General features: G+C 37.1%; 3 protein-coding genes across 3 annotated transcripts; 1 reads left to right on the top strand and 2 right to left on the bottom strand.

Moving 5' to 3' along the window:
- Positions 1-15,340: 15,340 nt before the first annotated feature.
- On the top strand, positions 15,341-33,705 carry LOC117933846. The gene is made up of 14 exons (XM_034855405.1): positions 15,341-15,817; positions 17,454-17,587; positions 17,699-17,848; positions 17,933-18,044; positions 18,248-18,599; positions 19,449-19,662; positions 19,853-19,942; positions 30,793-31,048; positions 31,231-31,343; positions 32,554-32,652; positions 32,732-32,779; positions 32,923-33,033; positions 33,136-33,226; positions 33,327-33,705. Exons 1-14 carry the CDS (start codon positions 15,523-15,525, stop codon positions 33,416-33,418), a joined length of 2,157 nt encoding a protein of 718 aa, XP_034711296.1. The 5' UTR covers positions 15,341-15,522; the 3' UTR covers positions 33,419-33,705.
- A 14,483-nt stretch (positions 33,706-48,188) lies between these two features.
- Positions 48,189-49,508, bottom strand: LOC117933285 (putative disease resistance protein At1g50180). The gene has a single exon (XM_034854663.1). It carries the CDS (start codon positions 49,506-49,508, stop codon positions 48,189-48,191), a length of 1,320 nt encoding a protein of 439 aa, XP_034710554.1.
- A 21,215-nt stretch (positions 49,509-70,723) lies between these two features.
- Positions 70,724-71,596, bottom strand: LOC117933284. Its single transcript, XM_034854662.1, has one exon. It carries the CDS (start codon positions 71,594-71,596, stop codon positions 70,724-70,726), a length of 873 nt encoding a protein of 290 aa, XP_034710553.1.
- Positions 71,597-72,089: the final 493 nt, after the last annotated feature.

Raw genomic sequence — 72,089 nt, 5'->3', positions numbered from 1 at the left:
CTAGACAAATTGAAGGTAAAGGGAGGGGAAAACTAGAAGAGCATAATGAATAAGTGATAAGCTCAAGGTGACAACAAACTGAAAGTGAGGGATGCCCTAGACGAACTGAAGGTAAAGGGAGGGGAAAACTAGAAGAACATAATGAATAAGTAATAAGCGCATGGTGACAAGGTGAGGAAAAACCAAGGACGAACACAAAACCATGGAGGTAAAATGTGCAATGCCGGTGAACATGAATGTGGACTCTGAATGACAAGGCTGAGGAGAAATGACTCCAAACGTCAAAACACGAAAAGGTGATGACTCAAGGTGCCTGAAGGGATATGTACAATGGCTCTGGACGCCAAACTAAAGAAAGATGGTGGCATCGAATGCCTGAATGAGTATGAAAAATGGCTCTGAACGCCAAAACTAAGAGAGAAAGTGACTCTAAAACGCATGAATGGGCACGAAGAATGGCTTTGAACGCCAAATTAAGAAAGATAGTGAATCAAAATGCATGAATGGGTACGGAGAATGGCTCTGAACGCCAAAAACTAAAGATAGTGGATCAAAATGCATGAATGGGTACGAAAAGTGGCTCTAAATGCCAAAACTAAAGAAAAAAAAATGGTGATGACTGTGGATGTGGATGTGGATATGAGAGTACGACTCCGAGCATCAAACCGAGAATGACTAACGGCTCCAAACGCCTAAATGCAAATGTGGCTCTGAATGCCAAACTGGAAAGAGGTGGTGGCTCTGAACAACGAAATTGAAAATAGAGATGGCTCTGAACGTCGAAACGGAGGAGTGATGATGGCTCTAAACGTCGAAACAGAGGAGTGATGATGGCTCCGAATGCCAAGACTGGAAATGTCGATGGCTCTGAATGCCGAAACTAAGAAGCAATGATGGCTCCGAACGCCGAAACTGAGAATGATGATGGATTTGACTGTCAAAACTGGAAATGGTGATGGCTCTAAACGTCGAAACGGATGAGTAATGATGGCTCCGAACGCTAAGATTGGAAATGTCGATGGCTCTAAACGCTGACTGAGAAGTGATGACGGCTCTGAACGCCAAAACTGAAAAGCGATGATGGCTCTGAACGCCAAACTGAAAATAGTGATGGCTATGAATGCCAAAACTGAGAAGTGATGATGGCTCTGAACGCCAGAACTGAGAACGATGAAGGCTCTGAACGCCAAACTGAAAATAGTGATGGCTCTAAACGTCAAAACTGAGAAGCGATGATGGCTCTGAACGCCAAACTGAGAAGCGATGATGGCTTTGAAAGCCAAAACTGAAAAGCCATGATGGCTCTGAACGCTAAAACCGAAAAGCGATGATGGCTCTGAACGCTAGAACTGAGAACGATGATGGCTCTGAACACCAGAATTGAAAACGATAATGATGGCTCTAAATGCCAAACTGAAAATAGTGATGGCTCTGAACGCCAAAACTGAGAAGCGATGATGGCTCTGAACGCCAGAACTAAGAACGATGATGGCTCTGAATGCCGAAACTGAAAATAGTGATGGCTCGGAACGCCAAAACTGAAAAGCGATGATGATGGCTCTGAATGCCAAACTGAAAATAGTGATGGCTCTGAACGCCAAAACCGAGGAGCGATGATGGCTCTAAACACCAGAACTGAGAACAATGATGGCTCTGAACCCCGAAACTGAAAATAGCGATGGCTCTGAACGCCAAAACTGAGAAGCGATGATGACGGCTCTGAACGCCAAACTGAAAATAGTGATGGCTCTGAACGCCAAAATTGAGAATGAGGAAGGCTCTGAACGCCAAAACTGAGAAAATAATAGCTCTGGAAGCCAAACCAAAAAGCTAACCCTAAACGCTAAACTAGGAGAATAATGGCTCTGGAAGCCAAACCAAAAAGTTAAACCTAAACACTAAACTAAAGGGCCCATAGGTGAAGACCTACGGTGGTGATACAATAAAAATGCCCATAGACGTCTGATCTATGGTGGTGAAATAACTGAAATGCCCATAGATGTCCGATCTATGGTGGTGAATCTGAAAGCCCAAGGATGAAAATCCATGGTGGTGAAATAACTGAAATGCCCATAGATGAAAATCTATGGTGGTGAATCTGAAAGCCCAAGGATGAAAAACCATGGTGGTGAAATAACTGAAATGCCCATAGATGAAAATCTATGGTGGTGAAACTGAAAGCCCAAGGATGAAAATCCATGGTGGTGAAATAACTGAAATGCCCATAGATGAAAATCTATGGTGGTGAATCTGAAATAAATGCTCATAGATGAAAATCTATGATGGTGAATCTGAAAGCCCAATGATGAAAATCCATGGTGGTGAAATAACTGAAATGCCCATAGATGAAAATCTATGGTGGTGAATCTGAAATAAATGCTCATAGATGAAAATCTATGATGGTGAAAAACTGATCAAAGCCCATAGATGTCTGATCTATGGTGGTGATAAATCTGAAACAAAGGGGGATGCCCTAAACAAACTGAAAATAGGGGGATGCCCTAAACAATGACAGTAGGGGGATGCCCTAAACGAAAAGACAGTAGGGGGATGCCCTAAACAAGATGACAATAGGGGGATGCCCTAAACAAGCGGAAAATAGGGGGATGCCCTAAACGAAATGAAAATAGGGGGATGCCCTAAACAAGATGACAATAGGGGGATGTCCTAAACGAAAAGACAGTAGGGGGATGCCCTAAACAGGATGATAATAGGGGGATGCCCTAAACAAGCGGAAAATAGGGGGATGCCCTAAACGAAATGAAAATAGGGGGATGCCCTAAGTGATAGCTCGTAAAGATCGACAAATGGGTCTGACAACCATGAAATCAAAACGAGACACGGTAAACCCAAAGAGAGGGGGTATGCCCCAGTATGACGACTCACAAAGATCCAGAAGTGGATCAAGTGATGAGAAAAATCTCAAAAGATCTGGTGGACTCAAGGGTGGGGGCATGCCCCAGTATGACAACTCACAAAGGTCAAGAAGTAGAATGAGTAGTGAGAAAATATGCAAAATATCTAATGAACTGAAGGATGGGGTTATGCCCTAGTGTGGCATCAAATGTGTGATAGGTCAGAAGAACCAGACGAGCTCAGATCACCCGTCATCGAATGCGCGATCCAAATCATCCACGTGTACAATTGAATCAGACCCATAGATCAAAATGGGCGTTTCCCGGAAGGAAAGCATGATGACATTGAGGCGTCGCGAAGTGCAGGCCTAACTGGGTAACTCCCGAGAGGCTCCACGAAGGAAACATCGTGTCCATGTGTATCTCGTAAGTGGAGATGAGCATGCAACTCCATGAAGGTCCGTAAATCTCATCCAGAACGGTAATATGCCCCAGTATGGCGTCGAATGTATGATAAGTCGAAGATCGGGCGGCATGAAATCATCTATCATCGAACACACGACATCTGTGAAGAATCATAAATCTCATCTGAAATGAAAAATATGCCCCAGTATGGCATCAGGTGCACGACAGGTCTAAAGAACAAACGACATGAAATCATCTATCGTCGCACATGTGACCTCCATGAAAATTAGTAAATCTCATCCGAAATGGAAAATATGCCCTAGTATGGGCATCAGATACACGATAGGTCAGAAATCGGGCGACATGAATCATCAACCGTCAAACATGTAGCACTAGTCATCCGAATCCATAACTAAATCATGCCCATAGATCCAAGATGTACCTCCCGAATGGGGAAGCATGATGGCATCCAAGCGTCGAGAAGTGCGGACCTAGCTGGATGGATCTCAGGAGGCTCCGTAAGGTAACGGTCATGTCTACGTCTCGGTGAGCATCCAATAAGTGATGAGGATCGTGCAAGTCCGTGAGGATCTATAAACCTCCAAATGAAATGGGATATGCCCCGATGTGGCACCAAAGATACGATAGGTCAAAAATCAGGTGACAACAAATCAATCATCGTCAAACTCACGATCCCAGTAATCCGAACACAATCGAATCAGACCTACACACCAAAGAGGCGTATCCCGGGAAGAAGCATGATGACATATAAGTGCCGAAAGGTGCAGACCTAACTGGATAGCTCCAGAGAGACTCTATTGGAGGGTCATCGTCTCAATGTGTATCTCGTAAGTGGGAATGAGCATGCAACTCCATGAAAATCTGTAAATCTCAATCGGAACGGAAATGTACCCCAGTATGGCATTAGATGTATGGTAAGTCAAAAATCGAGTGACATGAAACCATCAACCGTCAAACGTGCGATCTCCGTAATCCAAATCAAACCCAAACATCAAGGAAATGTCTCCCGGAATAAAGAGCATGATGACATACAAATGTCAAAAAATACGAGACTGACTGGACGGCTCAAGGGAGGCTCCATCGAGGGACCATGGTAAAATAACGAACACGTTCTCGTCTCGGTGTGCATCCCGTAAGTGGGAGTGATCATGTGGCTCCATGAAGATCTATAAATCTCAATCAAAATGAAAATATGCCAGTATGGAATCAAATGTGGAATAAGCTGAAAATCGGACAACATCAAATAATCTGTCATCAAATGTGTGACCCCAATCATCCAAATCCATAGCTGAATCCGACCCACATATCAAAAGGCGTCTCTCAAAAGAAGAAGCATGAGGATATCTAAATGTCAAAAGTGTGCGCCTGACTGAATCACTCAAGAGAGGCTCTCCTAGGAGATCATGATAAGATAACGAACATGTCCTCGTCTCGGTGTGCATCCCGCAAGTGGGAGTGATCATATAACTCTGTGAAGATCTATAAGTCTCGTCCAGGGCGAAAATATGTCCCAGTATGACATTGAATGTATGGTAGGTCAGAAACCAGGTGACATGGAATCATCTATCATCGAACATACGACCTCCGCAATCCAAATCAAGTCCAAACAACTAGGGAACGTCTCCCAGGATAAGAAACATGACGGCAACCAAATGCCGAGAAATGTGGGCCTGACTGAATGGCTCCATAGAGGCTCCACTGAGGGATCATCATAAAATAGCGAACCAATCAATCATCCAAACGTACATCTCGCAAGTGGAGACAAGCATGCAACTCCCTGAAGATCTGTAGACCTCGCCTGAAACAGAATATGCCCCAGTATGACATCGAATATGTGATAAATCAGAAAAATCAGGTGACTTCAAATCATCCATTGTCAAGTGCATGATCTCGGTAATCCAAACACAACTGAATCAGATCTAAACATCAAAGAGACGACTCCCAGAAGAAGAAGCATGACGATATCTAAATATCAACCAGATCTCAAACACCTGTCCAAGTAGAGGCTGTCGAAGACGACATCTGATCGCATGGCCTGAGGGTGGTCTTAAGACACGGGACGTAACGTAGGCCAAGGTGATAGGGTGATAGAAATGAAGGAAAACTAGGCTCAAATACCCAATGATCAAAACTCATGCCCTCATATATGAAATGCAACATGTATAGTGAACCCCATGAGCCATGGACCTGAGGATGTCTAACGTGAATATGATGTCGATAAGGAGACAAATGAAGCAAAATGAACTGATAGTGATATGTGTAATGATGATGCGAAGTGAGTATCGAACCCGAGATGGGTCGCTCTAAGGAGAGAATAAGATGTGAAGGGAATGAGATGAATCACAAGCAACGATAAAAACGACAGCGAAACAATGAATATGTGAAGAAATGTGGTGATCGACTCAGATCAAACATGAAGTGAAGTCACATCAATAATGAATGTAATGATGGAAATGACAATGACTCGGAGTCCTTAGGAGAAGGTCACTCGTCTCTCTCACAAATAGATATGACAAAGCAATACAAATAACATGGGATCTCAGAGAGCTCACATACGAACTCCCAATAACGAACATACTCGATAAAAATGACCCCCAAACATCAATATACATACTCAATGATCGAGAACACTATGCACATACACACATGCGCTTATTATTTTTCTTTTCTTTTCTTTCTCTTTTTTTTTATCTATATTATTATTATTATTATTTTTATTTTTTTATTTTTTTTATTTTACATATATACAAATACACATACCCTGAACATGAACAAATGAACCCCAAGGGTGATGTCGATAACGGGTGGACACCAACCAAAGTGCTAAGGCAACCCAAAACTCTCTATAACGAGATGACCTTCTCAAACTAAGGATCTCTAAACCAATGTCCGTAAGATAGATGGTGGAAATGATGTGACTATCCTCCATGTGATGAACTGAGGAGGCTCACCACTCAAGGTGGAGAGAATATGAAACAAACCAGTAGTAGATAGGATAAGGAAGAAGAGATGAGGAACATAACCAACGAGATGAGATGAAAATGCAGAGGTGCAGTGATAAGAAAAGATAATGAGAAAAACGTGCCCCTAGGTCCAAGGCTCATGAAACTCTCAAACAATGCATCCATACATTAAAGGGCCCCTATCCCGGTGTGAAAATGTGAGCAAGGCGATAAGAAAGAAAGGCTATAATGCGCATGTGAGGCTCAATGGGCTAGCAACGGACTATGTATCACAAATGAATAACAAGGTAATGGCTAACCAAAATGATGGTCACCCATCCTGCAACCATGGTCTCAAACATAGTACCTCTTTAGCTGATCCACATTGGTCGGCTCTGAGAATCTGTTTCCATCTAAATCCATCAACCATGCAGCGCCCTGTAGGGTCAACTCCCTGTTGAGATAAGGTCCGCTCCAGTTGGGTCTGAACTTCCCTCTAGGATCTCTAATCAATCCTCTGATGAACCTCAAGACTAAGTCACCTCTCTATAATGGTCAATCAATAATCTCTGCTATCTTCCCCTACCAGCGGGAGATGAAGGAAGAAATGGACTCATCTGATCTCTATCTGAAACCCTCAAGCTCTCTCCTCGACACATCTACAACAGTACTAAATGAAAACTGTCACAAAAACTCCTAAGCTAGGTCATCCCATGTCCTGCGTCGCGAGGATTCCAAAGATGCGAACTAATGCTAGGATGCGCCACTTAGAGATAAAAGAAACATGGTGATCATCTGCGACTCGTCTAACCCATGGACCCTCATCACAGTACTGTAGAGTCAAAGATGAATACATGGACAACCAACGCCCGTGTACCTCTCAATGTCAGGCATCCTGAACTTGGCTGGTAGACTGGCTACTAGTATACTATCAAGATCATCCCAAGCCGATGAACTATCAGATACTCTCAACTGCCAGATACGTTACTCAATACGATCCATACATGAATGAGTATCCTCAAGGACTATCTACTCTGCTGACTGTCTATCTCCTGCCTGAGACTAGCCAAGGCCTCCTAAATAGAAGCCATGGCGGCCGTGAACTGATCAACTGTGACAACCTGCTGATCCATGTCTGATCTCTCGGAAAAGCGAACTAATATCCCCTCTACTCTGACCTAAGATGACAAATCCACACTGAGAATGAAAAACCAATCCTGAAGAGCATGAAGCACAAGATACCCGAATAGAACCATGGCGTTTGTGAACTAGCCAACTGCGACAACCCGCTGATCCATGTCTGATCTCTCGGAAAAGTGAACTAATATCCCCTCTACTTTGACCCAAGATGGTAAATCCACACTGAGAATGAAGAACCAATCCTGAAGAGCATGAAACACGAGATATGGTAGGCACAGGGAAAACACGGAAGAAATGCTAGTCTGAATTGGAATAAGCAGGGCATAAAAAACAAAGACGGACTGTCTGACCGTACCCAAACTCGTACTGATCTTAGTGCACTCTCACTAGAGACTAAAAGAGGGAATGTCGAATCTGAACTATGACCACAGAGGCTTTGAAAGCCCTCAGATGCACCCACGTGTAGGGAAGGGAGTCCTAATAGAAGGATCTACGACTCAATCTACGAGGTCAAGGTGGCTCTAAATGGATATAGGTGGACTTTAAAAGATCCATAGCAGAAGCGATCGTACCCTCCGGTGGTACGCAACCCTCTGCACGCCTCAGAAGAGACGGGGCGCTTCCATGCAAGGTGGACATCACCTCCACACATGCACTACCTCGACATCCCAGGGGAGGGGGGGTGAAACTTCTCAAAACTCGCAACGCTCAATGGCCAACTAGAGTGCGCGGTGAATGGTATGGGTGCATCTGAAAACCCTAATGAAACTAAAAGAGAAGAGGAAACACACTGGTCGCACAACCATCCATGAAACCTAGCTCGGGGCTATACAGGTCTTCAATGATCGGACTCCAATCAGCATCGATATGTTGGTCTCCTCCAGAACGCTCCCAGACATCGGTATAGCCCATCGCTATACCCTACTCCTAATATCTGGCTCGGTCAGAGAACAAACACACAAAAGGCCTCACACTTGCAAAAGTGAGAACCGAAATGAAGGAAATGACCGAGACCAAGAGATTTGGAGGTAAAGGGATAGAAGTGCGGCCCACATGGACAAGCGACATGCAATCAAGCAGAAGAAGGGCAATCATGCGACATGCAGTCAGGCAGAGTGCAGGATACATCACTCATGCACACATACAAGCTATGACGATCGGATGAAAAAGTGATACAAACATCATGCTCAAAGACGACCAAGAGAATATACAAGCAAGTGAATCAACATGTCAAATCAATCGATATATAACAATGAATCTATACGTTCAAGGCGATCAAAACAATCATGGCAAATATCGGAATCACTATGCTAAGCGAAACAAGATAGGCAATCAACATGCCAACATCTCCAACGAATATGGCAATGAATCACAGAGAAAATAGCTATCTCGGGATCCTCAATCAAGAAGAATCAATCACCATAATCAGAATGTCAAACATCTCAAACAAATATATCAATGAAGCATGAAGAAACCGGCTATATCATAATCCCCAATCAAGATAATTGACCTATATGATCAATCATGTCAATGCCCCAAGTGAAAACTCGGGAACTCTCAAAGTGCAATTAAGAGAAGAGTACCCACTGATCGACTCACCAAACGCCACATTTGCTTCACTTTAAGTTCAAGTTTGACCCTCTAAAAGATTCCCCAGTGGAGTCGCCATTTTGTGGACCCCACATTTCGGCTCATGCACTTCCACTCGATGGCGAGCTCGATTTTAATTTCGAAAAATGATCTTTATTGATTAAGAAAAATTGACTTGGAGTCGCCACTTATTTTTGTTTTATTTTTAAAAGGGTAAACAAAATAAGAAAGAAAAACCCTAAGTGTGACTCCTTATTTTGGAAAAGGCGGTCTGCGAAAAATCGGATCGGGTGCAGGGGTCAGGTTACTTATCGGGAAGGTACAGTACAGACCGTAGCACCCCTTTAAGTCCTTAAAGTCGGGTCTCTACTAATAAAATGAAGCTGACGTGGCAATCAATGGGAAAATCAATGGATAGTCAAATTGACCATGCACACGTGGGAATCAAAATATGCATAGAGAATGATCGAAATGGGAAGGGATGCGTACCTGGGCCACGAACGAGCAATGCACTATCACAAAAATGGAGTCAGTGTATAATAAAGAGCACAAAACATATCACATGCGTCACCAAATAGGAATTGAAAACAGTTTGAGGGAAAACTGGATTTTTGAAATTTATTTGAAAATTGGAGTCTTAGAGATTATTTGAAAATTGGAATTTCAAGAATTAAATACAAGAAAGAGAGTTTTAGAAATTAAATTTGAAAGGAATTGAAATTTTGGAAAACTAAATCTGGGAATCGGGATTTTGAAGAATTATTTAAAGACAGAATTTTAATAAACGAATGAGTGAATAAATAAATGAATGAAATAATAATAATGATGAAATTAATCATTAAACAACTGAATGTGAATAGTGGAATTTCTGATATTGAAAATTAAATTTGGAAACGGAATTTTGAAAATTTGAACTTTAATTATTGGAATTTGTAAAATAAATGAATGGAATAATAATAATAATAATAATAATAATGAGAATAATATTTAAATGAATGAACGTGAATAGTGGAATCTTTGAGATTGAAAGTTTGAAGAGTTATTTGGAAATGAGATTTTAAATAAAAGAATAAGTGAATAGATAAACGAATGGAATAATAGTAATAATGATTAGGTAAATAATTGTGAAAATTGGGAGGTGAACTTGGGAATTGGAAAATTGAAGAATTATTTAGAGATGGAATGTCGGAAAATTAAATTTCAAAAACTGGAAACCCGAAAAATTATTTTAAGGACGGAACGTCGGAAAATTAAATTTCGAAAATTGGAAACCCGAAAAATTATTAAGGATGGAATGTCGGAAAATTAAATTTCGAAAATTAGAAACCCGAAAAATTATTAAGGATGGAATTTTAAAAATAAATAAATAAAATAATTTAAGTTTGGGAGGTCAAAGTTGTGAAAACTATATGTATATATATATATATATATATATATATATATATATTAATAGGAGTTTTTTTTTTAATAATTAAATTAAAAATAAAATTTTGAAAATGAATCTTTGGCATCAAAAGTTGGAAAAACTAAGAAAATGATAAAAATAGGAATGGCCTTAGCATGGCAAACAGGCGTGCACTTAAGAAAAGCAAACAAATAAATAATAATAATAATAATAATAATAAAAAAGCCACAAACCCATAGAAACCCATTTTCCCATCAACCCAATCCACGTGGGGCCTTAAATGCAAGTGAATGAACTCGTGTGACTCACTAAATCTATTTGCAACAGCTTTTGCCAATCTTCTGCCACCCACAATGGTCAACAGCAACGCAAATAATTGGATTATAAAGGATTCAAGGCTTTTTTTTCTTCTGCACCATCAAAGTCATATCTTCCCTCATGAGGATCATCCTGATAGCGGTTCATACACTCTTAAAGATGATACAAATGTCTGCCACAAAGGTCCTTATTCTCCATAATAGCTCTCTAGATATTTCATGACACCTCAATGTATTTTCACTGTTATTGTCTCGGGTTCATGAAGAGGTTATAATGGATCGGTAAGATTCAGGGCGACTAAGAGGGATGAAAATACAAGATGTTCAGTCGGTGTGTAGGTGCTGCTATTCATGCCAATGGGAAAATCAGTGCTTTGTGATGATGCCGTTTAGTGAGGAAACCCATTGAACGTTTCTTCAAACCATGATCTATTCTCACCATATTGGCTGCCAAAAAAAAAGAATAACGCTGACAAAGCCGGAGTGTTGAATCATCTGAAGTCTTTTCTATTCAGTTCTATTCTTCCATGTCATCTAAACCTTGTGAACATATACCCTTGCAAAAGTTCGCAGTCAAACCCAGATTTCCTCTCTCACAGTTCATGCACTGAACATGGTCCAAGAACAAGGAATAGCCACAACAAAGAAGAAATCATGGAAACAGAGCATGAAAAATAAGAGATGAAAATATCCTCAAATGAGACTTCATTTGTGGGTCATCCGTGAGCCTTCTGACTAGGTGAGAAGAACAATATCAAATGCAAATATTGACATGATTTTTGGGGCATTTCGCAACAGAGATAAGACATGCTCAGATTAACAATGCCAAACATGAATGCACGGTTATATCTCAATAAGCAACAAGTGGCCTTCATTATCCACTCCAAACAAAACAACAAATATCCAAAATATCAATAAGAAAATGCAGAGGGATAGCAAGAATCCGAAACAAACCATAGCCTGTTGCATTCATACCTGAGGAAGTCTTTTCCAGCAAGACCAGTGGGACTCCAAGCTTTTCCCCAGAAAATCCGTCTGCTACCCTGCTTTTTCTCCCAAGCTTCCTCTTTTTCCGCAATCCCCTCCTCTCTGGATCCCCCGCTCCACACCAAAATGACAAACTGGGAAGCTCTCCTCAAGCCAAGAGTTGCTCCTCCCCCCTCATCTTCATTTTTTTCTTTCTTTTTTTCTTTTTTTTTTAGCTTCTTCTCCAAGCTATGTTCGTATCCCGTCCCATCTGCCGCCCAAAAGCTCCCCCATCAGTCCCCTTTTTACTGCCCCAAAAACAGCTCCCCCCATCGTGTTGAGTGGCTCGGGAAAAAATGTAGGAAAAATAAATAAATAAAAGGAAGACTCCCTGCCTCTGGGGGGGTCTACAGATCCCCATTAGGTACCATCACCAACCAATTATTATTCACTAAAAACAATTAATATCAACATAACACAAGATAATATCAATCTTTTATTCCTCCTTTATCATCTTTTAAAGTCATTGAGCTAAACTTCACTAAAGTTTTTTGTTTGCTCAACCAAGCAACACTTTTCAAACCTTGAATCTTAGCCATAGCACAGTCTATAGATAAGGTCAATGCCCATAAGTCATGAACCTCATAATCTAAAGACACACCCCTAGCTATATAGCCCACCTCAAAGAAGAAAAAAGAAAAAAAAAACGCTGATAATGTTGTTGTTTTATTGGAAGAACAATGATAAAACAATCATAAGTTAGTGGGCTCTGGGTAATTTTTGTAGCAGTAAAAGCTCTATTCTTCTTGGTTCTCACTCAACTTTGAAGCCCAAACCCTGATGTGATATTAGAGTCCTAGGAAGTAGAAAACTAAACTAGAAATCAACCTAGGGATTAAAAGAAATATGCATGAACTTAATGGAGAAAAAACTGGTAGGTTTTTTTTTTGTGAAAGACCCACTACAGATTTGCCCACCGTTCAATGATTCATTGTTGTGTGGTTCCCGACAATTGTGACCGGCTCCTTAGACTCTCCAATGAGGTCCCTATTTCCCTCTTAATATAATGAATGGTAGTGAATCATCCGTAATATGTCCAAAATGTTGTAGCTTTGGCTAGTTCAGAGTTTCCCATGTTTCATTATCCTATTTGGATGGATTTCGGGCATCTAGGATTCATTAGGTTTCAAGGGCAATTGAAACAACAATAAAAACCATGTAATACATTTTAAAATCAATCCTTAAAGATTAATGAGGAAACTAAATTCCAAAAATTACAAACACATGAATCCAGAATAAAATTTTTTTTTAAAAAAAAACCCAAACACAATCAAAACCAAAATCAAAATCAATACATTTCAGAAACAACAAACCAAAAGAGTAAAGCATAAAAAGGAGGAAAAACACATACGAAACAATCTTCATACCAGCCCTAACCTTATGTAAACCTTAAAAAAAAAAGAAAAAAAAATGAAAGGAGATAGTTACCATTGTGCTTCTCTGTATCAAGCTTAGAAAAGGTTTGATGTCATTGCTAAAGAGTTGGTTGGTGGTGGATTTGAAGCTTCTCTATTTTGGGGTTGGAAACTCTCAATGGTTATGGTAAGAATAGACAAAGAAGAGACTTAGGGTTTGGGTATATGAGGTCATCGGTGATAGTGAGGACAAAGTTGCTCAGGGTAACCAAATATGGTTGAGAGTAAAGGTTGGGGTGATCAAGATGGCTAATAGCTTTTCAGGTTCTAAGTGTCCATCGATCTGAGATAGATGAGGGCGTGCGTATTTGTAGATGAGGATGTGAACATTTGTAGATCTTTGGGTGGTATGACGGGTGTGAGAATTTGTGTTTGGCACAAATTTCTTAAAATTCTATACAATTTTTCAGAACATGACACTTTTAAAAAGCGATAAGGAAGGAATTATTTAATGATGCTTAAATAAAGCGCCATGATATCTAAGAATTCTCTAATAAATGATGCTCATAAAAAACGTTGTTGAATAGAAGCGTTGTTCCTCCCCCACAAAAGCACCATTACTAATTGAGCCTTCAAAAGGCACCAAGATGTGTTACCACTTATGCCCCTTTCTCTTTTCCTTTTCGTTCCATACAATTTTTTTTTTCTTGGTCATTTTTTGTACAACTATAAATGCAACTGGAATCATCAAGGTAAATATATTGCTGAATATTATTCTCAAATGTTAAACATATATTTTTTTAAATAATATGAAAAATCTAAATCGACACAAATTTAATCAACAAAAAAAATATTAATACCAACATTATTATCATCAATAACTAACCAAATTTTCATATAATCATAAAAGAAATAAGGTATAAAATATATATTCATGAAATCACATGAAAATTCCGTAAATCCTTCTTTATTTTATTTGGCGCTTCCACACCAACTCCCACTCATCTTTTATTTTAATTTTTTCCCATATTCTTTTGTTTTTTTCTATTTATTTTTTCTTTGGAGACTTCTTCCTCCTTTTTTTTTTTCCATGTTTCTTCCTCTCTTATGGCCGCCGTAGACTTTGTTTTTTTTTGGGGCTGCCATAGCCTTTCACAGCAACTCCCAGTTATGTGATTTTATTTTATACTATACCCTTTTCCCTTTTTGTCTTTGGTTTTTTCTTCTTTTTTTCTTTGAAGTCTTCCAAATCTCTACCTCTTATCCCAGGTAATTTACCATGTTTTTTTTTTTTTTTTTTTTTTTTTTTTTTTTTTTTATCGAAACTAATTTGTTTTCAAGGTTATTTGTTTTTCTATTTTTTTTCATAGCTTATTATAAAATTTTTACAAAATAGAAAAAGTTAAAATATTTTATTTTTTCTAAATGAAAAAAGTAACATGTTTTTTTTTTTTTTTTTTTTTTACTTTTTAATGTTTAATAGGAATAAAATATTATAAAAATAAATAATCTAATACTTAATACTATTAAACATTATTTAATTTTAATTTCTATTTAAAAATAAGTAAAAAAAAACCAAGACCATCCCACTCTTTATGCCTTTTATCATGTAACTTATAATTAAATCTTAGTAATTTATAATCATATTAATTTAATCCATTTTTTTTGTCGATTATAACCCAATTAAACCCTTCGAAATTTAAATCCACCAATTAACAATTTAAATTCTCATCTTTAATCAATTTATGCTTTACATAAATTTTCATATTCATATATAACACAATTTTATTCCAATTTTAATTCCCTTTCATCATTTTTAACTCTATAAGGTTTCATTTTTAATTATAAAAAAATAAATCTAATTCTTTATAATTTTTAATTATGAAAATCTAATTCCGTTTCATCTAATTTAATTGGAAAGAAAGGAGGACAGGTTGTAGTATTGCCTTGTCGTATTCTCATCCTCTTGTATGTATTAAATTTAAAAACAGTTTGATTAATTAATTAATTATTTTTATTTTCTTGAAACATAAATTTAAAAATATGATTTTTTTTTTAAATAAGCTTTAAAAATTTGTAACATTTATTTATAAAATATATTTATATGAATAAAAAATCTAAAAACTTAGAAGAATAAAATGGGTAGGAGGTGGATATGAGTATATGACGAATTGTCTTCACCCGCCTGCTCCGTCCATAATTTTTATGGGACAGAACCGGTTTGTACTTTATACATACCGGGTGGGCCGAATGGTGCGAACCGTCGGTTGCCATCCTTACTGGGTCTATGGCCCGCGACAAAACTTCACCATCGGAATTTCCGGTACGCACAGTGCGCAAGATAGCACTGCCCTTCTGCTGGAAAGCCAGTCTCAACCAGTGAAGCACAACCACAATCGTGGGTCATTCTTCTCCTCTCCACACAATGTGAAACCCTAAGCACTCGATTTGAGGCCTTAGATATCGATGCTTGAATGGACATCACGATCCATTCAAACCCTAGCTTTCATGTCGCTTCTAACTTTCCCTCGCTTTCTCTCCTTTTCCTTCTCTCCAAACACCCTCTCTTTTGGCAGACCTCGGTCACGGTTTCCATTGGCAGCAAGCAAGGGAGCGGAATCGAGTGCGGTAGACGACAGCGTAGCTGTTCTGTGGTTCAAGCACGACCTCCGTATCGATGATCATCCCGGACTCGTGGCGGCGGCGTCTCGGCACCGGACGGTCATTCCTCTCTACGTCTTCGATCGGCGGATTCTTTCTCGTGAGTTGTCTTTGCTTTTCAATCTGTTTGGTTGCTGAGAAAAAATGACAGGCTAGGAACGTAAACATACCTACTGTGGACTGTTATTAATTTCTTAGACAATGCTTCAAACTAGAGTAGTCAATCACAATTTGAGTGGCATTTTTAATCAACCAGCATGATTATCACCTTCATTACAAGATTTTAGATTATGGGAGAAACGATGAAACTATTCACGATTGTCCTCTCTATAAGGATTGTTTCACTGAATGATTCGTTGATAGTCTCAGCCTTTTCTGTTTAGCTATCATTTTAGAGTAGCTTGTGATTGGGATTGGAATAAAAGAATGAACATGATTTTTCTATGAAGGTTTTTGTTTTCAAAAATGAAAACAGCGAACATGAAACTAAGTATTTTAGAATTTCCTAAGACGACCTGATTTCAGGAACATGTTTCAGCCACCTGTTTCTGGGAACACGTATCAGACATGTTTTTAGTGTTGCTTTAGTTTCTCTGTTTTCAAAAGCAGAAAATGGTACCCATTTCCATAATTTTATCAGTTAAGTCCATACCCCAAAGTTTCATATATTTAAGTCCTTATTTTTGGTTGGTAGAAAGAAATGTGGTAAGACATGAATCAGCAGCTTCCAGCTTACAATTTTGTTAAACAAATCTCTTGCTTTTATGCCTTCACCTCCTATTAGAGGAGTATGTGCCTTGCTGCTAGAGCTAGGACATGCTTCCCAGCTCCCAAACTCAGGGTGGAGATGAGATGGATTTTTAACATTGAGATAGCTTTATTTTCTATTGAATATGTTTTGAATTCCAAAGTTTCACATTTTAAAGAATTTTGTAAAGGATTATTTATTTATTTATTTGTCTGCAAGAAAGCAGTAGATATGTATTAAAGGATGCCAAAAAGATGAAATTAATGCTAGTGTGTACAATCTACATCCAACAGGAAAAAAGGGAACAGAAAATAAAAACAAGGCAAATAAAACTGTAAAAAAATGACGAGAAAAAAGCACCCAAAAGGCACCTTAGCGACCAGGATACCACAAGCTGATCACTTATGCCAGTACTATGAATGCAGTTGCTGCTGGTATCTGCTATAATAGCTTTCATAATATGGCAACTTAAATACAGTTTGGTAAGTTCTGATCAAGGTCTTAATTCAAGCATGAATGCAAAGATTAAATACCTTGTTCTCAACCCAATAGGAAAAAATGGAAGGGTTTTGGTAATCTCGTTGATCTTTAGGATCTTAGAATATGGCTTTTTTTCCCCTGCAGAAACTGTTAAATTCACTCAAATGCTTCTCTTTTCTTAATTGCAGAATTATGATGTTTTGGCTGAAAATTCAGGAAATTTGGATAAATGAATCATAAGTCATATAGAAGTATATTGTTAACAAAGTTTACCTATAAAAAAAACACCTTGGAGGCACACATTTGTTACCAGATTAGGCAGGCTAGTGTTGCCTAATTCGAATAATCCTGAAACAAAATGTGATGTAATTGAAATGGCTGGAAAATTGCTAATAGATTGGAGTAAAGGCACTGACATTTTTGTTATCATGTGCGTGTAGGATGTATAACTTAATACCATGCAAGTATGTGAATTCAAGCATGCTGATTCTTCTAATAATTTCTGCAGGTTTTTCTGATGAAATGCTGGAACTGGTTCTTGTTGCCATGGAAGACTTGAGAGAGTCACTGAAGGATCAGGGGTCTAATTTGATGATCAGGTTCGGGAGTGCAGAAAAAACCATACGAGAAATTGCAAAAGAGGTTGTCACGCATTAGGTTTGCTTACTATGATATTTAATGGTCCAGACATGAGGAGAACTTCAAGCACTCATCAGTTCATTTTGTTGAATTCATCACCGAGGATTGCAACAGGTGAAGGCTACCACCATATTTGCTGAAGAGGAGGTAGAGCACGAGCTGAGAAAGATGATAGATACTGTGCAAGAGACTTTAGCAACAGCCCCACTTCTAGAGAGGAGCCCAGAGGTTGTCATGTGGCACACTCCATTTTATGATATTAAGGTAATCAGTTTTATCCATGTAACTGAATTCATGTAATCAAATTGCTTGGATATTTAGCTGATTCATGTTTATTTGTGTCATTAGGACTTGAAGTACCTGCCTCCATTATACCATGACTTCAAGAAGCTTCAACTGCCTATAACCTCACCTCTTGGGCCCCCAAGATTACCTTCTGTAGAAATTGGATTGGACTGGGGTAAGTTCACTTGGTCTTTAAAACATTCCTTGTGTTCCCCCCTAGATATAAGTCTTAGATTCTCAAAAGTAATTACAGTTTTGTTATACAGTTTAGATTCTCAAAAGTTTCTGTTATACAGTTTTGTTATTATCTCTAGCGAAAGTAATTATTGCACTTTTGTTATTATCTCTAGTGAAGGTAATTAGTGCACCATGTATCAGGTCCTCTACCCTCGCTTGCTGATTTAAAACAATTTGTGAATGGAAATCCAAGCAAATCAAAAGAGGATTGGACTTCAATTAAGGAGACCATAGCTGAAAAAATGTTGCTGAATGATCAGATAGATCAGGTTGAGCCCCCAAATACTCTGATTGGAGGAATGGAATCATTGAAGTCAAGAGGAAGCAACCAGATCAATTTAAATCATGAACAAACCCAGAGAAAGAGATTGCAAAAATCTGTTTTTGTCACAAGCAAAGGGAATTTAGTGGGAGGTGGGACAAATGCTGTATTGAATGCATTAGCTGCATATTTGAGATATTTGGAGGGAACTGGCCGAGATGACTGGCAGGAGTATGTGGTGATTTGTAAATCTGTCTAGATTTCTTTTAAAGATGTTTGGAGTTTGAATTTGATTGTTTTTGCCTTTTCTTTTCTTGACATTCTTATCTTTAACTTGAAGTTATGCCATGACCATTCATGGCCAACTCTTGTTTACTTTTGCTCCAAGAGCTGATTCCTCTTGAATGAAATCAAGACTACTGTTTCAATTATGGAAAAATCTTTAAATCAGCTTTCTTACTGATGAATTAGATGATCCATAGCATAAAGATGCGTTGAAAAGTGGGTTTGCATCTTGGTTATGGCAAATTTATGCCTTTTCTGTTTTGGAAATGGACTCATTTATCTAGTTCTTTTTTCATGTTTAAATTTTGGACTTCAGAATTTAACCCTGTTTGCTTTCACACACGTGAAGGTGCCTACCAACAATAAATAAATAAATAAATAAAGTTCTTATTCACACAAAGCTGTTTTCTTTCTTTTTTTTTTTTTTGTTGTTGTTGTTGTTGTTGTTGTTGTTATTGTTGTTTATTGTATCTTTTCCAAAGAGTAAAAGAATTGTTTCCTACAAATTGCGCGTTCTGAGTTCTGTCCTTCTGATAAAAATTTGTTATTTGAAAGGCATGCATTTAATCTAGGTTTGGAAAAGTTCATGGATCATCACAATGGTAGCTGCACAGCTCCATATTTTTAGGTCTGAGCTAGAACTGGTAAACTATGGTCTTTCAAGGGATATACACATTTGATTTGTATCTTCCATGCTATGTTTGCTGAAAAAATTGTATTTCAAAATCAAATGATACCACTTAGAGATTATTGTATGGCACATGCATTAATCCTGTTTAACTTGATCTGTTGCAGGGTACATGAAAAGTTACGCAATGCTGAAAGTCGGGATGGAGCTTCATTTGGCATTCTCTTTGGCTCTGCCCTTTTTCTTGGCATCATATCAAGAAGGAGAGTTTACCATGAAGCTATCAAATATGAGAAAGAAAGAAATGCTGGATTTCTATCTCCTTTCGGATATTCAGCGGCCACTATTGCGGCAGCAGCTGATGCTGTATGCACAATGGAGGTATAATTGATTTTTACAATTGACAGCCTTATGCCATCAGAGCATAAATGTGATTTTGATTGATTGGGTGTGATTCTTTGAGTGACCTACTGCAAAAGGTCTCTCTATTTTTCCCCCTTTTCAAAAAATATGATTCTTACAACGTTTTCATGGTATCATTCTGCTAACAATTCAATTGGTTATTTTGCAGTGGTACTGGCTTATGGCTCTTAAAAGTCAAATCAGTGATGAAGGACCATTTTCTATTCGAATATGGAGATGGAATGGCTATCTAATTCAGGTGTGTAGCTGAAAACTGACTCACAAATTTGATAACTCATTTCTTCCTGGATTCTTGGTATCCCAGCATGAATAGTGTTGCCACCTTCAAACTAACATTAAATTTGTAATGCCTATCCTTTGGAAAGAGCATTACAAAAATGTGGTTTGAGGCACATGATAGTTACTTATTCTCCAAAGTTATTGTGGAAGAATGGAATTAGGGAAGTTGTGTTTTTGTAGAGAGAATTAGGCAATCCTGTGATCAAAGGGATTTGTTGTAATTGAGTTAGGAAAGTTCCTAATTTAGGTGCTAGGATTTTTTGTGTACATATATGCGAGTCTTTGTACAGACAAAAGATTAAGGAAAAGAATTTTTTACCTTGTATTCCTTCCATCTCTCTTCTACATGGTATTAGAGCAATAGGGTACGAATAATGGATTAGTCATTGGACCAAAGACTGGAGGAGGGTCAATGAGAAAGGGATCAATGAGATAGGAATCTTGATCCTTGTCTTCCTTGATGGAGTTTTCCCCCTCAAGATAAGGAGTGGGAAAATAGGACCCACTCTCGTTGAAAGTAACATCTGCTACAACAATAAATCTACAATCAGTATTGCACATAATCCAGTGCAACACGATCGAACGAAACATATAGAAATTGATAGACATTTTATCAAGGAGAAACTAGATAATGGGTTGATTTGTACTCCTTATTTATCGACTGACTTGTCACGACCAAAATTCAGGGCGACCTAGAATTTGACCCATAACCACAAGTCAACGGTATTATTTCAACCTTAGCTCTGATACCACGCTGTCACGACCCAGATTTAGGGTGACCCAAAATTTGGCCCATGACCCTAGGTCAAAGGTTTGACCCTAAGGGTTCCTCCTAATTCACGATGACAGTCAATCAAAATGCTCTGAATATATATATATATATAAAACACACCAAGCAAAGTGAAAACCAAAAGACCATAGTCTCAAAGCTCTGTTTGCAGCGATGAGGAGATTTGCTCAGATTATAGATGATTTAGGTCTTGTTGATCTTCCATTGCAAGAGGGATTGTATACTTAGAGTGGGGGGCCTAATAATCAGTCCTGGGCTAGGCTGGACAAATTTTTTGTTATTCTTAGTTGGCTAGATCAATTCAGTAGTGTTCTTCAAAATAGGCTGCCTAGGCCTGTTTCTGATCACTTTCTTGTGATGCTAGAGGGTGGTGTTATAAGAAGAGGTCCCTCTCCCTTCAGATTATAAAATATGTGGCTTAAAGTTGAGGGGTTTAAAGATCTCATTCATAGCTGGTGACAAAGAATAGAGGTCAGAGGCACTGCTAGTTATAGATTGGCTACAAAATTGAAAGAGATTAAACAAAAGCTTAAAGTGTGGAATAGGGAAGTGTTTGGGAGATTAGAATACAATAAAGCTGTTGCTCTCCAACTAGTGGATCATTGGGACCTGGTGGAAAGTGAGAGAAGATTATCAGAGGAGGGAACAACTTCAAAAAAGGAAGCTAAGGAGAGTTATGCTAAGTGGGCTTCTTTGGAAGAAACACATTGGAGGCAGCATTCAAGGGAGTTATGGTTAAGGGAAGGGGACAGAAACACGGGCTATTTTCATCGAATGACGACTGCTCATCGTAGAAATAATCATATGGACAGAATTAAGATAAACGGGGTGTGGCTGTCCGAGGAGAAGGAAGTGAGAGAAGGGTTAGCTAATGCTTACCAACATTTACTCATAGAAAATTCAAATTGGAAGGCGGATATAGAAAGGGTGCAGTTAGAGCAAATTAGTCAGCAAGAAGCGGAGTATTTGGAGCAGCCTTTCTCTGAGGATGAAATTCACAGTGCCTTGATGGAGATGAATGGGGACAAAGCCCTAGGACCGAACGGATTTACTGTGGCATTTTGGCAAAGCTGCTGGGTTTTTGTAAAAGAGGAGGTCTTGGAGCTGTTTAAGGAGTTCCATGAGCAAAGTGCCTTCATTAAGAGTCTTAACAATACGTTTTTGGTATTGTTACCTAAGAAAGGGGGGGCTGAGGATCTTGGGGATTTTAGACCAATCAGTCTTCTGGGGAGGGCCTGTACAAACTATTGGCTAAGGTGTTGGCCAATGGACTCAAGAAAGTGGTAGGGAAAGTGGTCTCTTCAGATCAGAATGCCTTTGTGATGGGTAGGCAGATCCTTGATGCCTCTTTAATTGCAAATGAGGTGATTGATTCTTGGCAGAAAAGGGAAGAGAAAGGCCTCATCTGTAAATTGGATATTGAGAAAGATTACGACAGTATAAATTGGCAGTTTTTGTTGAAGGTCATGAAAAAAATGGGGTTCGGTTCAAAGTGGTTGGGTTGGATGTGGAGTTGCATTTCCACAGCCAAGTTTTCGGTTTTGGTGAATGGAGTGCTGGCTGGTTTCTTCCCAAGTTCTAAGGGGTTGCGGCAAGGAGATCCTCTTTCTCCTTACCTCTTTGTTATGGGAATGGAAGTTTTGAGTGCTCTCATTAGGAGGGCTGTAGAAGGGGGATTTCTATCAGGGTGTAGGATCCGAGGAGGTAGAAGACAACCGGTGCATATATCCCATCTGTTATTTGCTGATGATACAATTGTCTTCTGTGAGGCTAGGAAAGAGCATTTAACTCATTTGAGTTGGATTTTGTTTTGGTTTGAAGCTGCGTCAGGGTTAAGGATCAATTTGGATAAAAGTGAAATAATCCCAGTTGGTGAGGTGGAGGAGATGGCAGCAGAGCTGGGCTGCAGGGTGGGTTCTATGCTTTTTGTGTATTTGGGGCTGCCCTTGGGGGCTCCTAATAAGGCTACTTCCGTGTGGGATGGGGTGGAAGAGAGGGTGAGGAGAAGACTTGCGCTTTGGAAACGCCAATATATTTCCAAAGGCGGGAGACTCATTCTCATAAAGAGCACGATGGCTGGTATGCCTTTGTATCAAATGTCCCTTTTCTGTATGCCCAAGTTAGTTGAGCGGAGGTTAGAAAAATTGCAAAGAGATTTCCTTTGGGGAGGAGGAAATTTGGAGAGAAAAGTGCACTTAGTTAATTGGGGGGTTGTTTGTACGGAGAAGGAAAAGGGGGGGCTTGGCTTAAGGAAGTTAGTCCCGTTGAACAAAACTTTGTTGGGTAAATGGATATGGAAATTTGCTTGTGAAAAGGAAAATCTGTGGAAGCAAGTGCTTTTGGCGAAATATGGGCAAGAGGGTTTTGGTTGGAGGACCAAAAAGGTTAATGGGACGTTTGGAAGGAGATTTTGAAGGAAAAAGACTGGTGCTGGGAAAATATGGCGTTTACCGTTGGAAATGGCACCAAAATCAGATTTTGTACTGATCTTTGGTGCGATTGTACAGTGTTGTCCCAAAGGTTCCCTCTCCTATATGGCATGGCTGCTCATAGAAACGTCACGGTAGAAGAAATGTGGGATCAGAATGTCGGTCAAGGAGGTTGGAATTTAAGGTTTATGAGGGATTTCAATAATTGAGAATTGGATATGGTAGGTAACTTGCTTAATGTCTTGAGGGGCTATAAACCTACTTTAGAGGAAGATTCAGTCTATTGGAAAGGAGGAAGAAATGGACAGTTTAAAGTCAAGGAAGCATATAATTTGGTGGTTAATACCGTTGTCAACAGCTTTCCGAAAAGTAACATTTGGGTGGATAAAGTTCCAACTAAAATATTGTTTTTTGCTTGGGAGGCCACTTGGGGGAAGGTGCTTATGTTAGATAGGCTCCAGAAAAGAGGGTGACAACTCCCGAATTGTTGTTTCTTGTGTGGCTGTGAAGAGGAATCTGTAAATCACATTCTCATACACTGTATAGTGGCAAAAGTCCTGTAGGATATGGTATTTGCTTTGTTTAGTGTTAAGTGGGTCTTTCCAGAAACTGTAAAGGAGGTCTTATTGAGTTGGAGGGGCCTTTTTGTAGGGAAAAAAAAGGAAAAAGATATGGAAATCTATCCCGTTGTACATTTTTTGGACGCTGTGGAAGGAAAGAAATAGACTAGCATTTAGGGGGGGAGTGATAGCAATTCAGAAATTAAAAAATTCTTTTGTTCGTAATTTATGGTGTTGGGCTAGATTGTATAGTGGAGAGAATTCGTGGTTAGCCTCCAGCTAAGGGTTGGTGGGGTATTTTGCTTTATTTTTGGTTGTGAGGCTTAGCTGGTTTGTATACTCCCTATATACTTTGCGGCTTTTTGGCCTCTTTTTAATATATTCAGTGCTTATCTATCAAATATATATATATATATATATATTTTTTTTTTTTTTTCCTGAACATAAATCACACTAGAGCTCCCTCCAACTTACATTCCAATTTAAAAAGTTACAACAACCACTTCAGAACAGCTAGCAATTTAATGTCAATAAGACTTCTAACAAAAGTCTAAAAAGAGTGTCTATAATAGAGCAAGTTTAATTCCAAGTATAGTCGATAAACGATTACATAATTTAAAAGTCTATTACAACATCTCCCAATAACCCAACACAACCAAAGATAATAAAATCCTCTAAGTTGCTCCAAAATCTCCTGGGGCATCCTCATGCTCTCCTTGTCCCATTTGTTGATTATCAGGAGCTACATTTGCATCTAAAAAGATTTGAAAAGGAAGAGGTGAGCATTCCACATTGCTCAATAGGGTGCCTTACACCCAAGGGGTTAATTGGGATTATTAAGGTTCAAGTGCACACAAAATAAACATTCCACCATAATTGATCAACCTAAATATTTTAATTTCTATAATTATACAATTCGACAATTTTCCACAATTAAATAAAATGAATGTGAATATGTGGTACACAGTCATACAATGCACTATCGTTCTAGGGTTTTCACCGAAGGATACGCGTCCGTATCCAAATACACTTCCCATTCGGGGTCTTCCTGAGGTAGATTTTTGGGTTTTTCACCCTAAGGATCTCACTACCTTCTTAATTCGCCTCACACGGGCCTTTACTTTTCGTTACTATTTTATTTTTCTTTCTTTTTGCATTTCATGCACTTTTCACATTTTTCATTTTCCTTCACACAACCATGATGCAAATGAAATGCAATGAGCTTAATTATCCTCATTCACAAATATCATAAATATCAAATAAGATTCCCACTATTCCAAATATCATTAAAATTACAATTCATACCAAAATTCCATAATTTTTCAACAATCCCAATAATCCAATAATCAAATATAATTATTTTCTCCACAATAAAATTACCAAAAACAACCAAATAAATTTTCAATAATTCAAATATCAATTAAACATAATTAATAACCAAAATTCCATAATTTTCCACAACCCTAATAATTCTAATAATGAAATATAATTATTCCTCCACAATTAAATTACCAAAAACAATCAAATAAATTCTTAATAACTCAAATGTCAATTAAACATAATTTCCACCAACATTCCATTATTTCTCAACAATTCCAATAATTCCAACAATCAAACACAATTAATTTCCACAATTAAACACTTCCATTATCACACAAAAATCCCAAGGAAAATTCCTAAATCACCCAATAAACTTTCTCACATCATAAATATTACCTATTTACCTTCCAACAATGAAATTTATAAATTTTTTTAAAGGAAAAAGCATCAAATAACAATTTTAGGGTTAAGTCTCCCTACCCTATTTCTAACAATGCAACTATTGAAAATGAAATCCGCCCTTGTAGGATTGTTCCTCAAGTCGAGTAGAGCTTTCCCTCAAAATTTTACGCGAAAAGGAGCTCGTTTGGCCATTGAATCGGCCAGCCAAAGGTGGACGACACTTTCTCCTCTCTCATAGTCACCGACACTCCCACTCTTTTGTAACTTTTCTCCTTCTTTTTTTATTTCTTTTATTCCTTTAAAAGGCCAGCACAGTGCACTCACTTATACCCATATATACATATATATTATTATATGTATTTAGTTTTTCTTTTCTCAATTCATTTCATTTTCTTTTCTTAATTGAGTTTTTCATTCCATTTCATTTTTTTAAACAACACACAAAATAAATTATTAAACGCCATCCCAAAAATTTTAATTTTCTCAAATTTATTATTAAGTAATTTAATTTAAGAAAATTATAATTTTTGGGATGGTATTTGATAATTTATTTTGTGTTTTAAAAAAAAATGAAATGGAATGAAAAAATAAATTAAGAAAAGAAAATGAAATGTTGAGAAAAGAAAAACTATATATATATATATATATATATAGGTACAAGTGAGTGCATTGTGTGGTGGCCTTTTAAAGGAATAAAAGAAATAAAAAGTGAAGAAGGAGAAAAGTTACAGAAGGGTGGGAGTGTCAGCGACTGTGAGAGAGGAGAAAGCGTCGTTCAACTTTAGCCGGCCGGTTCAATGGCCAAACGAGTTCCTTTTCACGTGAAATTTTGAGGGAAAGCTCTACTCAACGTAAATGAGGGTTTTTTGTTAGCCTGCAAGGCAAGGGGTAGAGGTGGTGAGGGGATTCAGGTGTCTCACTTACTATTTGCTGATGATACTTTAGTTTTTTGTCGAACTTCTAAGGATCGAATGATGTTTTTAAGTTGGGTTCTAATGTGGTTTGAGGCCATTTCGGGGTTGAGAATTAATTTGGACAAAAGTGAGCTAATCTTGGTGGGTGGTGTGGAAAATGCGGAGGCTTTAGCTGTAGAACTTGGGTGTAAAGTTGGAAGTCTTCCATCTACTTACTTGGCATACCATTAGGTGCGCCTCATAGATCTGTGACTGTTTGGGATGGAGTGGAGGAAAGATTGTGGAAGAAATTGGCTAGGTGGAAGAGCCAATACATCTCGAAAGGAGGGAGGATCACCTTGATTTGGAGCACTTTGGCGAGTATGCCCATTTATTTTATGTCTGTGTTTTCTTTGCCCAGAAAGGTCAAATTGAGGATAGAGCAGATTTAGAGGGATTTTTTATGGGGAGGCGGGGCCCTTGAGCAGAAACCTTATCTTGTTTGGTGGGGCTTGGTTTGCTTAGATAAAAGCAAAGGGGGGTTGGGGGTAAAGTGCCTTTCTACCCTCAAGAAGGCGCTTTTGTGTAAATGGAGTTGGAGATTTGTTAATGAGAGAAGGGCTTTTTGAAATCAAGTTGGGGTTGTGGAAAGCAATTAGGAGAGAGTGGATTGTTGTAAGCAGTAGACTCTCTTTTGTGGTGGGGAATGGACAAAGGGTGAAATTCTAGAAAGATAGATGGTGTGGGGATTCACCTCTTTGTGTTTCTTTTCCCACTTTATTTGCTTTAGCTGTCTTCTAGGATGCTTCAGTCAAAGATGTGTAGTGTTCCATCGAGGGAGGGGGGAAGTTGGAGTCCGCACTTCTCTAGACCGTTTAATGATTGCGAGTTAGATGAGGTGCACAAGTTTTTTTTGGGCCTTAATGGGAAGAGAGTTCAGCAGGAAGTGGAAGATAGGGTGCCTTGGAGAGAGACTAAATGTAGGAAGTTTTTTGTTAAGTCTCTCTACAAAGCATTAATTTCAAGCCCTCCAGTCTCTTTCCCTTTGACGGTCATTTGGAAAGTTTGCATGCAGCCTAGAGTGGGTTTTTTTTTTTGGGTGGGAAGCATCGTGGGGAAAAGCTCTTACTTTGGACCAACTTCATAAGAGAGGATGGCCTCTAACGAAAAGATGCTACCTTTGCCAAAGGCACGAAGAATCAATAGATCACATTCTTCTTCATTGTGCCAAGGCAAGGACTCTTTGGGCATTGCTTTTCTCTCTTTTTGAGCTTTAGTGGGTGCTGCCAGCCACAATTAAGGCAACACTTTTGGGTTGGGAGGGGTCTTTTGTGGGAAAAAAGAGAAAGGAAGTTTGGAAGACAAGGAACAAAATTTCCTTTAAGGAAGAAGTGTTGTCAATCCAAAGACTTAAAAGAGTTTGTTTGTATATTTCCTTTGGTCGAAGACAAAATTGTTCATAAAAGATGGTCCTTCGACTTTAGTAGATTTTATTGATTGGGTGGGAACTCGTTGAAAGTGGGGTTCGGGTTGCACCTCCGTTCTTGGCAACCAGCTTGGGCGCAAGGGGCGTTTCTTCTTTGTAATCTTTAAGCCGTTATTTTGGCGGCTTTTTCAATATAATTTTTCTCCTTTACTTGAAAAAAAAAAAAAAAAAAAAAACCTTAAAAAACTCAAATAGTGATCCCATTAATGCTAGAAATTTATGAACAAAAATTGGTTTAGAGTGACTCAATTATTTGTTTTCTATATAGAACCATATTTTTCTAATTTTTTTTTCACTTGACAAATAAACTCCAAATCAAGTAAGACTTAATGCATTGGATTCAATGAGTTTAATAATTTTAAAAATAATTTGAAACTCAAATGGTAACCTAATTAATATTAATATTTGAAATTTATGGATGAAATTGGCCTATAATGACTATTATTCTTTTTTGCACATAATTATATTTTTATTAATTTTCTCATTAGAGAAATGAACTTCGAATCATGTGACACTTTGTATTATTTATTAATGAGTTTAATAATTTTTAAAAATAATTTTGAAGTCAAAAAATTAATCCAATTAATTGTGGATTAAATCAAGCATATCAAAATATTAAAAAAATTAAAACTTTATTTGTTTTTATATTCATTTTAAGCAAAAATATTGTGAACAATTATTATTATTCATTCTTAATAAAAGAATCAATTATGCTTTTATGAAGATGTTAATATCCATATTTTTATAACATATGCTAAAATAGTATATTTTTTTATAAAAAATTATAATTTATGGTTTTATTATAATATTACTATTCATATTTTACTAAAAACTGCTTTTTTTTTTTTAATTACAAAATTATTTTTATTTTTAATAAAGCTTGAATTAAATTTTATAATATTATATAAATTGAATTTACAAGGTTTTTATAAAATCAAAATAAAAAATTTATTTTTAAAAACAACTTATTTAAACAAGTTTTTTGTTTTTAATTTTATTTTTTGAAAAATGTATTTAACAACTATGTACCAAACACCTTTATTTTTATAAAATATTGAAAAGCTTTTGTTTATTTTTTATTTTTTTTTAAACTTAAAAACAAGCATAAAAAAATATGGCTGAACGGGCCCTTTCATTTTATTTTTTAATCTTTTGGCATTTGTTTGCTCAATATGGAGATTATCAACATTTGCATGGTTTGTTTTCAATTTACTACATTTTTTGTTATTAAGCAAAATTTCTAAGATTTTTTGTCCCCTTTTTTTGTCCATTTCTGAGACTTTTTGTCCTTTTTTCTAGATTATTATTGATGAAGATTCAATAACAATTATGTTATTCATATATGAATTTGTACATAATTCATTACCAATTGTCAATAGTGCATATTTATTTTTGATCGAAAAATGGAGGAAATATATTAAAAGCCTACTTTCAAAATAGTGCATAATGAGTAATAAACCTACGTAAATCCAAAATTATGTGTTTGTAAAAACTGGCATACCATCAATATCCCTATTTGCTAGCTTAAAATTGAAATTCATGATCATATCAGCTGGGAGAATTATGTGTTGTAGGTAATACATATTTCTATGCACCTAATTTCATGTTAAAAAGGGACATTTTGGCTTTCAAATGCATTGACTAATAATTCATTTTGGAAATTGTTCCAAAATATGAAATATTTACCAACAAATGATTGTACAATCTAACATGGTTATCTGTATGTATTGTCTTTAATTAATGTGTGCCTGTGCAACTTAAAAAGAGAAAAAACAAGGATATACAAGGATATTAAGTATGGCATAGAGGTTCTGTGCTCTGTGCTAATACAATTTCCTTGGTCCTAATCATAGTTGTCAGGATATGTATGGTATGAAGGTTCTCCTATTCTCTGTTCTAATACCATATACATGTTTCTAAACCAAACATGTTTTAGTCAACTCCAATATAAAACTATGGATAGAGGACATTTTTATTCTTCCTTTTTCTTTTGGCATAAATTTTTGCATTTGTTGGATGCCAAATATCAATAAATTATGCTACTGTCTTGGTGGGAAATCTGGCCTGCCAATAATAAGCATGAACTATTATTCTTTGTAGCATTCTTGGGTAGGACTATGGTGGAAAGCCAGCTGGCCCAGACTAAGCGCAAGCTTGGATGGCTTAGGCTTGGGCCAGCCCACTTCCCACAAAACAGGGGCCCAGGCCCTGCCCTAGCAAGGTGTGGGCCATCTATGGGCTGATTTTTGGGATGGGCCCATGTAGTGTTTTGGATCTTCAGATCAGATCCTTTTTCACCTCTAATTAGGATTATAGAGCATGGCAGTTCAGCAATCTTCATTAAATGCTTTTTCATTTTTTTTTTGGTAATTTCAGAAATCGTTGCTTAAATTGCCAAAAACTGAAACCTACTTGGAGTTATTTTGCTGTACTGGCTGGCTGTTTCCTAAGTGTATACTTCACCATATGGATTTCTAAAACAGCTGAATAACAACTAATGCTTTTTTTCCTTTGCATTTTGAGCAATCTGGTTGCTTTGACTGAAAAATATTTATACATTCAGAAGATTTTCCGTCAATAGTAACAAAAACTTTTCTACTAAACAAATAAAATGAACAGAGAAATATTATCTTTATAAAATGAATATTAAAGAAGCTCTTGAGGCTCTTTTTGAAATAGTTTTGAGTAACAGAACCTGCATATCCTTCATTCAGTGTGGGGCAACTTCCTGGAAGATGAAAATTTTGTAGGGATGCTTGCATATTTATATTCACTTGGTTGAAAATTATACCTGTTGTAATGCATTATGATATATCTTGTTGTTCAAGGAGACCCGATGTTTTTTAATCATGGAGGCATACTTTATCAAGCTTAAGTTGTGTGTATTTCTGTAGTCTTACCTTCCATTAATAAACTATTCATTTTTCAGTATACAGTTGTTGGTCATGAAGGTCCTGCTGTTCTTCTTGTGCATGGTTTTGGTGCTTTCTTTGAGCACTACCGAGACAATATACATCCTGTAGCTGACAGCGGAAAGCGAGTTTGGGCCATTACTCTTTTAGGGTTTGGCAAATCAGAAAAGCCAAATGTTTTTTACTCTGAACTCATGTGGGCTGAACTGCTGAGAGATTTCATCATTCAGGTTGTGGGTGAACCAGTACATCTTGTTGGGAACTCGATTGGTGGTATGTAATATAACCAACTTACAATTGTTTACTATTAATTACCTATCAAAAAAAAAAAGAAAAAAACTTGCAATTGTTTACAATTATAACCTCTCAAATTGAGTGGTCATGACTAATTATTTTATCTGCTTAAGTTATTAGTCTCCGTTAGTTACCTAACTGGTTTTATTCCTTCTCCCCAGGCTACTTTATTTCTATTGTTGCGGGTCTTTGGCCTGCTTTGGCCAAGTCTGTCATCCTTATCAACAGTGCTGGCAATATTATTCCTGGATATTCTTCTGTGCCATCTTCTAAAGTAAGACAATTTATTTTGTGAAGTGCTACATATTGGCACAAACTAACACAACCATGCACATTCCATGTTGTTTTGTCTCTATAAACTGCAAATATGGTTCATCCTGCTCTTGTGAGTAAACCATGCACTTCTCAGTTCCTTAACAGGCTTAGTATTCACATTTCCTTTTTCTTTTACTTTTACTTTTTTCTTTCTGCTGATGCATTTGTAGTTTCTTATTTTTCCCATCTAAACATAAGAATATCATCCAAAAGTTGTTCATATTGTATATTCTTAAAACACAATATTAGATATGAGAGACAATATGTTCTGAAGTAATTAAAACCAAAAGTTACATCTTCCACTTTTCAAGCTGATCACTTGCCTTTTGTCTTCCATGGCATTTCTGACAATCTGAAAGGTTGTAAATTGTAATGAGCTTAACATTAAGTCTAATGATAAGGTAAATGACTATAAAGTGAAATACCTTCCTTCTCATGTTTATATTTCACAATTAAAAGGCCTTGTCCCCTGTGGGTGGTGGCCAGGTGAAAGGACCAACCTGAAAATATTTCAGTCTGTTTTATGTTATGGAAAACAAAATAAGGACAAAGGGAGTTTAAGTGATGCTGGTTGAAGTGTATATTAACGTGAGATGGTTTTTGTTCTTATCGAATGCACAGTATGAGATGATGGGATGTGCATAAAAACAAAGATTCTATTACCTGATACTGACATTCTTCTACTCTAGACACAAGGGTAGTGAGTTCTCTGAACCACTTAAAATCCTACTCACTCAAGAAGTGCTTAGCTGCCTGTCTTAAGTTTAATATTCAGATGAAATGTTAAAGAGCTCAAAACTTCTTTTCTTAACTCACTTTGGTTGGAGACTAAACTGTTTATAAAAGATGGTCCATCGACCTTTTTGGAATTTTTAGATTGGGTGGGTTCCCATTAAGGGAGGGGTTGTTTTTTGTACATCTTTGTGGACAGTTTTTTATTTCTCTTGGGTGTGTATTTACTTCTCTTTACTGTACATTTTAAGTCGCTATTTTAGCGCATCCCCATAATACAATACTTCTCTTACTTATCAAAAAAAAAAAATATTGAAATGTTAAAGAGCACATTGGGGCCAGAAATTTCATTCATTGAAAGTCCTCTTTAGCCTCTGTTGAATTTTCTTGCACTTTTTGCATCAATCTAGAAGCTAGTAACTGAAAACACATTTCAGGAAAGGAGAACTTCAGGAGCTGCATGGTTGGGTGCAAGACTCCTTTTGCCCTTCTTGAGATCAAGACTCCCAAGCATAGTAAAAAACTGCTACCCTGCTGTAAGCATGCTTCCTATCTGCCATGTTCCTTGCTTCTTGACATTGTGTAATACTGATCTCATTAGAGTTTGCTTTGCAGAAAATGGCAAGAGCTGATGATTGGCTTCTTAATGAAATGCTACGATCAGTATCCTTGTCATTATGCAAATATATATATATATATATATATTTATCTGTTTTGCTATGCCTATTGATCAATATCAACTCTCTTTCAATCTCCTGGAAAACATTTGTAGTTTAATAAATTCATCACCTTAACAAACATTGAAGTCATATGACCCTGGTGTGCTTGTGGTTCTGGAAAGTATTTTCAGTTTCAATCTCTCAATTCCTCTTAATTATCTCTTAAAAGGATTCAATGAAAAGGTTCTATTCATACAGGTAAAGCCCATCATGCAAAAATCAAGTTCCTTGCTCTCCATAATTATTGCTTTTGCTTTTAGTCAATAACGCTATATTGGTATTGATCTTATTTACATTCAGGGAGTGAAAGATCCTATATCCGACTCAGAGTCAAAATTGGCTATGCTTAGAGAGCATTTTGCTGGAATCGTGATCAAGGAATTGAGTGCAGGTTACTATAATGCTTTATCCTCAGAAACTGTCCCTTTGGTTGGTGTTTCATGCAAATTAATATGCAAGTTTAATTTATTTTTCTGTTCTTGATATTGCAGGACACTGCCCCCATGATGAGCTGCCAGAAGAAGTAAATTACATTATCTGTGACTGGATAGCTACTATTGAAAGTAAGCTTCTTCTAGTTTAGAACTTTTTGTAGTTGGTTATTTTGGTGCACATTGCCTGCGGCTGAAGATCTGTTATTACATTGGTTTGTCATTGATTTTTGCTACCTGCAAATATTTTAAATCCAAATACCAGGGCTAAATGTGAAAGGTTAAGGCCTGAGCAACTTAGGTTGTCTCGAGTCATGTAAAGACAGGAAATTTTTTTAATATCTTTCTGGGATGACCCAGTGTGTAAACATAATCATAAAGTTTATGATACATATTCATACTTGGTTAGAAATATGATATTGGAATTCATAGAGGTTAATACATTTTGAAGATAGTAAATTCGATTAATCAATTAGGCTTTGTATGTAAAATTATAAACATTGGGAAAGAGGAAAATGTTTGTTCTATAACAGAGCAGTAGAGTGGGAATAAAAGTTGAAGCTTGATCGGATCAATCACACCAAAGCATTTCTTGGAATGCTGCGGTGAAGCCTATGGAAAATAAGAGGCTTCGTTGGGCTATATCACCATCGCTTCAAGACCTAGGGAGCTTTAGTTATGGTACACTCCTGGTTCTCTTCTTGTTTTTCATGGGGCTCTATTACTTTTTCCCCTTTTACAAGCAAAGAAAAATATATTAGTAGTGCCAACCAGGGTTCAACATGGCAGCTTCCGGAGAGCCTAGCCTATCCAAATCCAATATGGTGTTTGAATGAATTTGGATAAGGATTTTTTTTTTTTTTTTTTTTTTTTTTTTACACTTTATTTGGATTTAAGATTTGGACAATGTGAACCCAATTTAATATTCAAACCTAATTGGAACTAGAAAAAATGAGTTAGGGTTTCGGTTAAGCAATTTGAGCTAGTGGTTGGATTGGATCTAGGAAAAATAAGTTAGGGTTTAGGTTAAGCAATTTGAGCCAGTGGTTGGATTGGATTCAGGTTGGGATTGGGTGTTATACTAATTTAGGATGGTATCAGGGTGGTGACAAACCCAATCTAACTCATTTGAGTTGTATTCTTAATAAAATTAGTGTTGTATGGGGAGATAATTGTATGGATAATGCTGCAAGATTACTTTGAGTAATACTATGTTTGGTTTGGGAAAGTATTAATAATAGAAAAAATATGTTAATTTTCTCGTATTTGGTTTATCAAGAAAAAAAAACTAAATATAATTAGAATTACTTATTTTTTGTTTTTAAAAATATAAAATACTTGTAACAAGTATATGAAATATAAAAAAACTCTTAAAAGGCTTATATTAAAAGGATAGTGATTTTCAAAATCAATTAGTCAATCATAAATTTAGCGTTTGTGGATGCGATCCCGATAAGGGTTAGAATGACAATTTCCACTCCTAAATTATTACTTTTAAAATTTGAGGTTATAAAATGATAAAATTTTAAAATTTGTGAAGATAACTTTTAAGAAGATAAGTATGAAAGTTTCTACATTTTGTATAAAAGTTATTATACTGTTTGTTTTTTAAAATAGAAAATTTATCTAAACTCAACATACACTTAGACATTTATGTATTTTAAAATGATTTTATCCTTATATATAAGAGAAAAAAGAAAATGAAATGAGTTTAAAAAGTATATCAAAATAAATTTTCACAATATATATTTTTTTTTTTGCATCTCTATTTTTTTTTCTGTTATTTTTCTTTTCTCAAACAACCAAAGAAAGGGTTAACCTATTAAGTTTGAGTTTTTTTATTTTGATGTATTAAATAATATATATATATATATCTTATTTTTCCCTATACAGCCTAATAATATTTCATTAGTTGCATATTTTTGGATATAATCTGTAATTGCAACTTAATTCCAACTTCTTAACTGCCACACTTTGCTACTAATTATCCTAGTCCCAAAGTCGTTTCCAGCACCGCTTCCAACGCTCACATTGCTTGAGTGCTAATTTGCATCTAGCGCTCCTGACATCTATTTAAAGCCTTTCAATATGCTACTTTATTCACTTTTTCATTTTGAGTCAGCTTGAGAGCTTTGGGTCGTTTTCGCTCTTTCGTTTGAGATCGGTTTGCCTTTTTTTTTTTTTTTTTGCATAGTATTGTCTTGGACTTTGTTTAGAGAGTTTCCAGTGGTTTACTTTTTCTGTTGCATTTTCCTTCATTTTTTCGTGCTTTCTATTACATTATGTCGAGTCATTATCATGCTAGGGAGGTGTCCCAATCAGGGCATTCCATTCCATGGTCCTTTCGACCTAGATGATCTTTATGTGGAGTGTTTTCACACTGAGGAGTCTCACTCCCGCTACTATGCTTCTTTTCGAGAACAACGTGTTGAGGTCGAGTGTCATGTTGACCTTCATGCCTTCCAAGACACTCCTCTCCTCACTATCATTCGTGAGAGAATGTGGGAGTCTTTGTTTTCTCTTCGAGGGGTAGCTTACCCTCATTATGTTCAGATATTCTATTTGAACATCCATTCAACTGTTGTTGGTCTTACCTTTAGGGTGACCATGTACAGTCAATCCTTTTGGTTTTTACCCAATCCATTTGGCGTGTCTTAGGCATGTTGTGACTTACCGATCGCCTTCCCTTTTCTCTCGAGGTTCAAGCTCTTACCCGAGGTGAGCATGATGCCATTTCGATCTCATTGTTCAGTGTTGCTCATCCTATTTAGTCATACATCTCCATCACTAACTTCACCAAGTCAGCATGGGTCGTCGCTACTTTCTTCACTTATTTTGTCTATCTTTCATCCCATTGAACCCAAATTCACCAATCTACAGCTCATTTTATTCATGTTATCCCCATTGGGTAGCAATTTGATATCACCTAGGTCATTCTTGATTCTATGACCCCATATCGTGATTCTTCCTTACATTTTAGAGCTCTTCTATTCACCCTTTTGACCACTCGTCTCTTGGAGGATGTCGGTTTTGAGTTTGATCCTTTCCTTGCAGCTTGGATATCTCGTGTTCTTATTGATGCAAGCTCCTAGGTTGACCGAAATTCCCTATTGTACCAAAATACTTAACCTTTTTACGTAGTAACTTTAGTAAGGAAAAACTAGAGAAAGAGTCACTACAACTTTTGTAGTATTCCGGGTATCGTCTTCAAAGACTGACTTATGAAAATTGTCAATACTAGAATAAATGAATTGTTTTTGTTTAAATCCTAAAGTGAAAAACAATATGTGAATAATGTGAAACTAAGTAAAAGAAATTAAATTAATAAAAAAAATGAACATTGATTTTAAATTCAATTGATTCAAGTTTGGGGTTTTCCACAATCCAACCTAGGGTACAGAAATTAGAGAAAACAAAGGTCTTTTAAGTAATATGATCTTAGGGTTTTGGGATCCTTGGCCGCTCGTGATCAAGTTGAGTTCTATAACTCAAAATTGCATCTGAAACCTAATTTTTCTTTTTTAAAACAGATTCCTAAAACCATCAAATGAATGAGATCGATTACCAATTTAATATTTGGCTTTTTAACCCTTCATACTCCTTATAGCTTTGTTTAGGGGCAAATAATGGTAGAGAAGACGAGGATAACTAATGATCAAGAATTACCAAGAATCACTAGTATTAGGTAATAATCTACCGTATCATTCCCTAAACGAACTCACAATGATAGGATAAAAAAATGATAAATTGTCACCTAACCAATAATTAATCTCATTGTTATAATAATTTACCCATTGTCCCTATAGGTTTCCTAGTCCTTAGGTTTTCATGCTTCAAGCCCCAAGTTGGCTCTTAGCCTCTCATGAGGGTGATGTCACATTCACAATCCATAATAGGGTAAAAATCCATAATTTGAATAAAAAGAAACTAAAAACAATATATTTAATAAAGAAGAAAAAGAAAACAAACCAAAGTTCTCGTCTTTTTCCACCTTCAATGTCAAAAGCTCCGGAAAAAGATCCAAGATCCCTAAAACCTAGAATTGAGAGAGTTTATATAATACCATCAATTACCTAACATTTGACACACTCTCATTAGCCACTTATTACAAAATAATTTCCTAAAAATGATTAAAAAATAATAAAATGGTGATTTCTAGTTGTGTGGGGTCCACTTAGGGCGGATGAAGTGCCCTAGATGCAATTCTCGAGGTAGAGGAGACAAAACATCAAAGTGGCAGTGGGTGAATTCAAAATTGGTGTCATTTCAAAGTGGATTTCGAATTCATAAGTTGAATAGATGCAATTCCCGAGGTAGAGGAGGCGGAACATCAAAGTGGCAGTGGGTGAATTTGAAATTGGTGTCATTTCGAAGTGGATTTTGAATTCATAAGTTGAATTTCGAAATCATAAGTTGAATTTCGAAATCATTTCGAAATGGCCCTCCAACTTGGTGCAGTTGTCTTCAAATGGCCATAACTTCTTCATTTCAGCTTCGATTTGCACATCGTTTGAAGCATTGGACTCCTGACTTCCTGAGCTTCGAAGCGATATATGGTATGTATATAATGGACTCCATAAAGTGCTCTAAATTTGTCCTCAAAGTCAGAGTATATAATGCCATCAGATTTTTGAGTTCTAAATTTCTATGTAACTGAATCTTGCTTCATGCCTCATTTCCCATGCTTTCTTGCCTTCTTTCTTACTCCATAATGGTCATTTCTCATCTTCTAAACTCATGATATCCTCGTCTTGCCTTTTTTTTTACGTTCAATGAGTCTTGACTCACTTATTTCTTCATTTAGTCATTTTTTGATCTTTCAAAATCTAAGGTCATTCAATTTGCACAATTTTCTTCCCTTGAACCTGAGATAAGTCTCCAAAGTATAAATTAAACTCATGGCTAGGGCCTTAGCATTGATTTAGGTCAAGTTGGGTGATTTGAATGTCTTTTGGTGCACAAATCATATCGAATATGTGCCATTAGAGCACATATTTTGGCTTTAATAATAAGCTAAGCACTATAGTCACATGTATGGTTTGATGGTCCCTCCAACTTAGGAGGCCCTCGTAGAGGAGGATGAGGTCAGGGCCATGGAGCAGGATGCACTTGTTCCAAAGTCTTGACTTTCTTGAGCTTGCACACACATACTACACAACTTTTTCATATTGAATTGAATTTGGGAACATCTAGATCACATGTATGAATCATTCTCTAGATCTAAAGTTTTGATTGTCATTACTTCTATTGTGTTTGGATCTATAGATCCATAAGATAGATTTGCATACACCCTAATAGTTTGGGAATAGGAATGGAGATATCCAAGTATTCCTTGCAGGTTCTTGGTGCCAACCTTTTTCTAGTGTCTCTTGAGAATGTTTTGAAGTGTTGTCTTCGTGGGTCTCCATTTGAGTCTTTTCTAGCACCATTTTTTTTAAAAAAAAATTTTTTAAGTCTTTCTCACTCTGATGGTCACATCTTCATGGCTAGTCAATTCTCTTTTCTCCATCTCAATCATTGTTCTTCAACACTTAGAATTTAAGGTTTAAGAATATCCAAACTTAAAGGTTAGTACTTTAACCTTAAATATCAATTTTTTGAAAAATTGGTATTACTTCCATTGCTTAGATCTAAGATGCCAACACTTAGGATTGCCAAGTTTGAAGTTAGTCAAGTCCATTAATAGGAGAATGAAATTTTACCAATCAAAAACCAAGTTATCGAAGGTTGCCTCCTAAATCGATGTGCCTTGGACATATACAGAGTTTTAAGACTTTCATTTATCACACCCAAATAAAAGAAGGTGCAACCATGGTTTTTTAACATAGATGAGGGCATACGATTAATCAAGTAACAGGTTGTAAGAACAGCATCCCCCCAAAAACCAAAAAGAACATGAATATGGAGAAGAATGGTATGAGCTATCTCAACAAGATGTCAATTTTTACGTTCAACAACCCCATTTTGTTGAGGAGTATGAGCACAAGATGACTGATGGAGGATCCCATGTTGGGACATAAAAGAAGTAAAGGGTGTAGAAAAATATTCCTGAGCATTGTCATTGCGTAACACTCGAATAGAAACATTGAATTGTGTTTGGATTTCAGCATCAAATTTATGGAAAATAGAGAATAACTCAGCTTGATTTTTCATTAAAAATAACCAAGTACATCTTGAATAGTCATCAATGAAAGTGACAAAATACTGAAATCCTAAAGTAGATGCGGTCCGACATGGACCCCAAACATCAGTGTGGACAAGTTCAAAATGAGACTTTGTCTGATTATTCAAACGCTTTGGGAACGAGACATGAGTATGTTTCCCAAGTTGACACAACTCACACGCAAGCGACGACAAAGTGGAAAAATGAGGGACCATCTTCTGGAACTTGGAGAGACTAGGATGACCCAGACGACTGTGAATGAGAAGAGGAGCATCGGTGGAAATACAAGCTACATGAGATGAAGGTGATGTGAGATGATAGAGGCCTTGAAACTCACGCCCTATGCCAATCATCTTCCTCGTACTCCGGTCCTGCAAGATCACAGACTTATCATAAAAAGTGATAGAACAGTTAAGAGTGCGAGTTATTTTGCTGATGGAAATAAGATTAAAAAGACACTCAGGGGCAAAAATGACAGAATGGAGAGGTAGGGAATGGAGAGGATGAGCCAAACCAATACCTTTAGCCATAGTTTGGGAACTATTAGCTAAAGTAACAGTAGGTAAGATAGAGGTAGTAGTAATAGAGGAGAAAAGGTGTTTATTACCAGAGATTGATCAGATGCTCCAGAATCTAGAATCCATGGGCCAAGAGAAGGAGATTTAGTAAAGCAGACATAGACATTATCAGTCTGGGCAATAGAAGCAATAGAAGCTGATGTGGCTGCTTGATATCGGAGATAGATATCATAATCACTACCAGTAAGGGTGATACTTTGAGATGTGGAGCTCGCAGTGAGTCAAGTTGAGATAACAAAGGATCAGATGACTGAGCAATGTGGGCAGTGCAAGGAGGCCATCCATGTAACTGATAGCAACGATCTCGAGTGTGACCAAGCTTATTACAATAAGTGCATTGAGGACGTTGTCCTCGACCCCGATTGCCACTACATCTTCCTCGAGAGTTAGTCTGAGAGGCTAACATAGATGAATCTGAAAGACCATCAGTCGACAAGGTCTGAATAGAAGAGAGGCGTAAGAGACAAGCGAACACATCATCCAATGATGGTACTGATGGACTAGTAAGAATCTGATCTCGGACAGACTCAAGATCTGGACGGAGGCCAATAAGGGTTAACACCATAAAGAACTTGTCAATTTGTATTTGTTGAGCTTTGGCACCATTAGTGAAGGGCATCAAAGTTAAGAACTCCTCATTAAGATATGCAATCCTGCCAATATAAGTAAACAGATCCATGTCCTGTTGTCTCACATGAACAATATCAGAAACCACCTTATAAAATCATTGAATTTCATTCGTGTATAATCCTTTAGCCTGAGTCCAAAATTTAAAGCAGGTTTTGTAAGCACGAAGATGATGTAAAATTTTGGGATCAACAGATTGCCATAATACGCTGCATAATTGTGCATCGATTTTCTTCCATTGCACTTTGTCAACATCAGGTATAACATCCTCACGTGTAACAAGATGATCCTCATAACCTTGTCCCATAAACCAGAGTTCCACGGATGCTGACCAGGAGAGATAATTCTCACTACCAATCAATTTTTCCGATGTGATAGTAGGAGATCTAGAGATGACGGATGTAAAAATAGGATTTTTAGTCGCCATATCCACTTCACTTGAGATTGAATCACGTTTGGATCGAAGAGAGCCCTAAAGGGAGGTCGGATCACAGTTGTGGAAGAAGAACCTGGTATGACGGGACCCAAACAAAGGAGAAAGTGACTGGATATGAAGAAAAGGCCTTCCCAAGGCACACACAAGTCTCGGCCAAGGAAGGGAGCTGTCGTCGAAGGCCGGAGGAGGTTGAAAGAAAACCCGCAGAGGCTGAAATGCAAAAAAAATGGATAAGTAAGGTCCAGAGAGGACTGACGGAGGCTTAGAAGTGCAAGACGACGCCGGACGAGCCTGCTGGTAGAACTCAGCACCAGAAAGTGGGCCACGCACCCTCAGCGCTGGTGCGTGGGATTCATGCCGTCGGAGAAAAACGATGCATGGGAGGCGCGTGGATCAGTTTTTGGCTCCAGTGCTTTGAGAAAAGTTGCAGATCTCCTCTTTGCGCTCCTGATGATGTGGTCGATATCGAAAAATATCATCGAAAAAAAAAAAAGTCGTCAGAAAAATCTCCAAAAAATACTGCCAGAAAAATGTTGACGGTGATAAGAGCTTTTTGACCACGATATGGCTGACCGAAAAGCTTTGGGAAATAGAAAAGGTGATCGGAATGAAACACGATAACTGGACAGATTCTCGGAATTAATTATACGAATAAACTAGAAAGAATAAAGTTTTCTCCCTTGGCACTGATACCATGTTGAAAGAGAGAGAGAGAAAAAAAAAACCCCTTAATTCTCATTCATATGATTAACTTCTTACAATAGAGAAATATATATACAAGGTTAGGTTGAACTAACTACCATATATGTGAACTATATTAAGAAAAGAAAGAAAGATTGTACACTATAAATACATTATATTCAACATTATGTTTTAAACTATTCTTCTACTGCTGGTTGTTTGTGAGCAAGTATCAATTATAAAAAATAGAATAAAAATAATTGAAGAAAATAAGAGAAAATGGTCATCATTAAAAAAAAAAAATTATTTTAAGAATATTTTGAGCTCCTTAAAAAGTACTAAAAAAAATGATTATTTTTTTTTATATTTGGTTTCACATTAAAAAATAAAGAAAAAAAATGTAATATAACTAATATTAGTTAAAAATTTATATATTTTAAAATTATTTAATTTTTACATAGAAAAAGAAAAAGTAAATGAAATCAATTTGAAATACTATATAAAAGTAATTTATTGACATGAAATTAATCTATTTTTTTTTCTTTAATTTTTTCCTTTTATTTTCATTTTCTCTTTTTGTTTTCTTCAAAAATTTTGGGAATCAAAGATAACTATAAAGAAAGTGGTAAGATAATTTTTTTTTTTTTAAAAAAAAAAGAAAAGAAAAAACCTCACAATTTTTTAAGATACACAATCAACTCATAATGATTTTACAATAGCAGAGGATTTTCAGAAGAGAAAACACACCTACCTGCACAAAGTTGATCTTTCTTATAGCAATTAAAACCAAGCTTACTTTTCAATGTAGGTAATCCGCCTGAGTTTATCCCTATCTTCTCCCTCATTCTCAAACACCTCTTTGATTAATTAAGGGCTTACACGCTTCAACTTTAGTTCCTGAAGTTTTTCCAATTGCAATATCCTTGAGGAACCTTTTTCATTTTTCGACCTCTAATTTGCAAAGTCCTTAACTTAGGCAATGCACCTTCCTCCATTTTCAATTCCTCCAGTTTCTTCAACCAATGCAACCCTAAGACTTCGAGTTGAAGGAACCCTCCAAAAGAGCAGACCATTTTGCTTCCACAGGAATTACCCATTAGCTTAAGAATTCTCAAGTTTGGCAGCTTCTTTAGTGTTAGCATTGGGTCCTCCTCTAGATCACAATTCTGCAAGGTTAGTTTCATGAGGTTTTCAGGATATAATTCACTAGAATTCTTGAAGCGTCTATCACTTATTCTTAGTTTCTTAAGCTGGGGTAGCTTTCCCAAACCATTCTCCAACCAAGGACCCGGAGCCAACTTCAATGTTTGAAGGTTGGTAAGCAATTCACTCAAATCACCATTAAATGTGAGACATCTACTCATCATTGGCCGGCTTAAAACGGTACTATAATGACCATATAAATGTCTCAATTGGTGTAGTCTCCAAGCGCTCCAGGGAATCTTACCGAATCGACAATCCAATGTCTATAGATTAACAAGTCTACCTATGGACTCTGGAAGCCTTAATCCACGACCACCCCATAAACACATGTACTTCAAACGGATAAGTTCACCAAATTCCTTTGGGAATGTGATCTTTAGTTTCGTACACAACTCTACGTCTAACACTGAGCAATTTGGGTGCCAGACAAGATGTTAAACTATCTTCACCAACGAAACCAATCAAAGATTGAAGGCAGGAACTATTAATATGGTGCACAATTTCTTTCTTGTGAGGAATTGTAAGTCGACGAACACTGATGGGGGATGTATAATCGATGTTTTTGTATACGTGAAAATTTTTTGAATCTTTGGCTTTAGAAATGGTAAGATCTCGAAGAAGACCATGAATGTGACAAGACTTTATTCATCCATTTGACTTCCGTTTCACTATCAACATGTAACAAAGATCTGTTATCCGATCTTTATTCAAATTCAAATATTTCTTTGTATATAGCAGAGTAGTTGAGTCTTCCTTAAGACTAGGACTTCCTCTTGTATCTAGGAGTGATCTTGTTATTCCTCTGTGTATATGTACTCTATTTCGGTTAATGAAAATTAGTGGAAAAATCATAATTGATTCTCATCTCGACTTGGTATCAGAGCCCATATCGATTCCTCCCCATTAATTTTTTTTTTTTCTTTTCTTCTTTTCTTTCCTCTATTGTTTCCCTCTTACTCTCTTGTTATCAAACACCACAATGACAACACCACACTCCACCAACATTACCTCTGCCGCTAGTCCTCCAAACACTGAAATTCCTCTTATCACCATCAAGATATCGGCTTAAGCACCACTCAAACTCACCTCATTGGCTCTCTTTCCCCTACTATCATTCCCTTCATTGCCCAAGCCAAGACTACCAAAGAAGCATGGACCATCCTTGCCAATACCTATGTCAAACCCTCACGTGGTCGCATCAAACAAGTCAAAACCAAACTTAAGAATCCAATAAAAGGCAACCAGAATGTAACCGAGTATCTTCATTTTGTCAAAGCTTGTGCTGATGAACTAGTCATCATAGGTGCACCATTGGATCCTGAAGACCTCATCGACAAGATCCTCAATGGCCTAGGCGACAACTACAAGGAACTGGTCCGTGCGATACAAGCTCGTGACACTTCCATCACATTTGATGAGCTCCACAAGAAGCTACTCTCCTTTGAAGCCTCTGCACCTGCAATCACAAATTCAAAAACTTCACTTCCAATTACTGCCAATCCAACAAACAAAACAAACCACCAATGGCGCCCAAACAAACCAAATAATTGGCGTACCCCCTCTCCCTCATATGCACCTGCTGGCAACCAGATTTGGCATCCACCAACACCCAATAATGGTCGTCCACCAATGAACTCAGATCAACGTTTCCAAAATCGCAACAACCGTCCTCCATCTAGACCTTATCAAGGCTTTTTTCAAATCTATGGCATCCAAGGACATACAACCAAGAGATGTCCCTCATTTCAAGTGCTTCTCATTCAATCCTCTACCTCTGCACCCTCATCCTCCAACAACTCAACTACTCCTTGGCAGTCATGAGTTAACTTTGCTACCAACAACACATCACCAAACCCGACCTGGTTACTCGACAGTGGTGCCTCTCATCATGTCACAGCTGATCTAAACAATCTGTCCCTTCACTCACCTTACAACAGAATAGATGATGTTATGATCGGGGATGGTACAGGTCTCTCCATCACACACACGGGCTCCACTACTCTCTCCTCCCACAATCAACTTTCACTTTATCTGATGTTCTTTGTGTCCCAACCATGAAAAAAAAACTTAATTTCCATTTCTCAGTTTTGCATCACTAACAATGCATCAGTTTAATTCTTACCTTCTTCTTTTTTTGTGAAGGATCTTCGCTCGGGAGCAATTCTATTCCAGGACAGTACTAAGGATGGAGTGTATGAATGGACGGCTCCCAAAAACCTGATTCTAGCATTCTTTACAGCCAAAACAACATCTATCAACTGACATCGTCGTTTAGGACATCCAGCTCTTCCAATCCTACAACATATTATATCTAATTCTTGTTTAGAATCATCTTCCTCTATGCCAAAAGATTTCTCATGTACTACATGTCTCTGCAATAAAAGTCACAAATTACCTTTTTCTACTTCATCACTTGTGTCTACACAGCCTCTTCAAATTATCTTTTCTGATGTTTGGACCTCCATTATGTCTTCCACTGGTTTTAAATATTATGTCATATTTGTCGATCACTTTACAAAATATATCTGGTTTTATCCCCTCAAACGAAAATCAGATATTAATGAAGTGTTTTAAGCGCTATAAAACCATTGTTGAAAATTACTTCAATCACAAAATCGTCACTTTATATTCTGACAATGGGGGAGAATATTTGGGCCTCAAAGATTACCTTTCTACCACTGGTATATCTCATCTGACTAGTCCACCTCATACACCCGAACACAATGGCTACTCTGAAAGAAGACACCGTCACATTGTCGAAACTGGTCTCACCTTACTCTCCCATGCCTCCTTACTTCTCACCTTTTGGCCTCATGCATTCAGTACTGTTGTATACTTAATTAATAGAATGCCCACCCTTACTCTCAACCTCTCCACTCCCTTTGAATTAATTTTCAAAACAAAACCAAACTATGCTAAACTCAAAATCTTCGGATGCTTATGTTATCCATGGCTTCATCCTTATTCATCCCACAAACTAGCCCCCAAGTCAACACCTTGTGTCTTTCTTGGTTACTTTTTGTCCCAAAGTGCCTATCTTTGTTTTGAACCAACCACCTCTAAAACATATGTCTCTCGTCATGTCCAATTTGTTGAATCCATATTTCCTTACACCACACTCAACATTCAACAACCACGTCTTACCACCACTACAGTTTCTGATTGGATTCCACCAGTTATCACAATTCTCATTCCTTCTCCAGCACAACCGCCTTCTTACACTCTAGAAATACAAGCTCCGGACTTGGCCCCTGCTACAGATTACATCTCAAACACGTTTCCACCACCCCATCAACTAGGACCTACACTGCAACCAGAACCTACCTCACAACAAGTCTCTACACCAGCTCCTCGCCATTCCATGACTACCCGCGCCAAAAACCATATCACCAAACCTATCCAAAAACTCAATCTCCACACACACCTAGCCTCTTCCCCCAGTTCTGAACCCACATCTATTGCTCAGGCCCTCAAAGACTCAAATTGGTGCAAAGCTATGTCCGAAGAGTATGATGCCCTTGTTCGCAATGGGACTTGGGAACTTGTTTCTCCAACCGGCATCACCAACCTTATAGGTTGTAAGTGGGTGTTTCGCATTAAAAGAAACTCCGACGATTCTATTGACAGGTTTAAAACTCGCCTTGTAGCCAAAGGCTTTCATCAAAGACCAGGTGTGGACTATCTTGAAACATTCAGTCCAGTAATCAAGCCAACTATTGTGAGACTTGTGCTCAGTATTGCCGTAAGCAATGGTTGGTCCCTTCGCCAATTAGATGTAAACAATGCCTTCCTCCAAGGTACTATATCAGAAACAGTATATATGGCACAACCTCCTGGCTTCATTGACGTTGATAAACCCACCCATGTATGCAAGCTTCACAAAGCCATTTATGGTCTCAAACAGGCTCCTCGGGCCTGGTATCATGAATTGTGCCAATTTCTTGTAGATTTTGGGTTCAAGAACTGTCACTTTGACACTTCTCTGTTTATTCTACATGCTGGAACCAACCTCCTCTATCTGCTGGTATACGTTGATGACATTATAATAACTGGGAATAGTGACGATCTTGTATCCGAAGTTGTTGAGTGTCTAGTTCAGCGTTTTTCTCTCAAAAATCTGGGCCCTCTATCATATTTTCTTGGTGTAGAAGTTGTTCATCATCGTCATGGCCTCCTACTCTCACAAAGGAGATATATAAAGGATTTGCTCACTAGAACTAATATGCAAGCTGTCAAACCAGTTCATACACCTTTACCAACCAGCTCGTCCTCCATCAAGTTATTATCTGGATCACCTCTCTCTGACCCCACGGAATACAGAACTGTAGTGGGCAGCCTTCAATTCGTGTCTCTCACTCGTTCGGACATTTCATTTGCTGTTAACAAAATGTCTTAGTTTATGCATCAACCAACAAATGAACATTGGACTCTGGTTAAACGAATTTTGTGTTACCTCAGTGGCACCGTAAATGATGGCCTTCTTCTTCATCGCACCTTACAGCTATCCCTTCATGCTTTCTCCGACTCGATTCATGCCTTCTCCGATGCTGACTGGGTAGGTAACAAGGATGACTACTCTTCAACTGGTGCTTACCTTGTTTACCTAGGCAACAATCTCATTTCCTAGAGCTCTAAAAAGTAGAAAACTGTGGCTCGTTCTTCTACTGAGGCAGAATATCGCTCAATTGTTGCTATTGTTGCTGAACTCTGCTGGGTTTGCTCTTTGCTCTCTGAACTTTGCATCAATCTGGTCAGCCCCCCAGTTGTCTACTACGACAATGTCGGTGCAACACAGTTAAGTTCAAATCCGGTCTTCCATTCTCGAATGAAGCATGTGGCAGTTGATTATCACTTCCTCCGTGATCAAGTTCAAACTAGTGCTCTTCGCGTGGCTCATGTTTCATCTGCAGACCAACTTGTTGATCTTCTAACCAAACCTCTGCCTCATTCTCAATTCCAGAAATTACGAGTCAAGATTGGCCTCTTTCCATGTGGCCTATCTTGAGGGGGCATATCAGCATGTAACAAAGATCTGTTATCCAATCTTTATTCAAATTCAAATATTTCTTTGTATATAGCAGAGTAGTTGAGTCTTCCTTAAGACTAGGACTTCCTCTTGTATTTAATATTTCTTTGTATATAGCAGAGTAGTTGAGTCTTCCTTAAGACTAGGACTTCCTCTTGTATCTAGGAGTGATCTTGTTATTCCTCTGTGTATATGTACTTTATTTCAGTTAATGAAAATCAGTGGAAAAATCATAATTGATTCTCATCTCGACATTCACCACTCGAATCATGCTTCTGTTGATCAGTTCTTCCAAGTAATCTTCAGCAACCTTTTCTACCTTGTCTTCACCCCATCTTTGCACAAAGCCCTCTGTAATCCACGTTTGGAACAATTTATTGACCTTGATCTCTGAATCTTCGAGAAAAAGACCACAATACAGAAAACAAGACTTCAAGTAATAAGGCAAGTCATTGTAACTTAAAGCAAGAATTCTGAAACATGACTCCAAGCCTTGATTTAGATGCCACTCCAAGCTTTCAAGTACTTTCCTCCATGATGAAGTTGTCTGGTCTTTTCTTGATAGAAGGCTTCCCAACGCCACAATGGCAAGAGGCAGCCCATGACATTTTTCTGTCATCTTCTTTCCCAAATCTTCCAATTCTGCAGTGAGTACAACCTCAATGTGAGGTGTTTTTTTGAGGAAAAGCTCCCAACTTTCTGTTTTATTTAGTAGACGAAGTTTGTAGAGCTGTGAATTGGCATGTGAAGTGATCTCCTGATTGCGAGTAGTGATAAGCACTTTGCCATTACTTGATTCTGGAAAACATGAGATCAACTCATCCCAAACTTTGATGCTCCATATATCGTCCAGTACTACCAGGTACTTCTTTTCCTTGAGAAATTTATTAATATCTTCTCTCGACGCTTTCTTTGATATTTTTCTTTGTTCATCACGATCAGGCATGAAATCATTGGCGATCCCGACCAAAAGCTCTTTGATTCTGCAATCTTGAGACACATAAACCCATGTAACACAATCAAAGTGGTTCTTAACATCACTGTGATTATAAACTCTTTGAGCAAGAGTTGTTTTTCCAAGACCGCCCATCCCCACAATGGACACAACTCTTCTTCTTGTTGTTGTTGTTCCCGATGACTCTTCCTCAACGAGCATTTGCTTCACCTTTTCCACGCCATCTTCCATTCCCACTGAGTTGATTTCTTCAACAATTGGGAGCCTCTCCTTCTCTTCCTGCAGCACGACTTCATTGGAAGATTTCCAAGCTTCAAAAGTAGTACTGCTTGAATTTTTTATACCGCATCTCGATTTATTAGCCAAGGTCTTCTCAATTTTGACATTGATCTCTTTGATACGGCCATGGAGCTCGTGAACCAATGTTAACTTGTCAGCAAAGCTAACGCTTATGGGTAAACACCTGAGGAACTTGAGATGATTGAGTCTGTGCTGGCGCTGGTGTTCCAGCTTGAGCATGAAGTCGTCGATTATGTCTTCTGCATCATAGGCTGCGTCTCTAATCTGATTCATCCAAAGCTTGAGTCTTTTGTTGTAAGTGCGTTTGCCACCTACTTCTTCAAGGAAGAGACGAATTCATTCAAGCTCGTTACTCAACACGCTTATCTGCTCTTCAACTTCTCTAAAAAGTTTAGCTTCTTGCGTTACCAATTTGCCCAACTTCATTAGGAAAAACACAATACTGCTTTCTGCCATTTTTTTTTTCTCTTGGTTACCACTCTGATCAGTGTTTTCTTAGAACGATGGAGGAGACTAATGTGATAATCTTTTGAACTCCACTGGCAAGTTTTGGTGGACTGGCAGTTGAGAATAATAGTTTTGTAGACTCTTTCATGCAATTAATCGACTTTGGAAGAATCTGGATCTTGCATTATCCTCCAGCTCCATTTTTTGGGGTGATGAGAAAATGTGGGTAAAAAAATAGCTATAAATTTTTAAAATTTTGAAAATTCTCACCGTTCCTAGGTAAAGAACTTGAAAAAAAAAATTAGTATTTACACTTAATTATAATTTGAATAACATAAGAATTTCCTTTCCTAGGTGGAATTATTTTATCCTTTTATTTTGAATGTTTCAAAAAAGAAGACTGGTGGGTGTTCTCTGATCTGTTATTGCTTGGAGATCAAATGAATCTTTTGTGTTTTTTTGTTTACCCTTAATTTCTTTAATTATTAACGGATAAGAGGATGCATGTACAAACATCTTAAATCTAAACATCTAAATCTTCTAATTGATTTGGTTTACTCTAGAAAATGGCACGTATTAAAAAAATATTTGTAAATGGAGATTTTAATATCATTAATATTGCTTCTAAGTTCTTAGATTATTGCTAAATAGTAGGAGAATTAATGTTTTATTATTGATTTGGTATAATACCGATGTTATTATTTGGATCGTTCAAAGTGTATAAATTAGGGTGATTTGGATGCATGACCCAAAATAACTATCAAATTATAAAGATAACTATGAACCCCGTATTTCAGCTCATGCACTTCCACTCGATGGCAAACTCGCTTTCTATTTTGAAAAATGATTTTATTTTTGAGAAAATGACTCAGAATTACCACTTATTTTTGTTTTATTTTTAAAATGGTAAACAAAATAAGAAAAAAAATACTAAATGTGACTCCTTATTCTGGAAAATGTGGTTTGTGAAAAACCGGATCGAGTTCAAGAATCAGGTTAATTATCGGAAAGGTACGGTAAAGATCGTAATACCCCTCTAAGTCCCTAAAGATGAGTCTCTACTAATAAAATAAAGTAAATATGACGATTGATAAATAAATCAATATACTGAATGAAAATCAAAACAAAACACCCGAATGAATATGAGAGGCAAAGAACGTACCTGAGTAATGAACTGATTTATTTCATGGGAAGCACCGATTAGTGAACAAACATAGGATGATTGTGTGCATATCATGGAACAGAGTAAATCAATCATGTATAACAATCAAATCAATCAATTAATCAATTATAAAATCACATATGTCGAGCCCCTACCAAAACCTATTTATTTTAGCATATATTAATTCCATAAATTTCATTATTTGAAATTATAGAATTATTCAGACTTATTAAAAATGTGAAAATAAAAAAATTATTAAAAATCAAGGAGAATTTATGAAGGATGTTTGCCGGAAAGAAATGTGGCAGCCTAATTTATTAAGGAGTGGAAAATATTTTAAATCAATGAAAGAAAATAAAACTAAAAATAAATAAATAAATAAAATTAAAATAAGATAAAAACTAAAAATAAAATAAAACTGGAAAAATAATAAAAGATAAAATAAATGAAAATAATAATAATAATAATAATAATAATAACAATAATAGTAAATAAATAAATAAACAAGATGAAAGAGACATGCCTAGCAGAAAATGGCAAGAGTTGATTTGTTAAAATTGGATTTATTTAAGATCAAGAAAGGACGAGAAATGAAGAATTAAAATCATGTAAAAACGAGATTTTTTTGGAAATCCATTTTTGAAAGTTTGCATGAGAATAGAGGAGTGGGACATGTGGGTTTCAAGAGTGGCCCACCAAAGGTGGCCATGTATTTCATGAAAGAAAGAGGGTAGGTCTTATGGTTAGATTTTGCCTTCCTCACCTTTTTAACACATGCATGTAGCCGACTGCGCTGGATAGCCCAAGAACAGTAAATGCAGAATTTGTGGCATTCCCTAAGTTCCAATAGTAGCCTCTTTGCTTCCAACCTTCGCATATGCAACAACCAAAGGTCCAAGAAATCACATCTCTATTCAGCATTGCATCAAATACTTGATGTCTGCAACTCAAACACTCGCATAAGAATATCCTTAGAAGTTAATATTCCCTGAAACTTGCTTCCAGTCATGATGATAACTGAATTAACCCAACATTCTGGTATCTTTGTAGGGGTAATAGAGATAGGATATGGGGGTGATGTTATTGCCACCACTAACTTTTCTTCAGGAAAATCCTCCATGAAAACAGGGTCTTTCTCCAGGACCTTAACAATCTCATCTGTAGTTCCCATCATCATCAATTTTTGACCTTCTTTTACTCCTAAACTTGGCCAATCTGCATCATCCTTAAATAGACCACCTTTTGACCATAATCTTATACCTTTCTAGTAGTACTCTTGTTAGATCAAACAACTGGCATTTAAAAAAACATATAAGGGTTGGGTAGAGTCAATTTCCACAGTTGGGAAAACTCTTTTTGTCGCTTTACACTCACTGTAAGCATGGTTGAAAAGCTCGTGGATAGAAAGGATCCACAAGGAGATAGAAAGATTCAAGCACTACCGTTTTAGCTTGCAGAGATGGCCAAGTCGAAGATGATTCTGTGTCTTCGAGGCATTTGCTCATTAAATTCGATACCCTCATGCTATTAAACAAATGGCTTTGGACCCCTTTGCGATAGCTTTGACCAACATGGTCTTTCGGATGTCTAAAAGAAAAAAAACATATATTAATTCTTAGTCAAAGATTCTTGCTAAACGACTGATTGGTTTCTTTTCACAGCTATCCTTCAACACAGGCACCTCACAAAAGCATTCATTTCTTTTCATGTTGCAACATGCAGTCCTGTATCGCCACCCAAAGAAGTCGAAACCTCACATTTTGTACTAGAGTGGGAGGTTGATGTCGCCGCAATGTTATCATCTATCTCATCACATATGTACTCACCATAGCGACCACTTATAACACATTTAGGTTACTCTCTCACTTCTTGCTAGGTCAACAAGCCACAACTTGCTTCTTATGCATTCTCCTTTCAACATATTCTCTCTATTCATCATCGCACAGCGTATGCAATGGGATTGACTGTTGTGCCCATTAGCGTTATTTGACGTGTGGTATAGTGGCATGAGGATGTGGGCGTGGTGATAAAGTGGATGGAGAACATGAGTGATGAGGTGGTGAGGTGGAAAATGGGTATGATGGATGTGCATGAGGGGTGTAGGATGTCGTTAGTGGAATAGATAATGAAGGGTGGTGAGAGAAATGTTTAATGGGTATGAGAAGGTTTAGAGAGAGAAATGGGTTTAATGGGATGGTTTTAGGGAATAGCGAGCATGAGTGGTAATGGACATGGTAAACATGGGGGTATGAAATGGGAGGAGTGGATTAGGTGGTGGGAAGAAAATGGGAGATATGAGCATAGAGATGGATGTAATGGATGATGGTGACATTAAAGGTATTGGTCCCGTTCATGGGTATGTAGGAGTGATATGACAAAATGACAAACTCTAATGATGCTTCCACATGCCCGTCCCATGGAAGATTTCAAAAAGCATAAGTTTGATTAAGACAAACCCCCTTCAGCCAATACTAACAACCCCGAGGATTGATTCTTAGTAAGGAATTCCAACATGAATTGGAGAAAGAATGCATGGATGCTGTTAAAAGCTCCTGTAGAGAAGGGAAATGACTGAGATACAAAAATCCCTGAGGAATGGGTGCTTGAATCTTTGATCTTCTTATGCAAATCAACTTTTTGCAGAGCAGTGAGGATGTTTATCATGTAAGGCATCAACATGGAGGGGGCATTATTGGAGCTTTCTTTGAATGGGCTTTTTAGGCTTCCACTTGTCCATCAAATCTAAATGAACCATTGACATGCAAGCTTGACAATGAGTGCTTCAATAAACCAGTCACAATAATACCTCCGCCTGTAGCCATACTCAATAGACCGATCCCATTCATTCTGAATCACTATCCCCCTTGCATCCTCAGCATGCTACTGCTACTCATTGACATCTCAACCATCTTTCCCTAATCCGTATTCTCAGTCCTCAGAAATGAAACTTGGATTTCTGAATCTCCGCATACATGACTTTGATTCGCATACACCAGCCAAGTGAAAACCAAGTGCCCTCAGGTGGAAATACATAAACTCACATGCACCACATATGGATACCAAAAGCAGGGAAGTATAAAACAAAGATCATTGACAAAAGAAAAAAACCAGAGTAAGGGAACCCAAAAGGGCGTTAAACGAAGCCTCGTTTCATGAGTCATCCACAGGCTTGTAAGTGGGTTGAGAGACCATAGTTTCATACAAAAACAAGGATGTGAATTTTGAGATATTTCACAGTGAAACTAAAAACAGAGTCAACTTACTCTTCAGCAAAACCAAGAAGGAGATAAAATAATGATCACAAATCCATGGTTACTCTAAAGATCAATGAGAGCTAAAAATATGGCTTGGAAAGCGATACCCAAAACAAACAATGATATCCAGAAACAAAATAGAGAAGGTAACAAACAAAGGCAATGATGAATACAAGGTCCATACCTGAGCTCCTCAAGCAAAGATGGTTCAGTTTCTTCTCCTCTTGTGATATTCTCTTTCTTTGGTTCGCTCTCTCAAACTCTCCTCTCCTACTCCCCTTCAGAGAAAAGCCTAGAAATACTTACACCCTGCTCTTTCTCTTTGCAACTAAAACTAGAATACCCCTCGCCTCCAACTTGCTCCACAAGCTAAAGAATTTCCCCTAAAATATCTCTTAAAAACCAGCAACCAAATCCCCTTCGCCCCCCTGCCAGAATACGCTCCCTTCTAACAGAAAAACACTCATCCAGAATATTCTCTCCATAGGTGTCACCTTTTGATAGCTCTCACCCAAAGCACTAGCATGATTCCCTAGCGGCCAATCAAGAGGCAGCACATGGCTCTTTGAGAGCCCTCCACCTGGCAAAACGAGCTGCGGAAAAGTCTCCCCAAAATGGGGGTCTACAAATATGCTCCTCTTCGGTAGAGCTCACGAGTGTAAGGGAATGTGAACACTAAAGTGAAAAGAAAGTGTGAATAGTAAGTGGAATGAAGTGAACTCTACCGAAGAACAAAGGAGACCCCCAAAGGGACACTAGTAAAACATGAATTCACTTAGGCCAATAGATGAACAAAAAGGCTTTAATCCAAAAAGAAAAGTATATCTCTAAGCGCCTCTAAAGTTGCACCTAGGACTCAAGCTCCCTCTAAGACGTCTCCAAAAGTGACTTGTAGATCAATGTCAAATATGAGTAATAGTCAAACCACCTTAGAGTACAGGAAAGAATGCGCCCGAAGAGAACGACTATACGTGTACTGCATGAGAATGCTAGGCATAGGGTGCCCAACAACATGACCAAAATACGTGTCGTGAACTCAAAAGACTGTGTCATGTGTAGTGAAAGGGGAAGTCTAGAAAAGCATGATGGACAAGCAATAAGCACCAGGTAACCAAGTGAGGAGAATGACTCTGAACGCACAAAATGAAGGAACAATGGTGACCGAAAATGCCTAGATGACTATGCACAACGACCCTAAATGCCAAAACTAAACTGATAGGAAGATGGTCGATCAATATAGGTGCGACCTTGACTCAAACTGAACTAACAAGATGAATGACCAATCAATATAGGTGAGGTCCCAAAAAAACTCAAACTCAACTCAAATTGACAAGACGAATGAATGACCGATCGATTTAGGTGAGGTCCCGGAAACTCAAACTAAACTAAACTAAACTGATGGGAAAATGGTTGATTGATATGGGTGCGACCCTAACTCAAACTAAAAATGAACCGATAGGAATATGGTCAATCGATATGGGTGTGGTCCTGACTCAAACTGAACTGACACGATTGTGACCGATTGATACAGGTGCGGTCCCAACTCAAACTTAACACAAACTGATAGGAAGATGGTCGATCGATATAGGTATGACCCTAACTCAAACTGAACCGACAAGATGAATGAATGACCGATCAATATAGGTTTGGTCCAAAAAACTCAAGCTGAACTCAAACTGACATGAAGAATGAACGATCGATATAGGTGTGGCCCTGACTCAAACTCAAAACTCCAACTGACAAGATGAATTACCGATCGATATAAGTGCGGTCCCGAAAACTCAAACTGACATGGAAGATGACCGATCGATATAGGTGCGGTCCTGACTCAAATTGAACACAAACTGACAGGATGAATGACCGATCGATATAGGTGTGGTCCCAACTCAAACTCAAAACTCAAACTAACAAGATGAATGACTGATCGATATAGGTGCAGTCTCGAAAACTCAAACTCAAAACTCAAACTGACACGAAAGATGATCGATCGATATAGGTGCGGTCCTGACTCAAACTGAACACAAATTGATAGGAATATAGCCAATCGATATGGGTGCAACCCCTAAAAACTCAAACTCAAAACTCAAACTGACACGAAAGATGACCGATCGATATAGGTGTGGTCCCGAAAACTCAAACTCAAAACTCAAACTAACATGGAAATGATAGGAAGATGGTCGATTGATATAGGTGCGACCCTAAACTCCAACTGAAATTGACAAGACGATGAATGACCGATCGATATAGGTGTAGTCCCAACTTAAATTAAACACAAACTGATTAGGAACATGGTCGATCAATATAGGTGCGACCCCGACTCAAACTAACATGGAAATGATAGGAAGATGACTGATCGATATAGGTGTGGCCCCAAACTCTAACTGAAACTGACAAGACGATGAATGATCGATCGATATAGGTGCGGTCCCGATTCAAACTCAAACAGACAAGATGATGACCGTTCGATATAGGTGCAACCCCCAAAACTCAAACTCAAGACAAGATGAATGAAAATGATTGATCGATATAGGTGCAGTTCCAACTCAAACTGACATGGAAATGATAGGAAAATGGTTGATCGATATAGGTGCGGCCCCAAACTCTAACTGAAATTGACAAGACGATGAATGACCAATCGATATAGGTGTGGCCCCCAAAACTCAAACTCAAACAGACAAGATGAATGAAAATGACAGATCGATATAGGTGCGGTCCCGACTCAAACTAAACTAACATGACAATGATCTGATCAAGTGGCCTAAAGTCAGAGGATAACTAAGATAACAATACAAGCAAACTAGGTCTAAAGGGATATGCCCCAGTATGACAACTCAGAAGGATCGATAACTAGGTCAAAAGATAAAGAAGCTTGTGAAAGGTCCGACGATCACAAGGAAGGAGGGTATGCCCCAGTATGCAACTCACGGGGGTCAACAACTAGATCAAAAGGTGAATGAAGCTTGTGGAAGGCCCGATGCTCTCGGAGAAAGGGGTATGCCCCAGTATGTGACGGAAAACAAACGGAGATGTGCCTCAAAACTACTGTACTTTGAAATATGCTCATCCATCATGTAATGAAAATGTCCAAACTCAAATAGGTAATGCCAAACATGACCATGTATCGTGATACCATGCTGACAAAACAAAACTAACTGATGAATTACAACAATAATGATCAATGCTCAAAATGCAAAGTGCAAACAAATCAACACTCAACATGCCAACTGTCAAAGTGAAAACATCGTCACTAATAAGTCAACAATCTGTCAGGCCCTGCCATCATGGAAGATGTTGAACCTAAAGTCCAAAATATTAATGAAAACACAACCAAGGTGATCGAGGACTGATCTACATCCTCTCCTAATCGAGAAATGGGTGAGGTCATGTGTCACGATGGGATGTGTAGGATAAAAGAAAGTGATGATCGGGCTCTGGTATGATAGAAGGCATGAGAGTATCCAGGGTGAAATGTCTGAGTATGAAATGAAAGGTATGTAAGTATCTGAGATCATCCAAGTATGCCGAGAAGACTAGACCCAAGACGTCAATAGCTCCATAATCTATCGAAAGTAGTAGTCACAAACAAAAAGTCAAATCTCGATATCAAAACATCCGAGTAGGTGGCTATGCCCCAGTATGCAGTGAGGACAACATGAAATAATCTAATGATCTCCATATCACTCGTCAGATGCTCCAACGTCAAGAATCAATCTAATCTCCCTCCAAAAGATGGATATGCCCCAGTGTAAAGGATCCAATAGTGTGGCTATGGTCCAATGAAAAATACTTTCCATCTCGTCTATACCCCAATATAAAGCAGTGCATCCGAGTCAACAACTGCTAAGTAGGACCATGCCTAGTGTGGGTCAACAAATCGATCAATCTCTACTCCTGGTGCCAAAAATGGAAACATCTCAACATAATCCATATGAATCAGAATCCTCGAGCTCTATGAATGTGAATGAAGTGGCTATGCCTCAATATAAATCATCTAGAGTGACTATGTTCCAAGATAAATCAAAATCCATCACCAATGAGAGGGCTATGTCTCAACATGTACAATCTTTAAAGCAACTGTGTCTCAAAATAAACCATCATCTCAAAAATCAATCATCAATGAGTGGAGTATGTCTTAATGCAAAATATCGAGTGGAGTAACTGTATCTTCAATAAAAGTGCTCTCTAAAATGGCTATGCCCCAATGTAGTGTCATCCCACAGCTCCTAATCCATCATAAACCAAGTGAAGAAGCAAACTGACTATGCCTTAGTGCAAAGTATCATCCCACTAAGAAACCATCATCAGTGAGCGGGGTATGCCCCAGTATAGATAACATCACCTCTGAAAATCCATCACTGATAAGAGGGGTATGCCCCAGTGTAAATTCATCGCCTCAACTCCCCATCCGTCATGCTTCAAGAAATAATCTCCAACCGATCTCAAGCATTTCCCATGTGTAAGCCGTTAAGCATAACGTATGAAGTTATGGCCTCAAGGTGGTCTTAAGACCCCGGACGTAACGTAGGCCAAGGTAATAGGGTGAACAAAACGAATGGAAACTAGGCTCAAAGATCCCAATGATATAATCCCCATACCCCACATGCATGAAATGCAATGCATAGAAAATGTCATGAGTCTCGGATCTAGGCGTCCCCACACGAAAAGTGATGATAAAGGAATGAACACATCGAATAAGAAAGAATAAAGTGTGGACATTGAACCCAAGTCAAACATCGAGCAAGATGAGAAAAGAAAGAAATAAGATGAAGTAGAGTGAAATAGAGGAATAAAATAAAGATAGAAGAATGCAAAGAAATGGAAAAGTGAATGATGGGCAGCCTGCATCAAAGCATAGAAAATAGTCACATCCGAAATAGATGGGATGATATAGAGCAAGGATCCAGAGATACTAAAGAAAGGTCGCTCACCTCTCTCACAAAAATCGAATGGGCGACTCATACTCTTACCCAAAATATACCAAGATAGAATCTTAGAAAGAATTTTTCATATGAACTCTCTCTAACGCATGATCTCAATGAGGCAAACTAACATGTCCACACACATACCCAATGGAGAATAATAAAATGAACAATGCGCTATTTTTTTATTTTTTTTATTTTTTGCGCATACTCTAATCAATAATGAAGGATCTCCCATGAAATACATAGCCAAATGAATAAACTCTCCCCATGTACTGATGTAACATGAATCCTCACTAACAAGACAACCTCTCAAAATAAGATCTCTAAACCACTGCTCATAAGGCGAACGGGGGGGAGAGGGGGAAGAGCGTGATAATCCTCCATGCAGTGACATGTGAGAAACCACTACTCAAGGTGAAACAAGGATAATGTCGAGTAAGCAATGATGAAAGAAAAGACAGAGAACGAATATCACAAGTGGTGACATGTGACATTAGAAAATAGTGATGAAATGATGTCCAAGTGGAAAATATCACAATGAAAAGTGAGGAATGAGGCCTGAATATGTATGTCAAGTCTGGAACTCATGACGTATCCAATCATAGCATGCAAGCACTACAGGATCCCCAACCCGGTGTAATAGGTAAATGAGGTGATGAAAGAAAAGGCTATGTGCTTGTGTGAGGCTCAATGAGCTAGCAACAGGTAACTCTATATGCAAGGGAAAATGGGTGAATGGGCTCATGAAATGATGGCCACCCATCATTTGACCACAACATCGAACATCGTGCTTTCAAGATCTCACACAGCCAATACTAAAGAGTGGCACCTGTCCAACAAAGTCATGTCAACTCCTCTGAAATCGTGTGAAAGCTCCCCTTGATGCTCTGTGATAACCGTCAATGTCCTCTGATAATCACCTCACTCTATCATCATAAGCCACTCACCATCGTCTTATAAAATCACCATTTCTAAGCATCCTGGCTCTTTGAAGTCATGTGCAATGGCTTAAATCTGGATGCTCCATGATAACCCCCCTATCTCAACAATATCATCAAGAAGTCAAGCCACTCTCTCATCGTGATCCGTCTATCATCATGCAAAGCTCACCTTAGGTCAAACCATCTCGGACTCTACCTGGTCAGATCAAGGAAATGATGGAAAGAATAGACAATGGTACTGTAATATGCTAAGGTGAACAATGGATGGTAAAGTCGTACAATGGTACCAAAGGATGGTGTCATGTCAAGCTCAAAATGAGTAGGTCATCAAGTCTAAAAAGTCAGGGTATGGATATGGATATGGTGCTACTCTGATCAGAAGATGAAACGAGTCATAGTCTTGAGCTCACTAATCGATCTCCTAATCCTACGTCAATAGGCTCAATATCCTCCATGATAAGTCAGGCCCAAGTGATCATAATGTATAAGTGAAAAGAATGTCTCATATCAAAAGCATAAACGCACATCAACACAAGATATGTAAAACACACACATGAGAAAAATGGCGCACACTCAGAATAAAAGATCGTATCACTAAATGAACCAATGAGTACATCATGTGAGAAATGAAAAAGGACCACAAATGATCAAACTCTCAACATGAACTATAAACAACGAGTCTGAACCAAAACCGGACTCAACAAAATAAAAACAACTCTAACGAACTGAAAACTGGACTTAACAAAATGGAAATGACTCTAATGATGACCATAATCAAAATGAAAAGTGCTCTAAACTGAACTACTACCAAGTGATGTACCATGTCGACTGATCCAAGCCCTCAACCCGAGATGTTCCAAAATACCATGCCACCATCAATACCATCAACATCCAAATCGATCTACTGAAGACTAGGAGAAGGAGGAACTACATGTGTAGAATGTGTAGACAGGGGATTGGTGGTTACACTTGGCCCAACCAAGTTGACCAACCTTGAATCGATCAAGTCTTGTATCACATGATGGAGTGTCGAATAACACTCGGTATCATGTCCCTGAATCTGATGATATAAGTAGTGCTCATGTGAGCGAAAATGGGGAGGAATAAGATGTGGCAAGAGGCGTGGCGCCAAAGGGACAATCAAACCAGCATCTCTAAGCTTTTCAAAAGCTCTAGTCAAAGTCATACCCAATGGAGTGAACTATCTCGTGGACCTCTGTGCATATGGTCTAGGTGGCTGATTCGTGCCCAGCTGGTGTACTTTGGTTTCAGTCCTCGGATAGGAGTAATCAACAAAATTTATAACCTAAATCACCATGTACTAGGATAGCCTCAGCTAGCATAGCATAGTGGCTCTAGGATCGTTCACTAGGATGGGTTTTCACTCCACAATTGATATTAATTCAAAGCTGAATTGGTGTTTTTTTCATTTCAAGGTTAGCTTTAAAAGAAAACATAAAGATGTTTGAAAAGGTTGGTTTTAAGCTAACCAAAAATAGTAAATAATTTTAATTACAAAGAAAAGTGTTTATTGGAGTTTCAGATCACTAGGCTCGGGTTCCTAATACAAAAAGAGAGTTTCGGTCACTTGTTTCTTTTTCTCGCATTGGGGATTTAACATATAGTTATTTCCCGAATTGGTGTAGTACAGATGCTTCCCTTTTATGGATTCAAACACTAAATCCCTCTCACTAATTCATCTTAGAATGGCTCGTGCCTCTCACCTAGCATTTACCATTCAAGGTGATCCTTAACGTTGGATTTCCCTTCACAAGCTTGCAAGAGATAACTAATGGATGTCTCCTTAGAGTCCAAAAGCTTACCAAGTGTTGGCTATTCTAGAAAATCCTACCTTCAAACCACCTCCCAAAGGCTCGCAAGAGATAAACTAGTACATCTCAATGGATGGAGATCACTTGCCTTACCAAGTGTTGGCCCAGGTGATTTTAAGGCATTTTAAGTTAACTAAAAAGATAAAAACCATTAACGGGTCACACTTTCTCTTCATTAAAAGCTGAAACAACAAAACTTCCCATTTTTGCATTTGGAAACTTACCTGGCTTTCTTCACTCCAAGAGACAAAAATCTTAGCCACGCATCCTTTGAGGAAACATCCTAAGAGTTTGATTTGCTAGAAATAAAAATAACGAGAAAACAAAAATATGAAGGAAAAGCAGAGCAAGTGCTCTGTAAAATATATTTCTTACTATGATCCTCCTCTCATCGGATTACATCTATATCGGATCTATGATATATCATGTCTTTCTTTACATTGGTTCAGAGATATATATAGAAGATATTTTCTAAGAAATATCCTAATAATATATTTAGCTTATTACAAGGAGAAAATAGAAATTCACACAAAATATCTTGAGAAAAAATCTAACTTAGTCGGTGGCAAATATCTGAGATTGCATAGGTGGATTTCGCAAGGGAAGGTTGATTTCGCAGCTGTGAAATTTTCCCACAGCTTGATGCGGTTGTCTTCAAATGGCCATAACTTCTTCGTTTCAACTCCAATTTGCACACTGTTTAAAGCATTGGACTCCTGACTTCCCAAGCTTCGAAACGACATATAGTATGCATAAAATGGACTCCATGAAGTACTCGAAATGTGTCCAACAGTTGTTGTCCTCTTGAATTCTTCATGTTAGATTCCTCTGTTTTTCCTCTTTGCATTCTTGATTGGCTTTGGCAAAGAACTACGAAGCTCCAAAGCTTGGATTCTTCATGTAAATTAGCTTCCATTTGCTTTGCCATGGATTATATAAAGCTCTCCCTCATCTTAAACTGCTTTGGTGATAAAAAAGCTATCAAAAACACCAAAACTTAACACAATTTGATTAGAAACGATTGCAAGGGTCCTTAACATGCCAATTGAGTTAAAAGGTAATAACTACTACTCAAAAGTGTTTAAAAGAGTTAATTACAAGCTATAAAATAGCACTTTTTGAGTAATAATCAGTGGCGGGTAAGTAGTGGATCTCAGATGCGATGGTCGTGGTTGCATGCTAGTCTGAGCAATGTAAGGCTCCTGAACATAAACCGGCTGATACTGATTTTGTGGATGAGAGAAATGAGCTCTAACTATAGGAGGCCTATAAGGTGAGTGATGTGTGAGCCTCTAATGCTGATAACTAATAGCGTCAACCTCTCCAGATCTACTAGATGATCCAATCGGCTTCTTCCCCTTACTATCAGGAGAAGGAGCAGTGTCTATCCATAATCCTCAAGCAATGGCCTCCTCAACACTGAAAACTGCATGAAGCAAACTCTTAAGCTTCCAAAATGGAATGCCCACAAGACGCCTAGCAAACCTCGGTTGTAGGTTCCGAAGAACCATATCAATCTGATCCTGCTCCTTAGGTCAGTCTATCATACCAACCATATTTGTCCTCCAACGACTGATAAATGATGAAATAGACTCATCTGGCCTTTGTCTGGCTTATGCCCTTCCACTTAATGGCGAACTCGCTTTTTATTTTGAAAAATGATTTTATTTTTTAGAAAATGACTCGAAGTCTCCACTTATTTTTATTTTATTTTTAAAAGGGTAAACAAAATAAGAAATAAAACTTTAAGTGTGACTCCTTATTCTGGAAAATGTGGTCTGTGAAAAATCGAATCGGGTTCGAGGGTCAGGTTACTTATCGAAAAGGTACGGTAAAGACTGTAGCACCCCTCTAAGTCCCTAAAAATGGATCTCTACTAACAAAATGAAGCAAGTATGGCGATTGATAAATAAATCAATGGATATCGAATGAAAATCAAAACAAAACACCTGAATGAATATGAGAGGCAAAGAACGTACCTGAGTGATGAACTAATTTATTTCATGGGAAGCACCGGTTAGTGAACAAACATAGGATGATTGTGTGCATATCATGGAACAGAGTAAATCAATCATGTATAGTAATCAAATCAATCAATCAATCAATCAATCAATCATAAAATCACATATGTCGGGCCCCCACCAAAACCCATTTATCTTAGCATAGATTAATTCCATAAATTTCATTATTTGAAATTATAGAATTATTTAGGCTTATTAAAAATGTGAAAATCAGAAAATTATTAAAAATCAAGGAGAATTTATGAAGAATGTTTGCCAGAAAGAAATGTGGCAGCCTAATTTATTAAGGAGTGGAAAATATTTAAAATCAATGAAAGAAAATAAAAATAAATTAATTAATTAAAATTAAAATTAAAATAAGATAAAAAATAAAAATAAAATAAAAATAGGAAAAATAATAAAAGATAAAATGAAAATGAAAATGAAAATGAAAATAATAATAATAACAATAATAGTAAATAAATAAATAAACAAGATGAAAGAGACATGCCTAGTAGAAAATGGTAAGAATTGATTTGTTAAAATTGGGATTTATTTAAGATCAAGAAAAGAAGAGAAATAAAGAATTAAAATCATGTAAAAACGAGATTTTTTTGGAAATCCATTTTTGAGAGTTTGCATGAGAATAGAGGAGTGAGACATATGGGTTTCAAGAGTGGCCCACCAAAGGTGGCCATGCATTTCATGAAAGAAAGAGGGTATGTGATTACTACTCAAAAAGTGTTATTTTATAGCTTGTAATTAACTCTTTTAAACACTTTTGAGTAGTAGTTATTACCTTTTAACTCAATTGGCACATTAAAGACCCTTACAATTGTTTCTAATCAAATTGTGGCAAGTTTTGGTGTTTTTGATAGCTTTTTTTATCACCAAAGCAATCCAAGAATGAGGGAGAGCTCTAAATAGTCCATGGCAAAGCAAATGGAAGCTCATTTACATGAAGAATCCAAGCTTTGGAGCTTCGTAGTCCTTTGCCAAAGCCAATCAAGAATGTAAGGAGGAAAAACAGAGAGAGAAATCTAACATGAAGAAATTCAAGAGGAGAGTAGCTGCAGGACACATTTCGAGCACTTCCTGGAGTCCATTTTATATATACTATATATTTGTTTCGAAGCTTGGGAAGTCCGGGGTCCAACGCTTCAAACGATGTGCAAATTGGAGCTGAAATGAAGAAGTTATGACCATTGGAAGACAACCGCACCAAGCTAAAAGACAATTTCGCAAGTTACGAAATCACAAATTCAACTTGCAAAAATCAAAGTTCAACTTGCGAAATGGACAATTTCAACGTCATGTTTCAACTTGCGAAATCCACCTGTGTAATCCCAGATATTTGCGACCGACTCTTTTAGATTTTTTATCTTCAAATATTTTGTGTAAATCCCTATTTTCTCCTTGTAATCCACCAATCATAGGTTTTCTTAGTTAGGAAGTAAGAAGGGTGAATAGCCTTTCTATATAATATCTATTGTAATTTTCTTTTAAAGGAATCTCTCGAGAGTTTTTCTCAAAGACGACATTCGCTCAGAAAAAGGCAGAGGAACCTGTAGCAGTTGCTGGTCATGAGATACATGAGGAGCTAGCCTCTGCTCCCAGCCATGAAGTGCAGTCTGAAGAGGCAACGGATGCAGATGGGCCAATACCTATGGTGATGGATGAAATGGCTCAGGAGCCAGAGAAACCAGTGGATGGGGATGGAAGCTGCTTCCCATCTCTTGGAAATTCATCTCAAACAGCTCTGGCCACAGCCATGTCGTCCGATGATAATGATGTGAAGGGTCTTAGCAAGACTGATGCCGGTGGTGATCATGTGAAGGGTGCCAGCAAAAGCGAAGACAACCATTCTGCAGATGATGTTGATGAAATGCAGGCTGCTTCGGGTCATGCAATGAGTGTTCCCTCTTTTTGTCCAGATGGTTCCCCAAAGGCATGTGAGGCTTTGATGCCAGAGTCAAATGAGTCTGAGTCGGTAATTTTGAGTCGGATCATCATTCTCCTGAAAGTACACATTGAGACGATTTCTATATCCATGTTTTTAAGTTATTCTTGCTCTTTCATATTTTTGTTGCCTTTTTCCTCTTAATAAAAGGGAATAAAGAAGATCACCCCATTGGGTTCCTGGGTTCTGAATCTTCAGCCCTCTACTTCTTCTTCTCTGATTTTTTCTACCGTTTTCTTTGTCCCCAAACACCATCAGCAATGTGGGTTCCAGTGATGTTGGCCAGCTATGCCAGGCCTTCACCTGGACATCAGGAGTTCATTTCCTATGCATTGGATGGGGAATTTGTAGAGGTGTCTTGAGTGAAGCCAATGTGGTCATTGGTGGAGGAAAAGTAAAAATAATCCTTGGAAAATGACCTTTTATGAAGTCTGAACTTTTTTTTTCTTAAATAAAAAATACCTTTTATAATTTTTTTTATACCCATTTCACATTATCAAACACTTTCTATAACGTAATATATGAGATATTTTTATCTCATATTTATAATTTTATTTTGTGGGATATTTTGGGTCTTGGACTCAAAAACATTGAACATGGAAAGGTAAAGGTATGTGAATATTAAATTGTCACCTTGATACCGAGAAAATATTTTTTATAGAAGTGTTTTTGGAAGAATTAATATTTTTTTATACCAGAAATGTTTCTAAAAAAACTCACAATTCAACTTTAAAAGTGCGTCTGACTGTGATTATAGAAAGTGTTTCTTATATTTAAATATTTTTTTATCTTCCAAGTGTTAGAAGAGCTAAAAACGTCTGTCAAACAGGCTTTAAATCACTTTTTAAAATTAAATTCAATGTTTGCAAAAATATTCAATTTGTTGACTTTTGATTGACTATTACAATTTTTTTTTTTTTTAATTTTTTTATCCAATTGTTTCATGTACGACTTGTGTGTAATATATAGAAATTACGAGAGGAATGAAGTAGTGGAATCAGGCATTCTGCACTGTGATTAGGGATCATGACTATGCAGCAGAATACATTCCAAAAATACACAGAGAATCACAATAGTTAAGGAGGTAAATCCGCTTGCTGAAGGTGTTAACCTGAAGGATGTGTTTTCCTTTCTTTCCTGTCCCACGCACCATGATCAAGAAAGTTACATAAATTGTAGGATAGGTTGTCAAAACCGAAAAAGGACTGGGTAGAGAGCTGAATCAGAATTCAGACAAACATATAAATTCTTTGTGCTGGTGGGTATATAATTTCTTTCTTTGCTCTTGTTAAGATTCCACAGGAGATGAGGGATAAGTTTCTTAGAGTGGAAGACATGAAGAAGGATGATAAAAATAATGACCACTCAGACCCTTCTTTTGATCTTGAGTCATTAAAAAAGGCTGTACAAAAATGCAGAGAAAATAGAGAGCGTTTAATGAGACAGAAACCTCTCGAGAGGGGATTTCTGGAAGAAGAACCTCAGACACGGATGGGAATCAGCGATGATGAACAAAAGGAGAGAATTAGGAGACGTAATATTGGGCTCATCGTTCAATTGGAATGGGAGAAGTTGGAAATGGAGAAGAAACGGAGGATGAAGCAGATTGGAGTCGGCCATGAAGAAGAAGAAGAGGAGCTAGGAAAAACGCAGACTTCCCCAAGATTGCAAGACTCGAATCATTCTAAGATTGGAGTCGAAGATTCTGGGCGGAAGAGGAGGAGGTGTGTGTGAAGGTGCTGCAAATACCAGCTAAGTAGACTTCAACAACAATAATATTCTGGTTTTTTCATGCAAAGTGTTCTTTATTCACTGGTTAATATTCTTAGGGTTTCTTCTTTTGGGGTTTTCTGAAAGATTTGTTCCAGTATCAGTTTTTGAAGTGGAGATCTAGCCATGGCTAATTTCAATTGATCTTCAATGGAAATTCAACGGATGAAACAAATTTCAATTGATCTTCTTGAAGGTTTCAGGACTCGGATAAGAGAGATGAATGATAATATGAATATCGCTTTACTTCATATCAAAAGTGTTATTGCAATTTTATCCAATGAGTTGAAAATTCGGCGAAGACGAATGGTGCACAATGGAGTTGATTTTCCTAAAGATTTCAAAAATTGAAAATTGCAGTATGCTTTTATTAAGGCTAACCAGTGAAAGCACGACAAAGATGAAGAAGAAGAATGGAAACAGACGGATTATAACTTCATGCATATAGTCATTGATATTTTTTTTGGTTTAATGTCATCAATTGTGGAATTATAATCATATTGTCCTTCTATTCTATGGGCTGATAATGATTAATTACATAATTACTTTCATACTAGAAGTTATCTCCTTGACAAATATATCTCCTACTTTCTAGATATTAATTAATATATATCAATGCCTAAAAATTTAATTATTTTCCTTTAATTATTATTTTAATTCAAATATCAACCTTCAATTCATAGTAGTTTTATTTAGTGAAAATTATCATTTTATTTTTATTCTAAGTGAATTCAAGTATTAAAGCATTTATAATAATATCTCTTTTCTTTACAAGTTATTAAATTAACTAAAAATAAGATCATAACTTGTTTCATATTCTACCAAAATATTTTTTACAAATCTTTTTCGAAGAAAATAGCATTGGAAGAAAAAAAAATTAAATCATTTTTCACTAACTAATATACTATGTGAATTGATATATTTTAAAAATTATAATATAAGCATTGAAATAGTAACCCAGTATCTATTAGGGTAACCCTTTTACAGTTTGAAATATTAACCTAATTTAAATACTTTGGATATTAAGAATAAACAAAATGTTTAAAATCAAACAAGTATATAAAAGACTCATAATTTTTTACCAGGTAAACCTCACACTATTTGTGGAGATAAAAAATCACGGGATTTAGTAAATTTAAGTTCACTATTTAAGATCCAATCACACAATTAGTGAACTTATTTTCAGTAATTTTAGTTTAATTATACTGATTTATATGAATAGGTTACTTTTAGTTAAATAGAAAAATAAATATTTTTGGTTTTTTTTTATTCAAGCCAAAAAATAAACACCACCTAAATCAAATTTCGGAATTAAAATAAATAATTTTACATATTTAATATATATATATATATATAATTTATCAAATAAAAGTGGGAAAAAAATCACAATTATATGAATTCTTTTTAAATAGTTTTTTTTTTTTTTGGTTTTTTGCTATTGTGAAGATTTGTTACAGGTGTAGGATTGCACAGACTCATGTTTTGATTTTGAATGCATGGAAAAGAGAGAGCGCTTAATGAGAGAGAAAGCTCTCAAGAGGCCTTTTCTGCAAGAAGATCAAGAAGAACCTGAGATGGAAGAAAGGGACGAAGAAGACAAAGTACAGGAAGAAGAGAGGCCTGTGGAGGAAGAACCTGAGAATCTGAGCGTAGATAAAAAAGAGCCTTGGAGACCGATAGAAATTTATACCGAAGATGAACAAGACCGAGCACCTGAGAAATACGAGGTAGAGGAAATAGAGGAAGAAGAATGGCCCCTGAATAATATGCTCGATGTACTTTGTGTAGTCATGAAGCCTGAATTGTGGTCCTTTCGGAACATGGATTCCAAGCTGTGCTTTGCTGTCGTTAGGGTTTAAGGAGGAAGGAGAAGAAGATGATGGCAGTACAAGCCTATAGCACTGCAAATACCAGCTAAGTAGATTTGATGCCATACCACCTTCAAGAACAATAATATTCTTAGAATTTTTCATGCAAATTTTCTTCATTCATTCAAAGGTTGTTCTTAGAGTTTCTGATTCTTGATGAATAAACAGTTTGTAGTTTTTCGTTAATTTTCTTGATTCTTGATCTTTGGCTTGTTCCCCAAACACCATCAATGATGTGGGTTCCAGTGATGTTGGCCAACTATGGCAGACCTTTATAAAATAAAAATTATATTGCATTATAAAAAATTTATTTTAAAAAATATAAAAATATTCATAATTAAAATATTTAAACTTTATAAATAATTTTTATATTATGTTATTTAAAATATATAAAAATTATTTATATATATTAAATAATTATTTTATAATATATTTTTATAAATTTTTGAGTTCTTTTAACCATAAATTATATTTTATCATAAAAAAATTTATTTTACAAAATAATTAATATATATAAAAAATAAAAATTGATAAAAAATAAATAAATTTATGATATATGGATATGTATATTATATATATTAAATAATACATATATTGATATTATTTTATAATATATTTTTATAAATTAAACTTATGATTTCTATATAAGTTTGTGTATGGTGTTTTTTTTTTTAATAAATAAATAAGGGTTTAATATAAAGTTGAAATCTTACATAGAAGTGTTTTAAGACCATGTTTTGGTTGGCATGACACAACATGAGGTAAGATAAAGAAAGGAAAATACATCATATTCCATGTTTGATTGGTGTTGAAATACAATAAGTTATTTCACCGCTTATCTTATCATATGTTCAATCAAATATGATATAAGATAAACAGTGAGATATATTATTTGCTTTATTTTTTATAAATATATTAATCTTAAAGTAAAATATATAATATACGTATCCATATATCATAAAAGGCCTCTTGAGAGCTTTCTCTCTTAGGCGCTCTTTATTTTCCATGCATTCAAAATCAAAACAACAAATCTTCACAATAGCAAAAAACCAAAAAAACTATTTAAAAAGAATTCATATAATTGTGAAGTTTTTTTTCCCCACTTTAATTAAATCCATGCATTAAATTGATAAACCAAAAAATTTATATATCCATGGAAAGAAATCCTTGATGAAAAACATTCATAACAAACAAACTCATAGTCTAAAGGTAATTGCATGAATAATAAACAAAAACCCTAATACTCTTATCAAAAACTCTATTAAAAAAGACAGGTCTTCAATGTCTTCAATGTTGCTCATCTTCAGCTTCTCCATTGCTGCTGTTGTGTTTTCATGGGTTAAGCCTAACAAGAGCAAACCACAATTCGGACCCAACCCGAAAGGACCATACTTGAATTCGAGTTCTTGCCTCAAGTGAATTGTCATGCACTATCAACTTCCATTCCCTCGTAAAAACGTAAAGATGACAACTTTCCTTCATCTTCCATTTCTTGAAGGTTACTGTTGTTTCTTCCAGAGATGGTTGTATTAGTTTTACTTGCATTCCTTCCACCACCCTCATCTTTTCGTCTTCACTCAAGAACTCCCTTCGGATTTGGTTCAAGGGCATGGATAATCTGTTTTCACCTTTGTTTATATCAGTCTTAAACAACTGCTTCTCTAAAACCAGAATCGGATGGGTGCCATTCATTTCTCTTATGCGAACTTTAAAATCTTCCGGAAGCTCTGGAGGAGGATCTTCACCTTCATCCATCTCCACCCTCGGAAGATCAAGGCCAACTCCAATATTCTGCTCCATCCTGAGATTCCACTGATTTTCCAAGTCATCGTGTAAATGTTCAATAATACCTTCGACAAAATTTGTCATCGGTCTCCAAGGATCTTCTTCTTCCTCTATGCTTGGTTTCTCAGGTTCCTCTTCCACAGGCCTCTCGTCTTCCTTGTATGTCTCAGATACTTGGTCTTCTTCATCTTCAATGTAAATTTCCATCTGTCTCCAAGGCTCTTCTTCTTCCTCTATGCTCAGTTTCTCAGGTACTCGGTCTTCTCCATTCCTTTCTTCAATCACTAACGTTCCAGTCCTTGATCTTTTCCTCTTTCTGGGTTCTTCTTCCAGGAAAGGCCTCTTGAGAGTTTTCTCTCTCATTAAGCGCTTTCTCTTGCATTTAAAGCACTCCATGCGCTCTGGATGCTCCCCCTCCATATCTTCACTTGTTCCAAATCTTCACAAGAGCAGAGAACCAAACAAATTATTTTTGTGAAGCTTTTTTCTCCCCTTTCACTTAAGAGTACTTCCGTATTTAACCTAAGCAATTAGAAACCTTTCCCGACAGAAATTAGAAACCTTTCCTAACACAAATTAGAAATTAGAAACCTTCCCCTCTACTAGTTGTCCTAGATATCAAAATCTTACGTGGAAGTGTTTTAAGGAGCTGCATTTGAGTTAAATTAAACTTTCAAAAATATTTAAATTATTTTTAATTACTTTTTAAAATATAACTAAAGAAGAATCACCATTTGATATGGGATAGATATAAGAAATTCTATTATCCTATTTTTTGAGACGAGTCCTAAAACCTCTGCGTTATCATCTTTAAATAGGTTTATGCATGAATTTTTAAAAAAAAAATATTTAATTAATAAATAAGGGCTTAATTTAGAGTTAAAAAAAATCCTCCATAGAAGTGCTTTAAGGA

Source organism: Vitis riparia, chromosome 16 (genome assembly GCF_004353265.1).
Source record: "Vitis riparia cultivar Riparia Gloire de Montpellier isolate 1030 chromosome 16, EGFV_Vit.rip_1.0, whole genome shotgun sequence".
NCBI classification, from domain to species: domain Eukaryota; kingdom Viridiplantae; phylum Streptophyta; class Magnoliopsida; order Vitales; family Vitaceae; genus Vitis; species Vitis riparia.
The sequence above is the reverse complement of the archived record's forward strand: the minus strand, read 5'-3'. Positions and strand labels throughout refer to the sequence as shown.

Excerpts from the sequence above, each read along its gene's own strand:
- LOC117933284 (XM_034854662.1), bottom strand. The coding sequence starts at position 71,596 with ATGGAGGGGGAGCATCCAGAGCGCATGGAGTGCTTTAAATGCAAGAGA.
- LOC117933285 (XM_034854663.1), bottom strand. The coding sequence starts at position 49,508 with ATGAATCAGATTAGAGACGCAGCCTATGATGCAGAAGACATAATCGAC.
- LOC117933846 (XM_034855405.1), top strand. The coding sequence starts at position 15,523 with ATGCTTGAATGGACATCACGATCCATTCAAACCCTAGCTTTCATGTCG. Across the intron at positions 15,818-17,453 it reads CGATCGGCGGATTCTTTCTC|GTTTTTCTGATGAAATGCTG; the intron begins GTGAGTTGTCTT and ends TAATTTCTGCAG. Across the intron at positions 18,600-19,448 it reads GGCCGAGATGACTGGCAGGA|GGTACATGAAAAGTTACGCA; the intron begins GTATGTGGTGAT and ends GATCTGTTGCAG.